The sequence below is a fragment of the Musca autumnalis genome, unplaced genomic scaffold, assembly GCF_047663935.1.
Source record: "Musca autumnalis isolate F117 unplaced genomic scaffold, ASM4766393v1 scaffold_3, whole genome shotgun sequence".
Lineage (NCBI taxonomy): Eukaryota > Metazoa > Arthropoda > Insecta > Diptera > Muscidae > Musca > Musca autumnalis.
The window spans coordinates 24,229,772-24,288,083 of record NW_027411866.1 but is presented as its reverse complement, the minus strand read 5'-3'; the positions used below and the strand labels follow the sequence as shown (position 1 = coordinate 24,288,083).

General features: G+C 37.7%; 1 protein-coding gene across 6 annotated transcripts; it reads left to right on the top strand.

Moving 5' to 3' along the window:
* The first annotated feature begins 18,044 nt into the window (after positions 1 to 18,044).
* eIF5 (eukaryotic translation initiation factor 5) lies at positions 18,045 to 55,677 on the top strand. Of its 6 annotated transcripts, XM_073978715.1 has the most exons (7): positions 18,045 to 18,278; positions 19,253 to 19,349; positions 20,183 to 20,312; positions 38,277 to 38,373; positions 50,493 to 51,847; positions 51,924 to 52,379; positions 54,493 to 55,677. In XM_073978715.1, exons 5-7 carry the CDS (start codon positions 51,635 to 51,637, stop codon positions 55,192 to 55,194), a joined length of 1,371 nt encoding a protein of 456 aa, XP_073834816.1. In that variant the 5' UTR covers positions 18,045 to 18,278; positions 19,253 to 19,349; positions 20,183 to 20,312; positions 38,277 to 38,373; positions 50,493 to 51,634; the 3' UTR covers positions 55,195 to 55,677. The 6 variants fall into 6 exon arrangements, with proteins under 6 accessions (XP_073834816.1, XP_073834818.1, XP_073834819.1 ...); XM_073978717.1 differs by lacking the exon at positions 19,253 to 19,349 and having other exon boundaries at positions 18,048 to 18,278; XM_073978718.1 differs by lacking the exons at positions 18,045 to 18,278; positions 19,253 to 19,349; positions 20,183 to 20,312 and adding exons at positions 33,059 to 33,259; positions 33,677 to 33,898.
* Positions 55,678 to 58,312: the final 2,635 nt, after the last annotated feature.

Sequence of the window (58,312 nt, the reverse complement as noted above, 5' to 3'; positions counted from 1 at the left end):
AAATGATGTTTTACTTTATTGGATCTATCGGAGGCCAATATTTTAGATATTATCTAGGGTTGTTCATTCAAAAGAAGAACGGTAAAAGTCTCTTTGTGTCTGCATGAGAAAATATAGAAGACTGAGCTATCCATTCTTAAATTTTTGCAAAAATATACAAACAAATACAATTTGATTACAAACACACAGGGGTGCTATTCAAAAAATATTAGAGGAATTTGCTCATGATGGTAGATTTATAACTCTTGTATATGTACTAGAGTTTTTACAACGAACTGTAACGTTCACAAACAATTTTTTGTCTTGTGCTAGACTATGGAAATTTTCATTAACGTGAAACCGATTTTATAGGCAGGATGTGTGAAGGTGGTGATATTCTGTACACAAGATTCTGTAAGTCCCGGTCCACATTTGAGGAATTTCAATGAAATTTTGCATTTTTTGGGAAAAGCGCATAATTTCAAGAAACTAGCATACACGCTTTCCTGTGTTCTGCTTTGTTGCAATATTCGTATGAAACAATCAGACCGTTTTATTATCTTACTCTTTCTTTTACTTTCTTGTCAAAATTTCAGTGAAATTACTCTTAGTGTGGACCGCGACTAATCTGATATTGTTCTTTGTGTTTAAATTCGAAATTCTCCAACCAATGGAAAGCAATAAAAATATCAAATGGACTTATTCTGAACGAAAATTCCCAATGAGTTTTGCCTTTCCGCCATTTCTACTTAAGGAAGAAAGTGAAAAAACTCACGGCAATTGCCAGTACGAGCAATTTTTTTCCATCTCCATTCCCCTTATGCTTGGTTTACAATCGGCGTCGTTTCGTGATTTCGAAGGCGTTTCGTGTTATCGCGCGGAATCTAGCAAAATTTATCATGATTTCGCATACAAAAACGAAATCATCTCATTTCGTGATTTCAGCGAAATCGAAATCACAGTACTTATGATATACAACCCTGTTTTTGATAGGAATTTTTTCTACAGCCCTATTCTGAACATTCCCATGGGAACTGTTTCCCATGGGAGCGAAATTTCCCATTCCCACGTTTTCCATATTCTAAACAACGTGGGAAGAGCAAACCATGGGAGCTGAAACTTCGAAATTAATTATAGCATACTTTTGGGAGCTGTAATTTTGTTTTGTAATACAAAATGCCTATTTGCATTGAATTCACGGTTTTTGAATTAGATTAGCAAAGCACAACTCACTTAATTCAACAACCGTGCATTGATTTATGGATTTTTTAAGTGAATGGAGTCAACGATGTGTGGTGTTGTTCTAATAAGCACATTTTCTTCAGAATTTGCGAATTGGTGTAAGCATTTTTTAATTAGTAGGCAAACATAAGTTTTGTGTATAAAGTAATCGGAACTTTTTAAGTTTGTAACGAATTTAAAAATTGTATGTTGATACGGAGTAATTTTAGTTAGGGGTTTAACGAGTATATCGCTAGTTTTACTTATTCCTAATGATCGCTAGAACTCGTATTTTGCATATTTAAAAAAAAATCAAAAAGATAAATTCGGATATTTTTCTCAATTATTACATATTTTTGCGTGTTATTACATATCGTCACCATAAATTTCCGAAGAGGTATCTCAAAAAAAAAATAAATAAATAAAATACGTTTTTGATTGAATCTAAAACTAATACACGTGCCCTTGAAAAATTTCAAGCTTCTACGTTCAAAAATAACGATCCTATTCGAGAAAAGGCATTTCGGAAAATGGAATAGCATTGCAATAATTTAGCATATATGCATGTACGTTTGTGTGATCGTTATCGTGTCGTTGAGGAGGCTAACACGTTTTCAATAGAACGTTAGTCGTCTGATTTAAAAAACCCGAAGGTTATATTACGAAAATGAATAAAAGTTGTAAAGATTGTATATATTATGGTTATTTTCCAATATATTTTAATAATTATTGCCAAAAATTTTGAAATTGATTTGTTTTTACTTGCTGTGCTGCGTTAATAGAATCAACCATGACTCTTTTTCTCGTATTTCAATACATATGGTCTGTTCCAGAACTGCAAAAATCTACTAATTTTTACTACTTTTTTTGTTTTGTTCGATAACATAAAGGAAAATTTTTTATCGGTGTAAAACATGTTAGATTCTTGCTGGTTTTTGTATCATATAAGAATATGCAAAATCCGAAATCTACTAATGGCATATTTTACAGTACATTTTGTATGCTTTTATTAAGCAAACACATGGCGATTATAAATATTTGCAATAATTTTTTCGTGTAGATGTCTTAAAATATGAAATTTCATAAAAATATGAAATTTCTTGAAAATTTTTTTCAAACTCCCACACTGTTTGCTGGGGAGATTTTTCCCACAAAAAGACACAAAATTCTCCCACAATTCAAGATAGAGAATGTATACTTTTTTCCCATGGGAACAAATTCCCAATTCGAACTTCATTCAGAATGAGGGGAGATGGGAAAAAAACTCCCACAAAATTTTATTCAGAATACGAAAATGTGGGAATGGGAAAAAATTCCCAACTCCCATGCGTTCAGAATAGGGCTGATTATTTTATCAGAAGCAAGCAAGGCAACCAGGAGAGGCAGCTTATGTACGTAGGCCTTAAGTTCGGTCGGGTCAGGCTTTTTATACCCTCCACCAGGCTTTTTATACCCTCCACCATAAAATACTCTAAGCTAATATGGAATTTTTAGTTTTCTTTCTGTTGCGAACATACCTATGCACACAATTTTAGCTGGAGAAGTCACTTGACCACCAGAAACCCTAAAGGCCTGCGTACATAAGCTGCCTTGCCTGCTTACCTTGCTTACTTCTGATAATAGAATAAAAAAGAAAAGGGCAACCAAGTTCGAAATTTCCTCGGCCTTCTTCATTCTTTTATTTGTATTATGTCAAAAATGAAGCAGGAAAGCAAGGCAATCAGGTAGAGCAGCTTATGTACGCAGGCCTTAAGTGCCAAATTATAGGCAATTCGACCAGAACACTTCAAAATACCGGAAATCGGACGGAACAGCTATATGGGGTCTACAAGAAAACGTGGACCTATGCCCATAATTTATGGCGGTGAAGTTTCTTTGTCATTGGAAACCCTAACAGGAGAAGATTGTGTTATTTAAAAATAAGTGCACGTCTTGCTAGATTTCGGAGTACTGGAACGCATTTCTAGCACTAAACGGGAAATGTCGGCCCTCATCGCAGTTGGTTCTTTGTACCGGGGTGAACGCAGGTTCACACCTGCCCAAGGGCTGCAAACTCCCCACGCAGGGGACTCACGTATGTATACTTCTTCTTTTTCTACCCTTTCCATCCCTTCAACCCTATCCTATCATCATTTTTCTCTCAGCTGAACAGGCTTTTCCGGCGAGTCTGTTCAGTCTCCTCCTCCTACTAGCTGGAGACATTGAACAAAATCCAGGTCCGGCGATTTACATGTGTCCAGTATGTTGCACCAAGATCACCCGCAAAGGAGGATCGTTCCAATGCGGAGAGTGCCAAAACTGGGTACATCTACGTTGCTCAGGGCTCAGGAAGGCTAGTGACAACACTGATGCTTTCCGCTGCTCTACATTCACGCAATAAGGTTCAATGACAAACCACACTGCATCCAATATCACATCACCCAAACCAGAAACCCCCCAATCCTCATAAAACTAAACCCGCATGCAACCCAACCCTAAACGCCCACAAATTTCCACAAAAACCCCAAGTACTAATAATAGTCCCAGGTCAACAAGCAAGAGCACAAACACTAATACAGGTACAATAAACACAAATAACACACCGCATACAACAAGCAAGACTGATCCATGCCGGATATGCAGGAATACTGTCACAAAGACAGCAAAACCTGTTAAATGCTCAATCTGCGGTCATCACATGCACTTAAGATGATCAGGGCTAAGAAACTCTGGGAACTACATTCCAAACTTTGTTGGCCCTTGCTGTCGCAGGTCCCAACCTCCAAACTATAGCCCCACCCCCTCGCAATCACAACAAACAAACAACCCTAACCTAGCCTCCCCACCCCTGACAAATAACCCCAACACAACAACAACTGCCAAGCCCCACAAAACCAAAATCCTCCAATGGAATTGTAACGGACTGACTCGTAAAATCACAGAAGTCACTGACTATATGGATAGGAAAAGAATATATATCGCAGCGCTTCAAGAAACAAAAATAACCAGCAGAAATACTCTAACAAGGTCATCTGCCTACACTCTCATAAGACAAGACCGTGAAAAAGATGCTGGCGGAGGAATTGCATTCTTGGTACACGACTCAATAACTTACAGTCCTATCCCCCTCTCAAGCCCTGACCCCCACATAGAAATTCAGGGTATACAAATTCTTACAGAAGGGAACGAGCTAAACCTCATAAATATATACATCCCTCCGGAGTCAGCATGCCGAACAGGCTTCAAACCCGACATAAGACCCTATCTATCTGGGAGAAACACCATCCTTCTCGGTGACATAAATGCCCACCACGAATCCTGGTTTTCAGAACTAGGAAACGACCAAAGAGGAAACCTCATTGCCCAACACATTGATGACACGAGCTACTGTGTCATAAACGAAGACCACCCTACGTGCAGAAGCTCCCCCGACATAACCATCACAAGTCCCGACCTAGCCACAATCACCTCGTGGCATGTAAACATAGCCCTCAATTCGGACCACCTCCCCATAACCATAAATGTCTCCACAGAATAAGAGTTCTCTTCGTCAGAAGAACGAAAGAACGAAATCGTACCATAAAAGGGACAAATGGAGAAAGCACTTGGAAGAATCTGACATGGGCACCAAAAGACTATGGTCTACCATAAAAAACCTCTCCAATCCAAGAAGAAACGACAAAATAGCAGTTAGTTTTGACGGCAACACTCCCAAAAGCCATGGGAAAACCGCCTCCTCCTTCTGTCGTCTATTCGTAGAACACCCCACAGACAGAAACAACAAGCGCAGGAAGTTGAAACGCCACTTCCAGTCTTTAAAGCCAGACACGCCACCCACCCAAATAACCGAAGAAGACGTTGCTAACGCCATCAAGACCACCAAAAGCTCGACGGCCATCGGTCCGGACGGTCTGGCAACCAAAATGCTAAAACACATTGGTCCCAAAGGCATTTTTTCCTAGCCCACACCTTCAATATCTGCATAAACTCCCTTGAGATACCAGATATGTGGAAAATAGGCAAAATTATCCCCATCCCCAAACCGGGGAAGCCCCCACATTTAGGATCGTCATACAGACCAATTACCCTGCTATCTCCGGTGATAAAAATCCTGGAAGCCATACTTCTCCCAACACCTCCAACTTGCAGAACACCAACATGGTTTCCGTGCGGGAAGGAGCACGACCACAGCCCTCTGCGAAATAACAGCATCCATAGCTGAGTCGCTCAACAGCAAAAGACCTCACAAGAGAACAGTACTTGTAGCCCTGGACCTGTCTAAGGCCTTTGACACAGTCTGCCACTCCACACTCCTAAATGACATCAAAGAGACAACTCTACCTAACTCTTTGAAGAGATGGATGGCAAATTACTTGGCCGGACGACAGTCCTACGTCGAGTTCAGAGGAACAAAGTCCAAACATCGACGCAACAAACAAGGGGTCCCTCAAGGAAGTGTACTATTAGTGGGAAGGAAGTGTACTATTTCTACGTGGCGAAAGCGCCAACCCCACCTCCAAACATCAGTCTCATATCCTATGCAGACGACTGCAGCGTACTATCGTCCGACAGGAAAATCCCCACCATAGAAAATCGACTGAATGAGTATCTCCCCCTACTCTCAAGCTTCTTTGAAAGTCGTAATCTAAAACTTTCAGCTCCCAAATCCTCCGCGACGTTGTTCACAACCTGGACAAAATAGGTAAATACAACATTAAATATAAACATCAACGGCAACACCATACCCACTGTCAAATACCCCAAAATCCTAGGAGTCACCTTCGACAATACTTTCCAGTTCAGTAAACACTCTGAACTAACGACAAAAAAGGTAGGTGGCAGAAACAAAATCCTCAAAGCTCTAACTGGAAGCACATGGGGTAAAGAAAAAGAAACCATCGTAACAACCTATAAAGCCATAGGCCGGCCACTACTTGACTATGCGGCCCCAGTCTGGACCCCCAATATTAGTGACACTCAGTGGGATAACCTCCAAATAACGCAAAAGACTGCCCTCAGACTGGCAACGGGATGTCACTCTAAAACACCCGAAGACCACCTGCATCATGAATGCAAATGCTGAATGTCAAAAGACATTCAAAACTTCTCACTAAACAACATCAACTGAAGTGCCTCTCCCCAGACCACCCAAATCACCTCACGTTCATAAATCCCCCCTCTGAGAGGGACACACCAATCAGATGGGACTTCAGGAGGGACAAGCACACCCTTCCCCCACTGAACACACCCAATGAGGCAGAAATCAAACGAGCAATAAACATAGCTCACACCATGGTAGAATAATAAAAGGTAACCTCATTTCAAAAAAACGAAGATACGTCTCTGAAATTCTCTGTAATTGAACCTGTCTGTAATTAAAACTGTAATTGAACATATCCAACTCTGCATGACATTAATCAACAAAAACTACTTCTATTTATTTACATTTGTTTCATGTTGTGGAAGTGGTAATACCCCGTTTATATATAACCGGATTTAACAAACCGACTGGGTTTTAAATGTCAATTCCATTGCTTATATTTCAAATAAATCCTTATAAAGAAGGTTAACCCTGCAAAAAGCTCAAATATAAACAGCATATAAGTTAAATGCAGATATTTTGTGTAGATAATCTTTACATAGTTTTATTTTAAGTGATTAAGATGACGAGTCTTCGATGGGTTGTGCCATTCTAATCCTGTGAGGTCAGTCTTGCTGATTTGTTTGTGAAAGATCTCAATATCACGAATGGAAAAATCATCAAAAGAGAAAGCAGCAACCAAGGAACTTAAGGCGGAATGTGAAGACATTTTCAATTAGAACAAACAAGCATTGTCCAAATACAACGTCAATTCTCCGTCGACTGGTAATGATTCGAACGACCAATGAAACTTTGGGTTATTTTATGGCCTCGTGACCAATTCTTGCTGACAATTGGATTTAATTGACGGAAGCGTTTGTTTTAACACATGAACAATGAAATGGCTCATTATACCTGTGACTGTTGGGATGCTGAACGTTCCAGTGGATTGTTTATACCCTGAACCTTTAGGCTAAATGTGCCTCATGAGCCAAAGTATTTTTGGACGAAATGCGTTTTAAATCATTTAGAGTCGATTAAGCCCACGTTTGTCCGTCTGTCTGGTGCTAAAGATAAGGCCCACTTTTTCGGTTAATTTCGGGTTCAAACTTTTTCTGTTAAATGCTGCGAGTGGTCCAAATAAATAACGATTAATATCTAATTGTTATCCCATATATTACTTTTTATTTTGGCTTTTTCATGTTTATTTACAATAAAATAAGGTGATAAGAATGATAAATTTTCAAAAAATGAGTTATTGGCCTAAAGTTATCATTCATCAGGGTCAGTAAAGAATCAGCATTAGAACATGAAAACGATTTCGATCTTTTGGGGGATCGGTCAACTACTTCGATACCTTCCACACAAAATTTTGCGCAGTATAAGAACATGTCTCGGATCATTTTTAATTTTTTTCCTGTCGTTTGTAAACGCTCCTCTATAGAGTAAATTATTTTTCGGGGCAAGTCCTTTCATTCTGTAAAAATGGAAGAAAAGCTCTAAAAACCCTTACTAAAATGAATGATGATCACGATAACTTACAAAGATTAGTGTTTTACACCGTTATCAAGTTCTTCGTGGGCAAGTCCTGGCAAATGGTCCAAAAGCTCTAAAAAGCTCTACTACGGGGACCATCTAAAATCTCCGGGCACGATAACAATCGAAGGGAGTGACCGACATTGGTCCAACCTTTGCAGATTATATTTCTCTCAAACATACATTGTTTGAAGGTGAACTATAACGGACAACTTCCATTTCATGGCCATTTCTTGGATCTTCTTTGCATTTCGGGACGTAAACAAATAATAATGCGCTCCAGCATATTTTGTCGCCGTAAATAAAACACGTTCTCAATATATTTGTTCGTTTATTCTTTTTCATTAATAATTTTGAAAATATTGAGTTTTGGTTTTGAGAGTTAACTAACTGACAAATTTGTATGTGTATGACACAAACACATACATAGACAATGTTTTTCAAACACGCTTTGACAATGAAATGTTGTCAAAAGTATAATTTAGAAAAAAATTTAAACATATGATTGCATGAGGTTACCTTTTTTAATTGTACCATAGGCTCACACAAACGCTGTGCAAGAAGCTATTGTGTATATACTTTATTTATTTTTATCAGGCTCGAAGGACCATGTGTATATATTTTATTTTTATCCAGCTCGAAGGACCATGTGTATATACTTTATTTTTATCCGGCTCGAAGGACCATGTCTATATATTTTATTTTTATCCGGCTCGAAGAACCATTTTTGAGTAATAAAACTACAACCGTCACGTTGGGTTGTAAATTCTATTCTAATTTTATTCATGATAAAATGAATCTTAAGAACTAAGTTACAAAATAATTCTTAGCCTATCTTCTCTTATTCTATGCTCTTATCACTACAAGAACCTGCTCCCTTGCTGAGTGCATTATCTCTTGGGCGATGCCTTTATTATCAATGCACACTCAGCTGCTATCTCTTATGCTCTACTTATCTACTTATCTAAAATACATAGATTTTTATTGCCCATTGTACTTAAATATTTTATGATCGAACTTATTAATAGAAAATGTTGCTGCTGGAAAACTGACTGATTAAAATATTTTCCAATATTACACGAAGTTCCCCAACAGCACAACCATTACTAAATCATGTACAAATAATTTGTACAGCTATTGATGCATACACCTATAGTGTCGTCTTAGGTGGCAGACCCCCTCCAATCAGCAAGGAGGAAACTAAGCTACCACGAGAGACCAGATGCATTCTAGCCCATCTCAGGTCTGGACTATCGAGGTATCTAAATAGTTATCTATGCCTCCTAAACCCTGAAATACAAAACGGGTGCCCAGATTGTGGACAGTCTCCGCACATCACTAGACATCTTTTCATGTGCCCACAAAAACCCACAACACTAACACCTGAATCGCTTTGGACGCATCCAATCCAAGCAGCAATATTCCTTGGATTGGATGTGGATGTGTAAAATGTCTTATTTTTAATCATTGTCTTTCTCTCTCTCTCTTTATTTTCTTTCTTCCCTCAAACATACATACGTGGAAAACCTGCAGGGGCTACAACAACAACAACTACTACAAGTTGTAATATATTGCAGGTTCTGAACACAACTTTTTTCTATCAAAAGTTATTATTATGATGTCTCAATGATAAAATCATTTTTTAGTTTTTCATTTGTTAGTACTATACATAATTAATACGATATATAGATAATTTCACGATAATTTTCAAAATAAAGCAGTAAAGTTCTATATTGTCGTGTATTTTTGATGACTAATTCAATTTACAACAATTTTTTTTTGAAAATTCATGTTCAATCACCTGCGCATATGCATCTACCTTGGTTACTGTGATATGTTTGAAATCAAGAAAAGAATAAGTGTAAATACCGGGGTGAATTTCAGGATTTCGTGAAATCCAGTGGATTTTGGAGCGTAAGTGTAAACTTGGCATTACGTGTCTCTCATACAAACAGAGACTTGCCTAATGTGGATTGGGACTTATTACTCGTACTTTTGCCATCCCTTTACCTAAAGACATTTTCCATTATTACCCTATTTTCGACTTGATTGTTTTCTTTTTTTTTCAAATATTATTTCTGATAGGAATTTTTTCTAATTTCTTTTAGTCTTATGCCAGACTATGAAAATGTTCATTAACATAAAAATCAGTTTATAAGTAAGAGGTGTGAAGGGGGTGATACTCTGTACATAACGTTCTGTAATCTGAAATTATTCGTTGTATTTAAATTCGTAACTCTCAAACCAATGCAACAAAGAATAACAGAGAATTTTCTAATGAAAATTTTCATAGTCTGGCATAAGACTTAAATTCTTGAGTAAAATTTACCGTATTTTCGTTGAAATGACGTAAAGTCGACATTACGTTTGCTACGACACGTAGTGCGCTAATCATACGTATTTTTAAATGTTACGTGACACCCTGTATTAATATGAGCATGTAATCGTTTGTTATCGAAATAATGTAATAACGGCATTACAGTACCTTTATAGTACTTTTACATTTACGAAATGAAGTGGATTTCGTAAATGTAAACGTACTATCAAAGACATAAATACAACAAGATAAGACATTTCTTTTGCTATCATTCTTCAGTGAATGGCTTTTGAATTTAACATAATGTTATATCACGATATGGTGATATAACATTTTTTTCTTTTATACATTTTTACGTATTTAACCGAATTTACCGATCCAATTGACATGGAATTATTCTTGAATAGATCCTTGAATTCATAAATTTCGTTTCTGTAGTGGGATTCTGTAACTCATTTTTGCTGTTATCGATAATTGTCGGCAAAATTAAAATGCTTATAATTTCGATAATTAACGAAATTTTTCGGTAAGTTAACGATGAATAAAAAGTAGTCGCTAGCCTCTACCGACACAAACAGTGATGCCAACTTTTCTTTATGTTTTTAGTGATAATTTTGCGATTTAATTTTACCGATTTTTGTCGGTAACAGCAAAAATGAGTTACAGAATCCCACTACTGATATCATTACATGAAATGTTCCTCCTTGGTTGCGATTTTGAATTAACTGCAACCTGTTAAGGGTAATGTTTCTATACATAGTTTCGTAAACATTTTATTGTTGCATGCATTTTGTCAGGTCTTTATTACTTTATGTCTTTGGTACTATTAACTATGCTGGATTTAGCTAATCCAGTGGATTTATGTTGTCATTTTCATACAATACCTAGCAAAAAGTTTGCATCCGCGGATGCAGTTAAATCACTAGAACAGTTGCCGCTGGAGTACATCTTTTCCTATGAATTCACCTATAAATTTACAAGAGAACGCGCACCTAGGATGCACTCCATTTTGCTTCCACGGCACACAGCTAGGATGCACTCCATGTTCGATCCAAATCAAAGCCTTTGATGTAGTGATTTGGTTTGAATTTAAATGCAGTCTAAAGATGCTATAAAATGAAAGCCATTGCAAATATCCCAAAATAAATAAAATACATTGCTTATTCGTGTAGGACAAGAATATTAACTTTATTAAATTATCACATATTATAAAAACTCTCCATTAAATTTTATCGTAACTGAGTTTACTTCCTCTGCTCTGCTTTTATGACAACGCAATTGATATTGCTTCATCATCCAAATGGTTTTTCATTTTTCCCCCTACTCCAGTTCAGATTTCCAAAAAAACTCCAACTCCTTTTAAAAAATATTTTGCGATTCGTGAATTACTGCAATGTTCGTAACTTTAGTTTGTATTTCTTTATTTTTTAAAACAAATTCTTATAATTTTAGACACTCGTTCTTGTGTTCAGAAAAAGACAAGGGATCAAAAAATTGGCTTGCTTGGCTAGGGATCTTAAAGCGAGTGCTTCTAAAATGTATCGAGTGGAGTGCATTTTTCATAACGATTCCGTTTCGTTTTCCGTTCACACATTTTGTTTTCGTACATATTCTTTTGTTTTCAGCACATTTGAATTATCATCTCACTTCTTTCTCACAAAAATGTCAAAAATTTGTTAACTCGACTGTCTGTGAAAAAATGATGTATGTGTTAGTGAATCAGAGTTGTATTTGAAGACAGACTGTCTGGTGTAAACTAGAGCTATATATAATGTATAACTATAATGTTTTAAAATATCGATTGCTATCGATATTATCGTTAAGTTGTCATCGCCATTAATTTGGAGATGAAAATGGCGGAAATGTCAATGATTTTCTTGAAATTATGCAAAAGTAGTTCACAGAAATGTAAAGGAGAATAAACAAATGCTTTTATTTTATAAAAATGTAAAAAAATACATTTTATTTTACCGAAAAATGTGTACGTGTGACTACGGACTTAATTTCTTACACACACATAACCGAAAAGCAGCGAACTTTCTATTTATTGCAATGGATTTGAGGTTATGGGTTTTTATTCCGATAATATCGATAGGCAAAACTATCTATCGATATTGAATTTTTAAATAACAATCGATATTATCGATAGTGCCATCGATTTTTTGCCAGCTCTAGTGTAAACGCCTAGTTACAAATTTGTATGGGAAAGTAAGTCCCAATTTACATTAGGCAAATTTACTTGCGGCAAGTCTCTGTTTGTAGGAGAGACACGTAAGGGGAATGGAAATGGCAAAATGGTAATTTTCAGGCAATTCCTTTTATATATTTCGTATTTGACATTATTTTCTTGGGTTTGAAACTAAAACTTGTCGGAACAGAATTGCCTTGTATAAACGCAAAAGGCAAGTTCAAAAGAGAGCAATAAAAACTGCCGCAAGTAAACTCGCCTAAAGAAAATCGGGACTAATTTTTAAAAAAGTACGGGAACGCAATGAAAACTAGCATTGTAACATATTGTTACGAATGTAACTGATAGGTTAAGTTAGTTTAGTTTAATTTCCGTTAATTTAAAAATTTGAATTGTAACGTAAAGTTTTTATTACGCAGTTACTTTATTTAAGCAACAACAACTACCATGTAGAACTCTCTTCATCATTCTAGTCGTTACATTACCTTTTGTTAATGTTCTTTTGTTTGTTTTGTTTTGCAACAATAATGTAATTATCGTTTAGTTCCTACTTCTTGTATTTCGTGTAGTTGTTTGTTGTTGTAGTTACGTCATTACTGTGCTTGTATGTATGTGAGTATGGATGTTCGCTTAGTGCGAATGTGCGTCTGTGTGTTCGCTGCCTAGATTCGAGTTGTTGCCATATTTCTAGACCAAGGAGATTTTGGGTATAAATAGACTTACGAATGGCAACATTGAGTTGAGTTGTGTTTTAAGCGTTGAACTGAACAGATCGGTAAAAGAATAGCTGCGTGCTAACTAGAGACAAGCTGCGTGCTTAGTAATTAAAGTCGGTTACGAAGAAGTGTAATAAAGTAAATAAAGCATTGTAGAAACGTAATCTAAAACGAACCCTGTTTTATTTGGTACAAATCGTATCGGGGAATAAAACAACGTCTACACGGACATTAGTTAAATCTAATTCCGTAACAATATGCTCTGTTCCAGAACTTGCAAGAAGCTACTATTTTTTACTACAATAACATTTTTTCCTTTATGTTATCGGAAAAAATAGTAAAAATTAGTAGATTCCTGCAGTTCTGGAACAGACCAATTGTAATTTAATATTTCTCCCATTGTTTACAAATTTTTAATTCTATCATTTTTTATTGCAGCAGTTGATCATCTACCTTGTTCATTGTGATACGTGAAACTGCTGCAACTTCGTCCCGGTCCACACTCGCTTGAATTTCATTAAAAAATTTCATGAAATTAAGCGTTCTTAAATCGAATTCCGCACTACAGCAATTTTATGAGCTGTGTTCCTTTACTTACCTGAGGTTACCATTTTTGCCATTTGTTACCATTTTTAACCTGCAAAGCGTTCCTTAACCCCGAAAAGTGGCAAAACTGGAAGCAATTTTTAAGAGAGTGAGAGTGGAGAGAGAGCGAAAATGGCTTTCTCTTCTACCACAGCCCAGCAAAAAGTTTGCATCCACGGAAGCAGTTAAATCACTGGTGCAAGTGTCACGAAGTGCTTCTTTTTCTATGAATTCCTCAGTGAATTTTACAAGGGAGCGCGCAGAAAGGAAGCACTCCATTTTGCTTCCGCAGCACGCAGTTAGGAAGCACTCCATTTTGCTTCCGCAGCACGCAGCTAGGAAGCACTCCATTTTTAAAATTTTTACCACTTTTTACCACCTCACTCCAACTTGCACCACTTCCATTTTTTTTTGCTGGGAGGCTACCAGCAAAATTTCTGCAGGTAAAAAATGGCAGAACTGATGTTTCGACTTTTGAGTCGAACGCTGAACAAATCTAAATGAAAAACTGTGAAATAAAAGACGAAAATTGATTTTTTTATGTTTCTTTTTGACATTGCTGCCACATCTACCATTTTCCGTTCCTTTAGTTTTCTGGTAAAAATGTTCATGAGAGAGCAATTTTGAACAATTTTGACATTTTTCTCTTTTACCACCCTTACCATTAAAAAAGTAAAGGAACAAAGCTATGATTTTACTCTACTATGGAAGCCGATCTAGAGACGCATAATTTCATGCAATTTTTTCAATGCAATCACTCTAGTGTGGACCGGGACTTTTGGTACTTTTTTAGGCAAAAATAGATTTGTATATCATGAGTACTGTGATTTCGATGTTGATTTCGCTGAAATCACGAAATGAGATGAATTCACTTTTGTATGCGAAATCATGATAAATTTTGCTTGATTCCGCGCGAAATCACGAATCGACGCCGAATGTAAACCAAACATTAAAGGCGTTTTACAGCCTGTTTTTGTAAAAATGTTTGCCTGTCACACGAATCGTTCAAACAAAAAAGAAGACAAAAATGTAAACAAATGTAACGCAAATCGAAACAAAACCCAGCAAAAAAGTTTGGAAGTAGTACAATGTAGAGTTATGATTTCAATACATCTTTCGATGCAGTCCACACGGAGTTATGCAAAATGCACTCGGCTCGATACATTTTAGAAGCACTCGCTTATAGATCCCTAGCCAAGCAAGCCAATTTTTTGATCCCTACAGTCGCAGTCTATTTTTCTGACTACAAGAAAGAGTGTCTAAAGGGGTGAGTACATAAGCTGCCTTGCCTGCCTCTGAGAAAAGAATAAAAAAGAAAAGGGCAACCCAGTTCGAAATTTGCTCGGCCTTCTTTATTCTTTTATTTTTATTATGTCAGAAATGAAGCAGGAAAGCCAGGCAATCAGGCAAGGCAGCTTATGTACGTAGGCCTTAAAATTATAAGAATTTGTTTAAAAAAATAAATAAATACAAACTAAAGATACGAACATTGCACTAATTCGCGAGACGCAAATTATTTTCGAAGTGGAGTTAGAGTTTTTTTTTGGAAATCTGAACTGGAGTTGGACGAGAAAATGAAAAACCATTTGGATGATGAGCAATATCAGTTACGGTGTCACAAAAAGCAGAGTAAACTCAGTTATGATCAAATTTAATGGATAGTTTTTATATAATAATAAGCAATGTATTTTATTTATTTTGGGATATTTGCAATGGCTTACATTTTATAGCATCTTTAGACTGCATTTAAATTCAATCCAAAACACTACATCAAAGGCTGTGATATGGATCGAAAATGGAGTGCATCCTAGCTGCGCGCTCTCTTGTAAAATTCATAGGTGAATTCATAGGAAAAGATGTACTCAAGCGGCAATTGTTCTAGTGATTTAACTGCATCCGCGGATGCAAACTTTTTGCTGGGAATCTATAATTTGGGTCTGTTTCACTATGTCGAAACCCTGCGTTTACACATGACAGGACAGTTGAGTACATGTATTGATTGTCAAAAACCCAAAACTTGCCTGTGTGACGTAGGCGTCCGGACAATGGCAAAACAATTTTTAATATTATGAATTTGTCAATGTATAATACATTTCTGTAGTATTTTTGTTATTTGAAATAGTTTTATTTTCATTTATTCAAAAGTGTCCATGTTTACTCTCTACGAAAATTACCAGACAGTGCCGAGACAACTAGTCAAATGTTTGTATGTATAAGTAACTCAGAGTTGTATTTGCAGACAGTCTGTCTTGTGTAAACGCCAAGTAAACGCAGGGTAAAACACTAATGTCCATTAAAATCGGACATTCAGAGTTCTGTTAACAACTTTTGACAACAAACGTAATAGGTTTTATATTATTGTGATTTGAGTTTCTTTGTATTTTAAATCACAATAATGTTTTTGACAACAAACCATGGCACAATAATACAGGTACAACGGGAAAAACAGCTGATTATCACACTAGTTGTCAAAATGCATTATTGTGAATAAAATCACATACAAAAGGTAAACAAGCAATTCACAGCAATGCGTTATTGTGAACAATTTTGACGTTTGGTATGATATGATGTAACACCTTCTTATTCCACCATGCAACAAACATAAGCTCTGTTCCAGAACTAAAAAGTTTTTACAATTTTTACCACTTTTACACATTTTGCGTTCCCGTACACAAAATTTATATGAAAATCGTTTACGACTTTTACCACTTTATAAAGTACGGGAACAGGCCAATAACAATCACGTGGGCTTATGCTTGATTTACATTTACGAAATCCACTCGATTTCAACTGTCAATTCCTTTGCGTATACGTCAAATGAAAATTCATCTGAAATCCATTGGATTTCATTTGACGTTTAAGGCCGTCATCAGACCATCTGCTTTTTCACATGTATGACATCAGCTGTTCTGTATATTACTAGACGTTTACACAAGACAGTCTGTCTGCAAATACAACTCTGATTTACTAACACATACATACAGTTGTCGGTTGTCTCCCAGCTGTCCATAATTTTTTCACAGACAGCCTGGTTAAAAAAATTTTGACATTTTTGTAAAACTAAGTATGATAATAATTGAAATGTGTTGAAAATAAAAGAACATAAACAAAACCAAATATGTGAACGAAAAAAAAAGAAATCTACGATTTTCATTCATAATTCTACAACTGTTTTTGTAGTTGTCTGGACGCCTACGTCACACAGGCAAGTTTTGGGGTTTTGACAATCAAGACATGTACTCAACTGTCCTGTCATGTGTAAACGCAGGGTTAGTATACCCAAAGTGACAACATAAGCTGTGTTCCTTTACTTACCTGAGGTTACCATTTTTACCATTTGTTACCATTTTTACCTGCAAAGCGTTCCTTAACCCCGAAAAGTGGCAAAACTGGAAGCAATTTTTAAGAGAGTGAGAGTGGAGAGAGAGCGAAATCGCTTTCTCTTATACCACAGGCTACCAGCAAAATTTCTACAGGTAAAAAATGGCAGAACTCATTTTTCGACTTTTGTGTGACGATTATTTCACAATGAAGAAGAAAAAGTCGAACGCTGACAAAACTAAATTAAAAACTGTGAAATAAAAGGCGAAAATTGATTATTTTATGTTTCTTTTTGACATTGCTGCCAGATCTACCATTGTTCCGTTCCTTTACTTTTCTGGTAAAAATGTTCATGAGAGAGCAATTTTGACACTTTTCTCTTCTACCACTCTTACCATTAAAAAGTAAAGGAACAAAGCTAATATAACTCCTGTTATCAATTTCATGTGGATGTTGCAGATGAAATAACTTGTGATAAGCTTTGTTCCTTTACGTGCAAGAATCTTCAAGTTTTGCCACTTTTTACTCGAAAAGCGTTCCTTTACTTCTGACACCACACCATGGTACAATAATACAGGTAGCATTATCATGCCAGCTGATGGTAACATAATGTGTCAACTGCATTGAATTGATGTCAAATTTTGACACCTTATGTTACCAACAATTGCCGATGCGGCTACCTGTGTATTTGTACCATGCACCACACAATTCATATGAGAGCAGTTCACAACTTTTGCTACTTTTGCCGGTTTTACCATTTTCAAAAGTAAAGGAACAGACCAGTTGTAAACTGCTCCCATATGTATTGTATGGTGTCTGAAGTAAAGGAACGCTTTTCGAGTAAAAAGTGATAAATGGTCTGTTCCTTTACTTTTAAAAATGGTAACAATGGCAAAAAATGGTAAAAGTGGTGAACTGCTCTCATATAAATTGTATTCATTCTAAAGTAAAGGAACGCGTTGCAGGTTAAAAATGGTAAGAAATGGTAACCTCAGGCACGTAAAGGAACAGAGCTAAAACTTGAAGATTCTTGCACGTAAAGGAACATAGCTATTATGTATACTTCCGTGTCATCAATCATTTCGCTTTGAATGAATATCCCAACTTGACATGTTTGCTGGCCACATGATAGTTAAGATTCTCTTTCACATCGACATTTTTTTCATTTTTATACCTATAGAACCCTAACCACATTATCTCAATTATTGTGCATTGAAATAATTGCGAATTAACATCGTATTTTGAAGAGCTGACCAATTTTTTGAGTTTTTCTTTGAAAATTTCTTGTGCAAAGCGTTAAAAATCATTGAGTAATATTGTTAGAAAACTTTTCAATAGTTTTTCAACATATTAAAGGTAATTTAAATGGAATAAAATGACAAATTAACTTGCAAAGAAACTTCTACTATAAAAGTGAGGTTAGAGTGAAATGGTGCAATTTTTTTTGTGTGCTGGCTGGCAAAAGTGAAGTGACTGGTTGGATTCGTTGCTTGCTTTTTTTCAGCGTTTGGCAAAAATATCATATCATGTGTGTATATGGGTATATAATTTGCAGTTTTGTATGTCGTCGATGCCAAAGTAACTACCAAATGACGTGGAAACCAACAAAAAAGAATTGCATAAAATTGTGAAAATTAAAAAATGTGTGAAGATTAAAGGCTTCATGCAGATCTATTATTTTCCACAAAGACCTAGAAAGCGAGAACCAGGTGTTTCTTAGACTGTCGCTTGACTAAGTTTGTAGTGAAATGGCTTCTCTGGTATTATGTGTGGGGGTGGGGGAGGACGAAAGGGGTCTTTGCCCATACATCCATCTATCTGTGAGGAGGATTCACTTACTATTTAAAGTGGTGGTGTGAAAATAATGAAGAGGGTTTAATGTGTGTTGTGTCGTTATGTGTATACTAAATATTGTTGGTTTATGTATACTATAGGGTATATTTGTATGTAATAAGTGTTACTTGGGGACCGTATGACACGACCAAGAAGTGTGGTTGGTGGGGGTGAAGTACCTTTAAGTGAATGCTTTAAGTATTTGCTAAAAATATTTACTTGTGAATGCAAAACACAAAAGCATCAATCACCCACCCCGGCGCCCCGGCCCTCGTCCACCTATCACAAACAAAAACATTGTCTTGGCAACAATAGCTTGCTCCACTAGCTAGTCGTCACTTTTATCAAAGAACCTACTAACCAGCCACATAGTCACTCTGTGAATGTGTACCTATTTATATACTATACAAATATGTTTTTATTTTAATATATTATTTATGTTTTTGTATTTATTTTTATTTCATTGTTATTGTTTTTCTTTTATTGTTTCGTTACAGTTGACGTTTTTCGTTGATTTTATTATTTCTCCTCCACACGCCCTGTGGTTGTTGTCCAATAAACAAACAAAAACAAGAGCGCAAAACAAAAATAAATGTAAGGAAATATTATTAAAAATCATAGCAATTTATGTTGACAAATTTCAATGGAATTTTTGTGAAATTATAAATAACTTATTTTAATATGCTTTGTAGGTATTTGTTTTTCTGTAACAAAAACATGGTAACGTTTTTCCAGGTTCCAGATAAATTTTGATAGGTTATTCTCCTCTAGTTTCTTGATGTTTAAATTTAAATATCTGTGGACCCTAAGTAGTGGCAGTTGCATTTAGTTCAACCCAGTTTCGTTTTAAGTTAAGGCGCACCAACCAAAGTGTTATGAAATTTTAACCAGAGATAGGTTTTGTCGTCCCGATTGCAATGATATACATCTTTGGTGGAGGGAAGTTGAATATCTAGACCTCTAATCGAAATTTCTACAAAGAAAAGATACTAAGGCTAGTCTAGTTTTGGAATTTTTTTTTATCCCGGATCAAGATTCCATTTAAAATTAAAAAAAAAGAATTAAAAAAAAATCGTAGCAATCCGGAAATACATTTTTGTGGTTCCGGGATTAGTGTATATAATGGAAGGCTCTATCCCAATTCGTCTAAAAATTCACCCAAAGGGTTTCCTTGTTTTCTTTGGCAGGAAAATATGATCCTTTAGAGCTAACATAAGCTGCTATATGTTGATGGGCGACGAAAGAAATTTAAACTCTTTTACTTCAGGCCTCTTGGTAAGAGTGAGAAAGTGCAGGAGGCATCAGATGACCCCTGCGGTGGTCTTCTATTTTTATTTAGTGGGATCAAGAACTTCTTCATAACTTTTTGTGGAGACTAATCTTATCATTTCTTTTATCTGATTTTTGTTTTCTTGTTTTCATTACAGAAAGCAGTATAAGCTTTAAATTTCACCTTTAAAACACTCATCGCTATCTACCTATCTTACCGAGTGGATTATTTGGCGCACCCCAAGCAGGGGAACATATTGTTTTATATGACTTTTGAAAGAATTTTAGGTAAGTGCAAAAAAAATTAATAATTTTAAAATTTTAAGATTTGAAGACCCCCCAAGGAGGACTTAAATTCTATAGAAGACATCTAAGGAAGTTTTCTTTTCTATAGAGGACACCTACGGATGTCTTCTATTCTACAGAAGACCCCTACGGAAGTCTTCTATTCTATAGAAGACCCCTACGGATGTCTTCTATTCTACAGAAGACCCCTACGGAGGTCATCTATTCCATAGAAGACCCCTATGGAGGTCATCTATTCCATAGAAGACCCCTACGGAGGTCATCTATTCCATAGAAGACCCCTACGGAGGTCATCTATTCCATAGAAGACCCCTACGGAGGTCATCTATTCCATAGAAGACCCCTACGGAGGCCATCTATTCCATAGAAGACCCCTACGGAGGTCATCTATTCCATAGAAGACCCCTACGGAGGTCATCTATTCCATAGAAGACCCCTACGGAAGTCTTCTATTCTATAGAAGACCCCTACGGTGGTCTTCTATTCTATGGAAGACCCCTATCGTGGTCTTCTATTCTATAGAATACCCCTACGGAAGTCTTCTATTCTATAGAAGACCCCTACGGAAGTCTTCTATTCTATAGAAGACCCCTACGGAGGTCATCTATTCCATAGAAGACCCCTACGGAAGTCTTCTATTCCATAGAAGACCCCTACGGAGGTCATCTATTCCATAGAAGACCCCTACGGAGGTCATCTATTCCATAGAAGACCCCTACGGAGGTCATCTATTCCATAGAAGACCTCTACGGAGGTCATCTATTCCATAGAAGACCTCTACGGAGGTCATCTATTCCATAGAAGACCTCTACGGAGGTCATCTATTCCATAGAAGACCCCTACGGAGGTCATCTATTCCATAAAAGACCCCTACGGAGGTCATCTATTCCATAGAAGACCCCTACGGAGGTCATCTATTCCATAGAAGACCCCTACGGAGGTCATCTATTCCATAGAAGACCCCTACGGAGGTCATCTATTCCATAGAAGACCCCTACGGAAGTCATCTATTCCATAGAAGACCCCTACGGAGGTCATCTATTCCATAGAAGACCCCTACGGAGGTCATCTATTCCATAGAAGACCCCTACGGAGGTCATCTATTCCATAGAAGACCCCTACGGAGGTCATCTATTCTATAGAAGACCCCTACGGTGGTCTTCTTTTCTACAGAAGACACCTACGGTGGTCTTCTATTCTACAGAAGACCCCTACGGTGGTCTTCTTTTCTACAGAAGACCCCTACGGTGGTCTTCTATTCTATGGAAGACCCCTACGGTGGTCTTCTAATCTATAGAAGACCCCTACGGTGGTCTCCTATTCTATAGAAGACCCCAACGTTGGTCTTCTATTCTATAGAAGACCCCTACGGTGGTCTTCTTTTCTATAGAAGACCCCTACGGAGGTCATCTATTCTATAGAAGACCCCTACGGTGGTCTTCTATTCTATAGAAGACCCCTACGGTGGTCTTCTATTCTATAGAAGACCCCTACGGTGGTCTTCTATTTTATAGAAGACCCCTACGTTGGTCTTCTATTCTATAGAAGACCCCTACGTTGGTCTTCTATTCTATAGAAGACCCCTACGGTGGTCTTCTTTTCTACAGAAGACACCTACGGTGGTCTTCTATTCTATAGAAGACCCCTACGGTGGTCTTCTATTCTATAGAAGACCCCTACGGTGGTCTTCTATTCTATAGAAGACCCCTACGGTGGTCTTCTATTCTATAGAAGACCCCTACGGTGGTCTTCTATTCTATAGAAGACCCCTACGGTGGTCTTCTATTCTATAGAAGACCCCTACGGTGGTCTTCTATTCTATAGAAGACCCCTACGGTGGTCTTCTATTCTATAGAAGACCCCTACGTTGGTCTTCTTTTCTACAGAAGACACCTACGGTGGTCTTCTTTTCTACAGAAGACACCTACGGTGGTCTTCTATTCTATAGAAGACCCCTACGTTGGTCGTCTATTCTATAGAAGACCCCTACGTTGGTCTTCTATTCTATAGAAGACCCCTACGGAGGTCATCTATTCTATAGAAGACCCCTACGGTGGTCTTCTTTTCTACAGAAGACACCTACGGTGGTCTTCTATTCTATAGAAGACCCCTACGGTGGTCTTCTATTCTATAGAAGACCCCTACGGTGGTCTTCTTTTCTATAGAAGACCCCTACGGAGGTCATCTATTCTATAGAAGACCCCTACGGTGGTCTTCTTTTCTACAGAAGACACCTACGGTGGTCTTCTATTCTATAGAAGACCCCTACGGTGGTCTTCTATTCTATAGAAGACCCCTACGGTGGTCTTCTATTCTATAGAAGACCCCTACGGTGGTCTTCTATTCTATAGAAGACCCCTACGGTGGTCTTCTATTCTATAGAAGACCCCTACGTTGGTCTTCTATTCTATAGAAGACCCCTACGTTGGTCTTCTATTCTATAGAAGACCCCTACGTTGGTCTTCTATTCTATAGAAGACCCCTACGGTGGTCTTCTTTTCTACAGAAGACCCCTACGGTGGTCTTCTTTTCTACAGAAGACACCTACGGTGGTCTTCTATTCTATAGAAGACCCCTACGTTGGTCGTCTATTCTATAGAAGACCCCTACGTTGGTCTTCTATTCTATAGAAGACCCCTACGTTGGTCTTCTATTCTATAGAAGACCCCTACGGTGGTCTTCTTTTCTATAGAAGACCCCTACGGTGGTCTACTTTTCTATAGAAGACCCCTACGGTGGTCTTCTATTCTATAGAAGACCCCTACGGTGGTCTTCTATTCTATAGAAGACCCCTACGTTGGTCTTCTATGCTATAGAAGACCCCTACGTTGGTCTTCTATTCTATAGAAGACCCCTACGGAGGTCATCTATTCTATAGAAGACCCCTGCGGTGGTCTTCTATTCTATAGAAGACCCCTACGGAGGTCATCTATTCCATAGAAGACCCCTACGAAGGTCATCTATGCCATAGAAGACCCCTACGGAAGTATTCATTCTATAGAAGACCCCTACGGTGATCTTCTATTCTATAGAAGACCCCTACGGTGGTCTTCTATTCTATAGACGACCCCTACGGAAGTCTTCTATTCTATAGAAGACCCCTACGGAAGTCTTCTATTCTATAGAAGAACCCTACGGTGGTCTTCTATCCTATAGAAGACCCCTACGGTGGTCTCCTATTCTATAGAAGACCCCTACGGTGGTCTCCTATTCTATAGAAGACCCATACGGTGGTCTCCTATTCTATAGAACACCCCTACGGTGGTCTCCTATTCTATAGAAGACCCCTACGGAAGTCTTCTATTCTATAGAAGACCCCTACGGAAGTCTTCTATTCTATAGAAGACCCCTACGGAAGTCTTCTATTCTATAGAAGACCCCTACGGAAGTCTTCTATTCTATAGAAGACCCCTACGGAAGTCTTCTATTCTATAGAAGACCCCTACGGAAGTCTTCTATTCTATAGAAGACCCCTACGGAAGTCTTCTATTCTATAGAAGACCCCTACGGAAGTCTTCTATTCTATAGAAGACCCCTACGGAAGTCTTCTATTCTATAGAAGACCCCTACGGAAGTCTTCTATTCTATAGAAGACCCCTACGGAAGTCTTCTATTCTATAGAAGACCCCTACGGAAGTCTTCTATTCTATAGAAGACCCCTACGGAAGTCTTCTATTCTATAGAAGACCCCTACGGAAGTCTTCTATTCTATAGAAGACCCCTACGGAAGTCTTCTATTCTATAGAAGACCCTTACGGAGGTCATCTATTCTATAGAAGACCCCTACGGAGGTCATCTATTCTATAGAAGACCCCTACGGAAGTCTTCTATTCTATAGAAGACCCCTACGGAAGTCTTCTATTCTATAGAAGACCCTTACGGAGGTCATCTATTCTATAGAAGACCCCTACGGTGGTCTTCTATTCTATAGACGACCCCTACGGAAGTCTTCTATTCTATAGAAGACCCCTACGGAAGTCTTCTATTCTATAGAAGACCCCTACGGAAGTCTTCTATTCTATAGAAGACCCCTACGGAAGTCTTCTATTCTATAGAAGACCCCTACGGAAGTCTTCTATTCTATAGAAGACCCCTACGGAAGTCTTCTATTCTATAGAAGACCCCTACGGAAGTCTTCTATTCTATAGAAGACCCCTACGGAAGTCTTCTATTCTATAGAAGACCCCTATGGTGGTCTTCTATTCTGTAGAAGACCCCTACGGTGGTCTTCTATTCTGTAGAAGACCCCTACGGTGGTCTTCTATTCTATAGAAGACCCCTACGGTGGTCTTCCATTCTATAGAAGACCCCTGCGGTGGTCTTACATTCTATAGAATACCCCTACGGTGGTCTTCTATTCTATAGACCTTGGTAGGGTCCTTCTATAAAATAGGTACCCCGGTAGTTGTCTTCTATAAAATAGGGAGCAACTGTAGGGGCCTTCTACAGAATAGCAGACCACTGTAGCGGTCTTCTGTAGAACAGGAGACCACTGTAGGGGCCTTCTATAGAATAGAAGACCACCGTAGGGTTCTTCTATAGAAAATAAGGCCACCGTAGGGTTCTTCTATAGAATAGGAGACCACCGTAGAGGTCTTCCAAGACCACCGTAGGGGACTTCGATAGAGTATAAGACCTCCATAGGGTTCTTCTATAGAATAGAAGACCACCGGAGGTGTCTTATATAAATTAGAAGACCTTCGTTGGGGTCTTCTATAAATTAGTCATATATTGGTCATATATTCTATAGAAGACCCCAACGTTGGTTTTCTTTTCTATGGGATATATTGTTCAAAATCATTTCTGAGTTCTTGCTCTCAAAAAACACTATCATCAACCGTCACTGCAGGAAGCAAAGAGCAAAATTTAAAAACTGCAACGTTCCAGTTAAGACAAAAAAGAAAACATGACAAAAATATAAAAAAAAATCCATTTCACAATAGCGTAAAGCTAAAATTAAAGTAATGAATGTGTTCATTATTGTTGTTGTTGTTATCGGGAAGACATGCACACGATACAAATAGACTGCAGACTAACTAAAATCCAAAAACTAAAGCAAAATAACAGAACGAACAGCAGCAATAAAACGCCATTACCTTTAAAGGCAGCAGCAAAAAACGTAAACTGGGCTAAAACTCAGGGGGAAAAGGCAAAACAAGACACTGAAGTTGTTTTGGGGAATATTTTTTGTTGTTTTTTTTTTTTTAATTTTTGTTATTGTCTTGAAATAAATAACACGTATGAAAAACCGGTCTTATTGTTGGCCAAGAGGTTATGTTTTTTTTTTTTTTTGTTTTGGTATGTGATATGCATTTTTGAGGTAAAAATATTAAACGAAACAACAAAAGAATTACATTTTAAAGTATAGCAGCGCAAAAAAACCAAGTAACTTGAACAACTTTAGCCCATAATGACCCCAAGGCAAATCAATCAAATAAATGACTTGACAAACAAAAAAAAGAAATATTACGACAAACAATTATCATTAAAGAGTAAAGGTATACGCAGATACACACATACATATGTATATCACATATCACGTGTCGGAAATTTACGACATGGTAAATAGAATTTTTTTTGGCACATGTCTTGGTATTTTTGAAATTTGAAAATTGAATTTTATGACCTCTTCCTTCGTCATTTGAAAACTAAATTTGAACAAGCATCACCTTTTTTATAGCTACCTTTGATATCTCTTGGCATATATTTTGAGATAAAACTGTGGGTATTGAAATTTATAATCATTATGTTGTACCACTTCCCTTCCTTCATCACTTGATAAACCTATTTGACGTCACGAGAGAACTAAATTTGAACAACCATCACCTTTTTATGATTACTACCTCTATGAATACACTTTAAATGGTTAATTTTATTTATTTTATGGAAGGGAATTCTTTGTGTTGTCAACGTAATTAAAAAAATTATATTTGTACATTTCTATTTGCTTAACGAGACAGACAGACACATAAGAAGAAGAAGCAACATATCTGTTTCAAGAAAAACAAACAAGAACAAAATACAATATACATATTCCAAAAAGCTCTGCTACCTAGTCAAAATTATCTACTGAGGTTACGCATCTCATCATTTTACAACCTTGAATTTGTTTATAACCTCACATACATAAGTGTGCATGTACGTATGTGATGACTGGGTTCTTTGGAATCTCTCCCAATCAAGATGAACGAGAATGTATTGAAGAAAAATTTTTATTCGCAAGCCATTATAACCGTAATGAATTTCAGAGGAAATGGCAAATAAGTGTCACCAATTCCCTAAAGATTGTGAAATTCAGCACAGTCTTCTTTATGGTCTAGTAAAAGAGGACATAATTCTCTTAAACAAGACGGACGGTTATTTTATAGGGGGTCTTCTATAGAAAAACAGACCAACGTAGGGGGTCTTCTGTAGAATCGAAGATCCCCGGAGGTATGTTCTGTAGAATCGAAGAACACCGTAGGGATCCTCTACAAAATCGACAACAACCGTAGGCGTCTTCTAGGTCTTCTAGAAGACAACCGTTGGGGCTTCTATAGAATAGGAAACCACCGAAGGGGCCTCCTATAGAATAGAATACCACCGAAGGGGACTTCTATCCTATAGAAACCCCCTACTGTGGCCTTCTATCCTATAGAAACCCCCTACTGTGGCCTTCTATCCTATAGAAACCCCTACGGTGCTATAGAAGACCCCTACGGTGGTCTTCTATCCTATAGAAGACCCCTACGGTGGTCTTCTATCCTATAGAAGACCCCTACGGTGGTCTTCTATCCTATAGAAGACCCCTACGGTGGTCTTCTATCCTATAGAAGACCCCTACGGTGGTCTTCTATCCTATAGAAGACCCCTACGGTGGTCTTCTATCCTATAGAAGACCCCTACGGTGGTCTTCTATCCTATAGAAGACCCCTACGGTGGTCTTCTATCCTATAGAAGACCCCTACGGTGGTCTTCTATCCTATAGAAGACCCCTACGGTGGTCTTCTATCCTATAGAAGACCCCTACGGTGGTCTTCTATCCTATAGAAGACCCCTACGGTGGTCTTCTATCCTATAGAAGACCCCTACGGTGGTCTTCTATCCTATAGAAGACCCCTGCGGTGGTCTTCTATCCTATAGAAGACCCCTACGGTGGTCTTCTATCCTATAGAAGACCCCTACGGTGGTCTTCTATCCTATAGAAGACCCCTACGGTGGTCTTCTATCCTATAGAAGACCCCTACGGTGGTCTTCTATCCTATAGAAGACCCCTACGGTGGTCTTCTATCCTATAGAAGACCCCTACGGTGGTCTTCTATCCTATAGAAACCCCTACGGTGCTATAGAAGACCCCTACGGTGGTCTTCTATCCTATAGAAGACCCCTATGGTGGTCTTCTATCCTATAGAAGACCCCTACGGTGTTCTTCTATCCTATAGAAGACCCCTACGGTGGTCTTCTATCCTATAGAAGAACCCTACGGTGGTCTTCTATCCTATAGAAGAACCCTACGGTGGTCTTCTATCCTATAGAAGAACCCTACGGTGGTCTTCTATCATATAAAAGAACCTTACGGTGGTCTTCTATCCTATAGAAGACCCCTACTGTGGTCTTCTATCCTATAGAAACCCCCTACTGTGGCCTTCTATCCTATAGAAACCCCTACGGTGCTATAGAAGACCCCTACGGTGGTCTTCTATCCTATAGAAGACCCCTATGGTGGTCTTCTATCCTATAGAAGACCCCTACGGTGGTATTCTATCCTATAGAAGACCCCTACGGTGGTCGTCTATCCTATAGAAGACCCCTACGGTGGTCTTCTATCCTATAGAAGACCCCTACGGTGGTCTTCTATCCTATAGAAGACCCCTACGGTGGTCTTCTATCCTATAGAAGTCTTCTATCCTAAAGAAGACCCCTACGGTGTTCTTCTATCCTATAGAAGACCCCTACGGTGTTCTTCTATCCTATAGAAGACCCCTACGGTGTTCTTCTATCCTATAGAAGACCCCTACGGTGTTCTTCTATCCTATAGAAGACCCCTACGGTGGTCTTCTATCCTATAGAAGACCCCTACCGTGGTCTTCTATCCTATAGAAGACCCCTACGGTGGTCTTCTATCCTACAGAAGACTCCTACGGTGGTCTTCTATCCTATAGAAGACCCCTACGGTGGTCTTCTATCCTATAGAAGACCCCTACGGTGGCCTTCTATCACATAGAAGACCCCTACGGTGGTCTTCTATCCTATAGAAGACCCCCACGGTGGTTTTCTATCCTATAGAAGACACCTAAGGTGGTTTTCTATCCCATAGAAGACATCTACGGTGGTCTTCTATCCTATAGAAGACCCCTACTGTGGTCTTCTATCCTATAGAAGAACCCTACGGTGGTCTTCTATCCTATAGAAGAACCCTACGGTGGTCTTCTATCCTATAGAAGACCTCTACGGTTGACACCTACGGTGGTCTTCTATCCTATAGAAGACCCCTACGGTGTTCTTCTATCCTATAGAAGACCCCTACGGTGTTCTTCTATCCTATAGAAGACCCCTACGGTGGTCTTCTATCCTATAGAAGAACCCTACGGTGGTCTTCTATCCTATAGAAGAACCCTACGGTGGTCTTCTATCCTATAGAAGAACCCTACGGTGGTCTTCTATCCTATAAAAGAACCTTACGGTGGTCTTCTATCCTATAGAAGACCCCTACTGTGGTCTTCTATCCTATAGAAACCCCCTACTGTGGCCTTCTATCCTATAGAAACCCCTACGGTGCTATAGAAGACCCCTACGGTGGTCTTCTATCCTATAGAAGACCCCTACGGTGGTCTTCTATCCTATAGAAGACCCCTACGGTGGTCTTCTATCCTATAGAAGACCCCTACGGTGGTCTTCTATCCTATAGAAGACCCCTACGGTGGTCTTCTATCCTATAGAAGACCCCTACGGTGGTCTTCTATCCTATAGAAGACCCCTACGGTGGTCTTCTATCCTATAGAAGACCCCTACGGTGGTCTTCTATCCTATAGAAGACCCCTACGGTGGTCTTCTATCCTATAGAAGACCCCTACGGTGGTCTTCTATCCTATAGAAGACCCCTACGGTGGTCTTCTATCCTATAGAAGACCCCTACGGTGGTCTTCTATCCTATAGAAGACCCCTACGGTGGTCTTCTATCCTATAGAAGTCTTCTATCCTAAAGAAGACCCCTACGGTGTTCTTCTATCCTATAGAAGACCCCTACGGTGTTCTTCTATCCTATAGAAGACCCCTACGGTGTTCTTCTATCCTATAGAAGACCCCTACGGTGTTCTTCTATCCTATAGAAGACCCCTACGGTGTTCTTCTATCCTATAGAAGACCCCTACGGTGGTCTTCTATCCTATAGAAGACCCCTACCGTGGTCTTCTATCCTATAGAAGACCCCTACGGTGGTCTTCTATCCTACAGAAGACTCCTACGGTGGTCTTCTATCCTATAGAAGACCCCTACGGTGGTCTTCTATCCTATAGAAGACCCCTACGGTGGCCTTCTATCACATAGAAGACCCCTACGGTGGTCTTCTATCCTATAGAAGACCCCCACGGTGGTTTTCTATCCTATAGAAGACACCTAAGGTGGTTTTCTATCCCATAGAAGACATCTACGGTGGTCTTCTATCCTATAGAAGACCCCTACTGTGGTCTTCTATCCTATAGAAGAACCCTACGGTGGTCTTCTATCCTATAGAAGAACCCTACGGTGGTCTTCTATCCTATAGAAGACCTCTACGGTGGACCCCTACGGTGGTCTTCTATCCTATAGAAGACCCCTACGGTGTTCTTCTATCCTATAGAAGACCCCTACGGTGTTCTTCTATCCTATAGAAGACCCCTACGGTGGTCTTCTATCCTATAGAAGAACCCTACGGTGGTCTTCTATCCTATAGAAGAACCCTACGGTGGTCTTCTATCCTATAGAAGAACCCTACGGTGGTCTTCTATCCTATAAAAGAACCTTACGGTGGTCTTCTATCCTATAGAAGACCCCTACTGTGGTCTTCTATCCTATAGAAACCCCCTACTGTGGCCTTCTATCCTATAGAAACCCCTACGGTGCTATAGAAGACCCCTACGGTGGTCTTCTATCCTATAGAAGACCCCTACGGTGGTCTTCTATCCTATAGAAGACCCCTACGGTGGTCTTCTATCCTATAGAAGACCCCTACGGTGGTCTTCTATCCTATAGAAGACCCCTACGGTGGTAATCTATCCTATAGAAGACCCCTACGGTGGTCTTCTATCCTATAGAAGACCCCTACGGTGGTCTTCTATCCTATAGAAACCCCTACGGTGCTATAGAAGACCCCTACGGTGGCTTTCTATCCTATAGAAGACCCCTATGGTGGTCTTCTATCCTATAGAAGACCCCTACGGTGTTCTTCTATCCTATAGAAGACCCCTACGGTGGTCTTCTATCCTATAGAAGAACCCTACGGTGGTCTTCTATCCTATAGAAGAACCCTACGGTGGTCTTCTATCCTATAAAAGAACCTTACGGTGGTCTTCTATCCTATAGAAGACCCCTACTGTGGTCTTCTATCCTATAGAAACCCCCTACTGTGGCCTTCTATCCTATAGAAACCCCTACGGTGCTATAGAAGACCCCTACGGTGGTCTTCTATCCTATAGAAGACCCCTATGGTGGTCTTCTATCCTATAGAAGACCCCTACGGTGGTATTCTATCCTATAGAAGACCCCTACGGTGGTCGTCTATCCTATAGAAGACCCCTACGGTGGTCTTCTATCCTATAGAAGACCCCTACGGTGGTCGTCTATCCTACAGAAGACCCCTACGGTGGTCTTCTATCCTATAGAAGACCCCTACGGTGGTCTTCTATCCTATAGAAGACCCCTACGGTGGTCTTCTATCCTATAGAAGACCCCTACGGTGGTCTTCTATCCTATAGAAGACCCCTACGGTGGTCTTCTATCCTATAGAAGACCCCTACGGTGGTCTTCTATCCTATAGAAGACCCCTACGGTGGTCTTCTATCCTATAGAAGACCCCTACGGTGGTCTTCTATCCTATAGAAGACCCCTACGGTGGTCTTCTATCCTATAGAAGACCCCTACGGTGTTCTTCTATCCTATAGAAGACCCCTACGGTGTTCTTCTATCCTATAGAAGACCCCTACGGTGGTCTTCTATCCTATAGAAGACCCCTACGGTGGTCTTCTATCCTATAGAAGACCCCTACGGTGGTATTCTATCCTATAGAAGACCCCTACGGTGGTCGTCTATCCTATAGAAGACCCCTACGGTGGTCTTCTATCCTGTAGAAGACCCCTACGGTTGTCTTCTATCCTGTAGAAGACCCCTACGGTAGTCTTCTATAGCATATTCTATAGAAAACCCTTGCTGAGGTCTTCTTCACTAAACGTCTGTCTTGAGTTTTCTAAATTTTTCTATTTTATCATAGCTTTATCCGATTATCAAGAAAATCCCCATTAATTATTCCAAATATAGCACATCGACAGCTGCTGTAAAGACTCTTCTAAAACTCTTCGCAAACCACATAACTTCTCTCTGTTATCTCTGTAAGCATCTCAATAAATACATGTATATTATAACTGCATCAGAATACAACAACAAGTGATACAAGGACCTATAAGGGTGGCCGGTTTTGGAGTCTGCGCATTAGCATTTTTCCTTCATGAATAGATAACACGAAATTCTAGAACTGTTGAGAGACAAAAAACGCCAACAGGAAATGTAAAGAAATTGTTTTTAGATATAAATCTGTTAATGGATTTGTGTGTTGGAGTGGGGTAATTCCTGTAGGAATGGCACGTTAATGAACTTCTAATTTGAATTTTTAGTTTTAATGATGTAGTTGTTTGGGAAGAATTTGGAAAGAAGGGAGTTTCATAGAAGAGCTGAAGAGAACTTTTCAGAGACGAGCTGAAGAGAGATTTTATAGACGAGCTGGTGTGAGTCTTTATAGACGAGCTCATGCGAGTCTTTATGGACTAGCTGATGCGAGTCTTTATGGACTAGCTGATGCGAGTCTTTATGGACTAGCTGAAGCGAGTCTTTATGGACTAGCTGATGCGAGTCTTTATGGACTAGCTGATGCGAGTCTTTATGGACTAGCTGATGCGAGTTTTTATAGACGAGCTGATGCGACGGGAAGGGAGTCTTTATAGACGAACGAACTGCATAGAGTCTTTATGGACAACCTCAGCGAAGTGGCGGACAAACCACTGACCTTCTCTATTTGTTTTTTCTGAAATTTTCCAATATAAATTTTGTTGTTTGGAAATTTTCCGGGGTTTCCAGGGTCAACATTAGTTCTATTCTTCATGTCTTTGCTCACAAAAATATCCTCATTTTGTGTAAATATTTTCTGTTCCTTTAAAAATTAACATGAAATCCTCCTAAAAATATGCCACTTACCTTATATTTTTCTTACTTTGTTTGTTCCGCCTAACAATATGCTTTAATTTTTCCCATGTTAAATTCCTCAACCATGGCAATGAGTCTAGGAAATAAATACACACAACGAGGAACCATTGCACACAATATTCTATGAGTTGCTCTCAATTATTCTCCAAGCGAATGACAACGAGAGAGAGAACATAACAAAAACCCTACCCTACGTGAAATGAGAGCCAAACACAATTCAATGAGTACAAGTAGTTGTTGTAATGGTAATGCTGCATATAAAATATATTTGTTGTAGGCTCTTCTCCTAAAACTATGCTATACAAAAGGATACCTACCAACTACTTGCTAAGGTATCAGCTCCTCCGGTTTTCAGTCTTAAAAAAGAGCTTGGCCTATACACAATACCAAAAATTGTGAATAACGTTCGGAACCAAAGCAACAGCAATAAATTCACAAATAGAGCAGCATAATTTTTCCCCTCAAAGCAAAGCAGATAACAGCTACATACTATAGAAGAAGTATACACATAAATACTGCAGGAAATTGGACGGTTTTTTCTTCTAGAAACAATTGGAAAACTTTTGGGAAGTTTGTTATAAAAATTCTAAAACAAATTAGTTTACATTGGTTTAATTGTTAAAAATTTTATTGAAAATTCTAAAAAAAAAAAAAAAAAATATTGAAAACGTATAGCAGTGGACTAGAAAAAAGGAAACCACAAAAACAGTGTTAAAATATTGCGTGTGCTAGGTCATCATTGCAATTCCACAAAAAAAAAAAAAAACTGATTTTATCCAGTTGTGTGTGTATCTGTGTGTATATTCAATATAGAAAGGAAGTCAACCAGCCGCCGCCAACCATCAACACCTTTTTCGCGAAGCGTGAAGTTTTAGTTTTTCCTCCATAGTTTTTTGTTAATAGTTTTTGTTTCATAGTCTAATTGCAAAATCTCTCGTACAAGACAATTATCAAAAGAAAGACAAAAAAGAAAAAGAACATTTTCTAATTGCGTGCAATTTTACATCTTTCCTTATTAAAAATTTCTTTGGACGCGTTGAGGAATTTGTTGGCGAAAGCAGAGCATCATCATCATATGGTGGGCTCTTTGTCATTTTTACAATTTGTGGTGTCCTACGCCTACCATAAACCCAACACAAGTAAGTAATTCAAATGAAATACGATTAAGAAAATATTGATTTTTCTAAAGATAGCATCCGTCGTTCTCTTTTGCTTCTTCGGCATTTCTTGGTCTTGAAGGATGTTAAAAATACGAATATGAAGTACTCTTATTAAGATTATTATACAAGCCACTATAACTTGCCTGGTAATTCATTTGTGTGATGAGCACGCACGACAAAACTGACCTTACCAAACCCTTATTTCATTTCTGGCGGTTAAAGTACTACTTTTGTGTTCTGTGTTGTGAGGCTCTCTTGCTCTTTCTCTCTTGTGTCATATTAAACCAATGTTGCCATTAAAGATGACATTTTACAAAACTAAAAGTTTTACGAAACCCGTACGGGTCTTCTATTGAATAGAAGAGCACCGTAGGGTTCTTCTATAGAATAGAAGAGCATCGTATGGGTCTCCTATAGAATATAAGAGCACCGTAGGTGTCGTGTATAGAATGGAAGAGCATCGTAGGGGTCTTCTATAGAATAGAAGAGCACCGTAGGGATCTTCTATTGAATCGAAGATCACCCTAGGCGTCTGAATCGAAGAGCACCCTAGGTGTCTGAATAGAAGAGCACCCTAGGGGTCTTTTATAGAATAGAAGAACACGGTAGTGGTCTTCTATAGAATAGAAGAACACGGTAGGGGTCTTCTATAGCATAGAAGAACACGGTAGGGGTCTTCTATAGCATAGAAGAACACGGTAGGGGTCTTCTATAGAATAGAAGAACACCGTAGGGGTCTTCTATAGAATAGAAGAACACCGTAGGGGCCTTCTATAGAATAGAACATCACCGTAGGGTCTTCTATAGAATAGAACATCACCGTAGGGTCTTATATTGTATAGAAGAGCACCGTAGGGGTCTTCTATAGAATTGAAGAACACCGTAGGGGTCTTCTGTAGAATAGAAGAACACCGTAGGGGTCTTCTATAATATAGAAGAACACCGTGGGGGTCTTCTATAGAATAGAAGAACACGGTAGAGGTCTTCTATACAAAAGAAGAACACCGTAGGGGTCTTCTATAGAATAGAGGAAAACCGTAGGGGTCTTCTATAGAATAGAAGAGCACGGTAGGGGTCTTCTATAGCATAGAAGAACACGGTAGGGGTCTTCTATAGAATAGAAGAGCACCGTAGGGGTCTTTTATAGAATAGAACATCACCGTAGGGTCTTATATTGTATAGAAGAGCACCGTAGGGGTCTTTTATAGAGTAGAAGAACACCGTAGGGGTCTTCTATAATATAGAAGAACACCGTGGGGTTCTTCTATAGAATAGAAGAACACGGTGGGGGTCTTTTATAGAATAGAAGAACACCGTAGGGGTCTTCTATAGAATAGAAGAACACCGTAGGGGTCTTCTATAGAATAGAAGAACACCGTAGGGGTCTTCTATAGAATAGAAGAACACCGTAGGGGTCTTCTATAGAATAGAAGAACACCGTAGGGGTCTTCTATAGAATAGTAGAACACCGTAGGGGTCTTCTATAGAATAGAAGAACACCGTAGGGGTCTTCTATAGAATAGAAGAACACCGTAGGGGTCTTCTATAGAATAGAAGAACACCGTAGGGGTCTTCTATAGAATAGAAGAACACCGTAGGGGTCTTCTATAGAATAGAAGAACACCGTAGGGGTCTTCTATAGAATAGAAGAACACCGTAGGGGTCTTCTATAGAATAGAAGAACACCGTAGGGGTCTTCTATAGAATAGAAGAACACCGTAGGGGTCTTCTATAGAATAGAAGAACACCGTAGGGGTCTTCTATAGAATAGAAGAACACCGTAGGGGTCTTCTGTAGAATAGAAGAACGCCGTGGGGGTCTTCTATAGAATAGAAAAACACGGTAGGGGTCTGATATAGAATAGAATAACACGGTAGGGGTCTTCTATAGAATGGAAGAACACCGTAGTGGTCTTCTATAGAATAGAAGAACACCGTAGGGGTCTTCTATAGAATAGAACAGCACCGTAGGTTCCGTAAGCTCATACCTATCAGAAAGGGTCTACGGAAGCAGCCTTTCTTTCAGAATGGGTCTATAGAAGCAGCCTTTCTTTCAGAAGAGGGTAGGGGTCTTCTATACAATGGAAGAACACCGTAGGGGTCTTCCATAGAATGGAAGAACAAGGTAGGGGTCTTTTATAGAATAGAAGAACACCGTAGGGGTCTTCTATGGAACAGAAGAACACCGTAGGGGTCTTCTATAGAATAGAAGAACACCGTAGGAGTCTTCTATAGAATAGAAGAACACCGTAGGGGTCTTCTATAGAATAGAAGAACACCGTAGGGGTCTTCTATAGAATAGAAGAACACCGTAGGGGTCTTCTATAGAATAGAAGAACACCGTAGGGGTCTTCTATAGAATAGAAGAACACCGTAGGGATCTTCTATAGAATAGAAGAACACCGTAGGGGTCTTCTATAGAATAGAAGAACACCGTAGGGGTCTTCTATAGAATAGAAGAACACCGTAAGTGTCGTCTATAGAATAGAAGAGCATCGTAGGGGTCTTTTATAGAATAGAAGAGCATCGTATGGGTCTTCTATAGAATAAAAGAGCATCGTATGGGTCTTCTATAGAATAGAAGAGCACCGTAGGTGTCTTCTATAGAATAGAAGAGCACCGTAGGGGTCTTCTATAGAATAGAAGAGCACCGTAGGGGTCTTCTATAGAATAGAAGAGCACCGTAGGGGTCTTGTATAGAATAGAAGAACACCGTAGGTAAGGGTCTTGTATAGAATAGAAGAACACCGTAGGTAGGGGTCTTGTATAGAAGAAGAACACCGTATAGAATAGAAGAACCACTGTAGGGGTCTCTTCGTAAGCTGTAAGCTCCTATCTATTAGAAAGGGTCTACGGAAGCAGCTTTTCTTTCTGAAAGGGTCTACAGGAGCAAACTTTCTTTCAGAAGAGGGTTTACAGAAACAAGCCTTATTCAGAAAGGCTTTACATAAGCACCGTTTTTTCAGAAAGGGTCTATAGAAGCACCCTTTTTTCAGAAAGGGTCTATAGAAGCACCATTTTGCAGCACCCATTTCTTTCAAAACAGGGTCTATAGAAGCACCATTTCTTTCGGAAAGGCTCTATAGAAGCACCTTTTCTTTCAGAAAGGTGCTACAAAAACACCTTTTTTTCAGAAAGTGTCTATAGAAGCACCCTTTTGTCAGAAAGGGTCTATAGAAGCACACTTTCTTTCAGAAAGACTTATAGAATCACCCTTTCTTTAAGAAAGGCTCTATAGAATCACCCTTTCTTTCGGAAAGGCTCTATAGAAGCACCATTTCTTTCAGAAAGGTGCTACAAAAACAAACTATAGTAGCACCCTTTCTTTCAAAAAGGCTCTATAGAAGCGCCTTCCTTTCAAAAAGGCTCTATAGAAGCGCCTTTCTTTCAAAAAGGCTCTAAAGAAGCACTATTTCTTTTTGAAAGGCTCCATAAAAACACATTTTCTTTCAGAAAGGCTCTATAGAAGCACCCTTTCTTTCAGAAAGGCGCTATAGAAGCACCCTTTCTTTCAGAAAGGCTCTATAGAAGCACCCTTTCTTTTATAAAGGCTCTATAGAAGCACCCTTTCTTTCAGAAAGGCTCTATAGAAGCACCCTTTCTTTCAGAAATTCTCTATAGAAGCACCCTTTCTTTCAGAAAGGCTCTATAGAAGCACCCTATCGTTCCGAAAGGGGCTATAGAAGCTCCCTTACTTCAGAAAGGGGCTGTAGAAGCACCCTTTCTATTAGAAAGGGACCACAGCAGCACCCTTTCTTTTAGAACGGGTCTATAGAAATACACTATCTTTCAAAAAGGGTCTATAGAAGCACCCTTCAAAAGTTAATATATAACCTCACCAGCCTCTTTTGGGAATGACCTTACCTTCAGATTATCATAATAAACTGTACAAGAAGTTCTCAAAGCCCTTGCCTTTTGCTTTTGGCTTTTGTTGCCTCTGAAAGGTTTACTATGGCCTCCTTAATAGCTCTGCAACCATAAACGAATGATGCTCGACCTTGGCATCATAGACTTCTTATCGGCGTCAAGAAAAAGTATGGACCTCATAACAACTGAAAAGAGGTATTTATAGAAAATCAAAAGATTGTTTCTCCCAAAATCGCTTGCTCTTGCCAAAAAAGAATTCTTTTGCTTGTCTATAAAGACTAACTTTTTCACACAAGTCCAACATTATTTCAAAGTAACAGATTTTGTTATAATTTTATTACCTTCATGAAGAAATTTCTAAATTTGTTTCGTAAAAGCAATGTTTTCCTTAATAAATATCTAATATTTAGATAATATATGTTTAGGGGATTTCTATTTTTCTTTTACAATAGTTTTTCATTATTTTCTTCATACTTTTTCTCTCATTGCAGAAACACCAGTATACCAGCAAACACCTCCATCTCCACCTCAACGGAGCAAGTTAGTTAGTTCGTGCATGAATTCACATCGGCGCTATTTAAGTCATAGGTAAGTGTTGAACCGAAAAAAAGTCTAATATTTAATATGTAGATTTATACGGCACCTCTTGTTAAAAACCTGGTATGCGTTGGAAACGAAAGATTCGTGCCTTAGTTTCGAAAAATACAATTAGTTTCGTTACCACATTTCCTTCGTTTTTTTTTTATTATTTTTATAATGAAATGCAAGGTTTTAACCCTTAAACTACAAAACGCTAACAAAGGTATTTGCTACAGCAATAATAAATGTTGTTTATATGTATTTATGCGCATTTCCCACGGCACATACACCGAAATTCAAGAACTTTTGACACCAAGAGAACACGAAGGCTGTAATCGTCGTCGGTTAGTGCAAAGTGTGCCTTAGGTATTTCCCTTTAGAAACCCATATAAAATATGTATTTGTTTCTTGTTTAAGGGTTAATGAATAAGTTTCATATATGGAAAGTGTTGAAAAGGGAAGCCTATCAAAAACCACAATTAAAATGCAATTAAAATGTCAAATCACACAATCTCTCCACAACAACGTACCCAGTGATACCTTAACCGTTTTCCAAGAGCAGTAGTGATGAGAAATTTTTTTTCATTAAAGCCATTGTGGCGTTAAGTTATTCGAACAAAAACCAAAAAATCAATACACATGTCAGTACGTACTACTTCAGGGTATTTTTGTTATTTTATAGGTGCAATATGATATCTGAAGGGTGTCTTTATAGACGGCCTAAAGGTGTCTTTGTAGACGACCTGATGCGTATACGACCTAAAGGACGTCTTTATAGACAACCTAAAGGAAGTCTTTATAGACGACCTAAAGGACGTCTTTATTTACTACTAAAGGAACGCCTTATAGACGACCTATAGGACGTCTTTGTAGACGACCTAAAGAACGTCTATATAGACGACCTAATGAACGTCTATATAGACAACCAAATGGACGTCTTTATTTACTACTAAAGGAAGGTCTTATAGAAGACCTATAGGACGTCTTTGTAGGCGACCTAAAGGTCGTCTTTATAGACGACCTAAAGGACGTCTCTATAGACGACCTAAAGGACGTCTTTATAGACGACCTAAAGGACGTCTCTATAGACGACCTAAAGGACGTTTTTATAGACGACCTAATGGACATCTTTATAGACTAATAAAGGAACGTCTTATAGACGACCTAAAGGACGTCTTTGTATACGACCTAAAGGACGTTTTTGTAGATGATAGGCGTCTGTATGGACGTCCTGATGGGTGTCTGTAGAGACGTCCTGATGGGCGTCTGTAGAGACGTCCTGATAGGCGTCTGTATAGACGTCCTGATAGTCGTCTGTATAGACGTCCTGAAAGGCGTCTGCATAGACGTCCTGATAAGCGTCTGTATAGACGTCCTGATAGGCGTCTGTATAGACGTCCTGATAGGCGTCTGTATAGACGTCCTGATAGGCGTCTGTATAGACGTCCTGATAAGCGTCTGTGTAGACGTCCTGATAGGCGTATGTATAGACATCCTGATAGGCGTCTATATAAACGTCCTGATAGGCGTCTATATAGACGTCCTGATAGGCGTCTATATAGACGTCCTGATAGGCGTCTATATAGACGTCCTGATAGGCGTCTATATAGACGTCCTGATAGGCGTCTATATAGACGTCCTGAATTGAGTGAACTTTATACGGGAGTAGACGTGTATTATTGAGCTCTATAGTTTTTCCATACGTAAACGCGCTTACCGGCACATTAAACACACAAATTTGTTTTCATCAATTAACGATCACTTTCTGCACACGCTCCGCAAAACAGTAACACCACTTTCACAAAAGATCGCGTATTTTTTATTAAATAATTAACGCAAAATATACAAAAATTTTTAATTTCCATTGGAAAGTTTAAAATCAATTTTGCTCAAAAGATAAAAGAGCACTGACAATAACAAACATAATCAGCTGTGTTTATTTCTTTCCTTCAAATACTGGGTTATTTTTGGAGAGTACACCTTGAACATAGTCCTGTGGCAGAACCTTGTATTTTGACGTGTGACTCCACCTTATATATCGACGTGTGGCAAAAATATTTTGAAATATGTCAAATAAAACCGGTAGTTTTGCCAACACTCCAACTGGCTCATTGTCTCACGATGTGCAAATTCCAAAACGCAAACTCGCAGAAACATCACCAGATCAAACAGCTGTCGTTGGGAATATGTCAACAACGGAGCTTATGCAGCTTATGCATGACTCCATGTCGAGGCTTTTAGATGAGAAACTGGAGAACCTTGCAACAAAATCTGATATTGCTGAGGTGAAAAACGCAATCGAAAACGTTAAAACTGAGGTAGACAGATTGAAGGAAGAGAATATTGAAATAAGAACGGAAGTGCAGAAGCTGAGAGAAGAAAAAGAGTTTGATAGTCGCCGCATTCAATGGCTAGAGGAGGAACTAGGAAGAAAGAAAATAATTATACGTGGACTTGGAAATCAAAATTCATTATATGCAGCCGTTAGAAAGCTTTTCAAAAATAATTTAAGAATGAAGTCTGATGTGGATATTGAGCATGTGAAAAAGCTACATCAACAAGGAGAAAAGATGACCGTACTTGTAGAACTAAAATCTTCCAAAATGGTAACCGAAATAATGAGAAACACAAAACTACTAGCAGGATCAAACATTTTTATAGAGAGGGATTTATGTGGATCTCGGCTGGAAAAGAAAAAAGTGATGCTGCAGCTGAAAAAAGAAATCCAAAAAATCAACAAAGAAAAGAAGATTGGCGTTCGTGGTGATCAGTTGGTTATTGAGGGAAAAGTGTTATATTGGAATGCAAAGAAAGAACTTAAGTGTGATAAAGAAGAAGCAGAAAGTGCACTGGTAAAAATTTATGGAGAGAAAATAAAGAGTGTTGATTTAGATTATAACGTAATTCTTGCAAAAATTAATTCAAAAAACTTTTAAAATCAAATACAAAACTTAATAGTAAAAAGAAAAACAAAAATTGTTCCAAACATGAATGTAAAAATAAGTCAATAATTAATTTAGTAGCATATAATATTCATGGCTTATCAAACAAATATCTCCACAACCAGTTTTATGAATATCTTGAAAGATTCGATATATTTATATTGTTAGAGACACATGTAGAAGAAAAAAATCAAAATAACTATAGAAACAAATTTATTAATTTCAAAACTCATTGGAGGTTTGCGTCTAGAAATCATAATCGAGGGCGAGGCATTGGAGGAATGCTTTGCGGAGTAAAAAAGAGTTTGATGGAAAAAGGATTCAAATATGAAATGATCACCAGGGAAAGCTGTGATATATTGTGCTGTTCAGTAAATTCATTAAAATTTGAAATAATTCCCATTTACCTACGTGGTTCAAACTGGATGGAGGATTTTGAACAAGCAAAGAAGGCAGTGGAATGTAATGATGTGTGCAAAATTGTAATAGGCGATCACAATATACGCATTGGTGAAGAACAAAAAATGTCCAAAGAACTATTAGAAGAATTCCACACTGTAACAAATTCAAGAAAGTCTAGAGACAAAATAGTAAATGCAAACGGCAAAAAATATATTGAATTTTGTAACAATAACGGGCTTGTTATTCTAAATGGTAGAGTTGTAGGAGATGAAGAAGGCTGTTTCACATTCGTGAACAATAATGGCAGCTCTGTTATAGATCTGTGTGCAGTGTCAATAGATCTAATAAATGACATACAGTCGTTTGCTGTTGAAAGCAAGATTTGGTCGGATCATCTTCCGATAACTCTCCAACTAAAAACATCAAATGCTGGTCACAATGATTCAGAAAATTTGAAACTGTTACCGAAACTTAAATGGAATAAATACAATGAAGTATACTACAAACAAACCCTGAATAATAATATGCACCTCTTACAAAAAAGTTCAAACATGCACGATTTTATTTCATTGATTGAGAAATCTTATCCATCAAACACGCAAAGGAAACAATCACATTTCCATAACAAATGGTTTGATAAGGAGTGTTTAAAAGCCAGAAAAAAATCAATGAGAAAATTAAACATGTTCAGATCGACGCAAGACCCCAAAGATAGAGAAGCTTACGTCGCGCGGAAGAAGATTTACCAGAAGTTATGCGCCCAGAAACAAAGAGATTATTACCGCGGAATTGAAAACAGGTTGGATACAATAAATGATAGTAAAACATGGTGGAATATGGTGAAAGAAATAAGGCAAAATAATAATGTAATTGGATGCAATATATCAGCTGAGGACTTAAAAGAACATTTTGATCTGCTACTTAATCCTCCCATACAAACCCCAGATCTGTACTACGTCCAAAACGAAGTAAGAGACAGTATGTTGGACAGAAATTTTTCTCTTATAGAAATAACGGAAATCCTTAAAACGCTAAAAGAAAACAAAGCGGCCGGAATGGATAGGATTCCATATGAATTTTTTATTCATGCGACTAATGAATTTTTAACTTCGCTGTGTGATTCGTACTCGAAGATATTTAACGGTCACGATGATTTCGAGATGTTTCGGTCTAGCATTATTTATCCAATTTACAAAAAAAGGTGACCCAAATGATCCGGGCAACTATAGAGGAATCACATTTATGAATTGCATAGCAAAAATCATGATGGGTATGTTAAATAATAGAATATCTGATTGGATAAACAGAAACAATGTTATCAATGAATACCAAGCTGGCTTTCGCAAAGGATATTCAACCACAGATAATATATTTAATTTAGTGTCAATCATAAATCTGAAATTTACAGAAAACAAAAAAGTATATGCATTTTTTGTCGATTTCAAGGCAGCGTTCGATAGAGTACCTCGCGGACTACTAATATATAAATTATATGAATGTGGGCTTTCTAATAAAATTCTGAACTTTATAGAGAAAGTATATATGGATACAAAATCTTCCGTATGGTCAGGAGAGAATCTATCTGCATATTTTGAGACGAAATCGGGAGTGAAGCAAGGATGTCTATTGTCCCCTACCTTATTTGCATTATACCTGAACGACTTGCATGATGCCCTTGGCGGCGGTCTTTATATTGATAAAATGAATATTAGAATCTTAATGTATGCAGATGACATCGTCATTCTGGCAGATAACCCCCTTGTACTGCAAAATATGATTGATAATCTGGTTGTGTATTGTGACAAATGGGGAATGGAAGTCAACCAAACAAAATCAGAAATAATGATTTTTCGAAACGGAGGCAGAATGAGTGCAAGCGATAAATGGGAATATAAGGGAAATACCCTTAGAGTTGTCAATGAATATAAATACCTTGGTATCTTATTAACGCCTAAAATGTCTTTCAGTAAACATATATCAACGAAAAATGAAGCAGCTAAGTCATGTCTAAATGCTACCTGGAAGAACTTCATTGGAAAACCTAATATATCACTGACTGCTAAGTGGAAAATGTTCCTGGCCGTATGCCGTTCTATCCAAAGTTATGGTTCACAAGTGTGGGGGAATCATTATTTTGAGGAGGTGGATAAATTATATAGATTTTTTATTAAACATATTCTGAAGCTACCAGATACCACCCCCAATTATGTTTTAACTTTAGAAACTGGATATGAGCCCGGGTATATATACACATATGCACTTCATTTGAAATATGTTGCCAAAGTACTTTTCCAATACGACAACAATAGACTTCCTCATATTCTAGCAAAGAAGACGGTTGAACGCAATGTTTCCTGGTATAAAGATTATAAAGACCAATTGAGATCTTACAACATTGAGAACCAAAATGTAACATTGGACAAGGAAAAATGGTGCAATGCTTGCCAAAAGTTATTATTGGAAGTGAAAAATAATGTCTATATGCAAAATGTTCAAATGTCTCAACAAAGTGAACATCGAATTTATAAATTTTTAAACCACGAACTTGGGCCAACGTACTGCAATAACGAATACAAACAAATACAAATATCCTACATAATTAGAGCAAGAGCAGGAATGCTCGGATTAAACTGTAATAGTTATAGATCAGCACCATATAATCTGTGCTCAATATGTAATCTCAGGGAGCCAGAAAATACGCAACACTTCATAGGAAAATGTCCTATTTTTAATAACATTAGAAAACATTATTTCAACAAAACCTCATTATGTGACAGTGAAGTCTTCAATGTTTTAAACGGTTGTGGAGGTAACAGTTGGTTGCACTTGTATAACTATGTGAAAGAAGCGCTGAAATACAGACAGTTCCTAACAAATGAATACAATTATTAATATATTAATATTTTTCTAATACTCAATACACCGGCAGACGGTTTATATATAAACCATGCTGTAAAACTTTATGTCTATCCGAAAATTCATATATTCATATAAAATATTTTATGTATTATAACGATTTCGAAAAAATAAAGTTTATTGAATTGAAAAAAAAAAATTGAAAAATATAGACGTCCTGATAGGCGTCTGTATAGATGTCCTGATAGACGTCCTGATAGGCGTCTGTATAGACGTCCTGATAGGCTTCTGCATAGACGTCCTGATAGGCGTCTATATAGACGTCCTGATAGGGCTCTGTATAGACGTCCTGATAGGCGCCTGTATGAACGCACTGTATAGACGTCCTAATTGTCCGATTGTTGGCCGCTTTTATATACGACCTAATGGCCGTTTAGTTGACCAACATGTGGTCATTTTTATACCATACACCACACTGTCGTAAGGGGTATTATGTCTTTGTGGATTTGTATACAAAAGGAAACGAGATAGACACATAGTTCATTTTAGGCATATACAGTGGCTCCAAGCGAAAGTCGTACACCTAATGAAATTTTTTTAATTGACTTATATCTCCGACGCAGGAAGGTATATGAAGAAAGTACTTACGCAGTCTTTTAGTGCATTTAGTCGACAAATTAGAAACACGATATAATTAAATAATCAACCCGTTTACATTGTTGAAAAATTAAATTAGCTAAAATACTAAGAATTTTAGCACCAAGCGAAAGTCGTACAGCAATTATAAAGACAAGGTATTTGTTAATATAATTAATTCTACTACATGTTCCTGTTTTTTGTTAAATCCTACGATCGATTTAATGTAACATCAGTGCTTTTTTACAATTAAGAGGGTCAATTCTGGAAACTTGTATCAGATTAAATGGGAAAGAGGCGTAAAAAGGAAATAAAAATAGTTTTTATGAAACCACACGAGAAAATGATTTATTCAACTTTACAAACACATTTTTTTCGATTCAGCTGGTATCGAAAATTAAAACTGCAAAGCTATTCAATACTTTGATGTCTACTATTAAGAAAAAACACATATGAAATATTTAAAATAACTCAAACATTAAATAAATAATATTTTCTTGTGGATAGTTTAATACACGAAGTGCAAAATGAGTTGATTTTTAGTGTCCCGACACTCTAATAGATTGAGAAAAATATTTGGAAGCTTATTTTTCCAATGTGCAGTCAAATTTTTACAACCTAAATACCTTGTCCATTGGTGATAAAAAAGGCGTAAAAAAGCTATACATAAATTTGTCCAAGTACGATGTTTAGAATATCAAAACAATAGCGATAAATGCTTAAATTTTCTTAAAAGAGTGTAATTTTGATAGATGTAACAAGTTTTGTGCGAAACATGACATTACATTGTGAAAAATCCCACAAATTGCTTCATGTCTAATACACGAATAATAGAACATAACGAATCAGTGTATCTGCGAGTGTGTGGGGCTTATCTTTCAGATTTGAGTCGTTGTTTTATAATTTTTTTGAAGTCATTGGGAATCGAACTATGAGATTTTATAATTAAAATGAGTTCTTACTACCTGTTGAATAATGTATTGGCCTAGGTAAGCGTTGTTCTTTCTGCAAAAACTCTGACTTCAAACATAAAAGCTTATTATTTGGGACCACTGCACAGTGCGAAATATGGGCACTTTAGTGGAACTTTACTCATAACTTTTGATGCAAAGGAGGTAGGTTACTAAAATTTTCCAAAAATGTTTCTTATATTTGTGGGTCGTATGTGGATAAATATGGACCACATAGCTTCCGCGGTTTTCTTGAAAAAAGTTCGCGATATTTCCTACTGTCTTTATTTCTTGCTTCCTGGGCTTCTTCAGAAAGTTCTCCGATTGGAAGAATGCAGTAGTTTATGATATCCCTTCCATGGCACAGTACTTTATGTACAGTCACAGTCATTGGGTACCAGTAATATTCTTTAACATATATGTTTCTTTGGCGTATTCTTCGAATTTTTCGGGATTAATTTTACGACCGCTATTTATACATTCTAATATGACATGAAAATGCTGGATCAATTGCAAATTAACTCCCGTAATTTCTGAAGACTTTTCTGCATTTCTAAAAAATATTCTCGTAGTATTGCCATTATTAGTGTTTCCAGTCTGCTGCTTTGGGAAATCTATAAGCAAGCCAAAATCCTCCTTAAACCTTCGTTGAATATATTTTTTCCTCTCTGCAACTTTGTTTTTATTTTCAGTTCCTCGAGCTTGCCATGTCTGAATGTACTGGTTGTATGATATATGCAATATACATTCAAAAAATCGTATCCATGCATGGAGGGGTGATAGTCCAAGGGATAAATGGGTTTCATTTATAGTTTTTTGACATATTTTCCTTATGTTGTTCATTTGGTTTGCTTAGCTCCACATAAATAGCACGTTTGTGAAGATGTACATCCCGAAATCGCATTTGCAACTTTACCGTCTATCATACAGAATATCATGTTTGCTGTAACTTGAAAGCCTTACCATCAACAAGTATAGTGGTAGGATTAAGTTGATTTATTTGTGTTTTCACTTTGTTTACCTCTGAGGTAATTACACTGGTTGTTTCCTTAGCAAACATAAACTTTATTGGTCGACAATATCGTTTACGATATTATCATTTACGGCGCATAATTGGATTGGTACCATTGATAAACTGAACATACTGTCATCGGAATTTTGTGTGTCCGTAAACTTTTGGCGATAGTTAATTTGTTCTGACCCATCACAACCCCATTTTACGATAATATTTGGTTTATTAACGTCTGATAAAGAAGAAAGAATGTGTTCTAGCCCAGAACATAGTCTCGCAACAGTATGGTCTAGAAGGGACTGGACTGATACTTCAGCTGAAACTTCTGTTACAGTAATGTCCATAGGATAGCATAACCGCTTTGCCTCCCTTACTAAATAATACGGTGGATACAAAGTGCAACCGTGATTTTCAGCTTGATCTCTAACAGTGTTATATTGGTTTGATGATAAGTTGGCATCGATGAGTAGCGCCAGAGCCTCGTCTGGTGTTAATTTTGGTGAACATTTTGATAAAGATTTCCGAGTCTTTTTTATTGAGCTGCCCCTTTCTGGAGAAGCAAATGCTAGTTCCCTTACTAAAGCTGCAGAGTTTCGTTTTCCAGATTGGTATAGGCTTGTAGAAGTTGCTTTAGCTAACTCCTCGTAGCTAGTTGTCTGAACAATGTGTTTTACTTTTCTGGTTTGAACTTTTGGATGACAATTTTTAAATTCTTTTATAGGTTTGCATGAATTTGTACTACTAAGAAATCCATCATTTACCGCCTTCGAGAATTTAACGTTACATCCAAGCCATTTAGCATTTTTATTGCTAAAAAAAGTCAATTTTCGACCACATTTCTTCCATTTTTTCTTTATAGTATCAATTACAACAGCAAGAGTAGTTTTCAGACTACTAACAGCATCATTTGTTAGAACTGGCGAACCCATTTTTTCTACCACAAAACCAACAATAGCTTCCAATGTCGGTTCTTCTTTCCACTTTTGAAAAATACTGTTATTTGATATTTTCGGGGTCATACTGAAAATCATGGCATATTACTAAGAATCGCAAATAATCGCAGCTAATTTTTTAATTTTCCAATAGAGGAAGTTCCTACCTTTCAAATGATATAAATTTTAGTACGCTGGTCCACGCTGGGTATAAAGAAATCTTCCAAAGAATATATATATTTTTTCTCAAGAACTTATTAAAAAGCCATTTTTTTGCGGACGAATAACAAAAAAACTAAATCATATTTTGCAATCCTGTAAACACCAAAAAATCACAATTTCCTCCAAAATACAACAAGAATGAAAAGTCATAGCCTACTGGATTAACATTTGTTACTATCGCTTTATTAACTTAAGTAAATCGATGTGCTATTTATAAATAAAAAAATAATGAATAAAAAGCTCAACTTTTACGATCATTTCTGGTTTTTTCGCGGGGAAAATTGCAAAATTAAGTATGAGGTATTTATGGTGGGATACATACCTATGGATTTTCATATGAATATCATGATTTGTACGTACTTCAAAATTTGAGTAAAGTTCCACTAAAGTGCTCATATTTCGCACTGTGCACTGGTATTAAATAATTGCTTCAATAACATGGGTTGGCTAGACTGTAGTCCAAGCTTGAACAATAAATCGTCTATAGTGGTTCTATAAATGGAAAATGTCTCCAGACGACTTATTCTTCCAGACATCCTTATAGGAGAGATTTTCAAAACAAGCGCTGACATATTTTACACTACAGTTGTACAGAACTGATCAAAAATATTCTAAATCGATTGCAGAATTCAACTGAAACCAGAAATATGCGGAAGGATTATTTATATTATAAAATATTTTCTCTTTATAATTGCTGTACGATTTTTGCTTGGTGCTAAAATTCTTTGTATTTTAGATATTTTAATTTTATAACAATGTAAACGGGTTGATTATTTTATTATATCGTGTTTCTAAATTGTCGACTAAATGCACTATAAAGCTGCGTAAATACTTTCTTCATATCCCTTTTTGTGTCGGAGATATAAGTAACTTAAAAAAGTTTCATTAGGTGTACGACTTTCGCTTGGAGCGACTGTATGTACATAGAATCACTTTCTGAGTCGATTTATGCTTGTCCGTCTCTCCGTTCGCAACGTACAGGTCGCATTTATTGTCCGATTCAGCTGAAAATTGGGGAATATCATACGCTATTGCTTTTGGTGAAAATCGATTCAGATTTGGACATAGCTTCCATATATATGTTCGGTCGATTTCACGTATTTGCTGCACCAAACATGCTATATATGTTAAATTTCGATGAAGTTTGAAATGTGTGACGAAATTTGGTCTAGTAATTAGTGTACCATATTATATCGAAATCATTTCAGATTTATATATATCTCCCATATATATTTTGGTGTAGGGTATCATATAGTCGGCCCCGCCCGACTTTGATCCTTTCCTTACTGGTTTTGTATGCAATGGCTGTTTTATTTTTCAAACTTGTGATCTCTTTTGTTATCATTCATTTTACAACTACGGAACCCCTCTTAGGTTTTTTTTTTTTTTTTTAATTTGACTACTTGGGAATGCATAGTGGGGTCGTAATGGATGTTATATAATCCTTATTGTTCATCCCTTCCATTTGTTTACATTCCTTTAATTTGTTTTCCGTTTTTTTTTTTTCTTCAACAAAAAGTTTTTCTTTCTCACACAGAGTGTGTGAATTTTGGTAACGCCTGAAAGTATACTCTGGTTTTTTACATTTTGTTTCTTTTTTGCTGTTGGTCTTTTATATTTGTGTCACAATTTCTCTAATGATGTAAACACACGCTATTTCATGTTTTAACTGGTTTTTGTTGTATTTCTACATGGCGCCCGACTGCTGCCTGCTGCTGCCTAACTACTTTCTACTAGGTGCATTTTTAATATATCCTTCTTTGATTTGAATATACCTTACTTGGGGGAAATTATTATCCACCACACACAATCATGTATAACGGTTGTGTGCGTGTATATTATATGTACACACATTGTTATTGGAAGTAATAGTGAAATATAGTACTGTTTTTTTGTTAGTATATTTTAATTACACGTGAATACAAGCTTTTACATGTTTAATATAGTTTTGATGGATAGATTTCAGAGCATTTATTTAAACGGTCAAGGTTAAATTCAGGCAAATAGCAAGCTATTACTTTTACTATGAGGTGAATGTTTATGGTTTTTTACTTGTTTTGAAAATATTTTTATTTATTTATTTATTTATACATATGTCGGAGCATTAATACCAATACTTTTAGTTTGAGGTTATGTCTGACTAAACATTTTTCTTCTTTTTTTTCGTTTTTTTTAGGACTTCAAAATTTTCTAGTAACAGACATCGGAAGCTGCAACCTTTTAGAGAAACGTGAGGCACTCGTCGTGATTTCAACACACAGCATTGCCCTCGTTTTTTCGAATTTGAATAACAACAAAAAATTAATATTTTTATAAAATAATAAAAATAACACAACAACAACAAATGTAAAGAGAAAAATTCACAAAAAAATTTAAAAACCAACAAAAAAATCAAAAAAAAAAAAATCAAAACGCACAACTCCACAAAGAAAGGAGTGTGTGCCAGCGTTTGCACCCCGGTTGCATTGGAAAAAATATTAGAAAAACAAACTTAAAACAAGGAAAGCCCCGTAAGAAGGACAAAGAGAAGAAAGGAAGAAAGAAATTACATTCTCATCATTATATAAACAAGTGGAGTAGTTACGCCACACAGCAAATACCTAACAAAATATAGCAGCTACAGTTTATTACCATAGCAGGAGGAAATCTTAAATATTCAAACCCCTAAAGGAGATTTCTTGATAAACCTTGATATAGAACAACAACAACAACCGTAAAGAAAACCCCTCAAAATAATAAATAAATCTATTACTGACTAATTGAACAGCAGTAGTAGTAGAAGCGTACCAACCAACCACCACCCCCTTATAAAAGGTAATCGAGAAGATACACAACAAAACGACAACAGCAACAACGCCCTCTATACAAAAAGCAAACTTCATGAATTTGCCAAATCTTATAAAACCATATAACAAATCAAAAAATAAACATTTTAAACCTACAACCAATCTGCAGTTTACCACACAGTCTTCAAACTGTTGGACATCAAGCGAGCAACAGCAGCAATCTGCCATACAAACTATTGAAAACGTTTGTGGCCCCTATTTGCAACTCCATGAAAGCCATTTGAGCTAAAGAGATAACGAGAGAGAGAGCAAGATTTTGTGACAATTTTGTTTGTTTGGTTATTTTTGACAAATAAAAAAGGGTCAACGAGCGAGCAGCTTAAGCAAAGCAAAGAAGCCTTAAACAAGTAATACCAGCTTGAAATTTTCAAAGCATACAACAAAAAAGCTTCTGTTGAACGAGAGCAACAACTTTTGTTAATTCCCTCATTTGTGTTACGAAGAGTAAAAGCAAACCAACAACAACAACAACATGGGTACCGTCAATGTAAACCGCAATGTCACCGATATTTTCTATCGCTACAAAATGCCCAGGATCCAGGCTAAGGTTGAGGGCAAAGGCAATGGCATCAAGACTGTCATTGTCAACATGGCCGATGTGGCCAGGGCCATCGGCAGACCAGCCACCTATCCAACCAAATATTTTGGCTGTGAATTGGGTGCCCAAACCCAATTCGATCATAAGGTAACTAACAATATCTCTCTCAGTATTCTCCACAAATCGCTAATTTACAACCCCCCCTCTTTTTGGCTCTTTACAGAACGAACGTTTCATTGTAAATGGTTCTCATGATGCTGCCAAGCTCCAAGATCTTTTGGATGGTTTTATTCGCAAATTTGTCTTGTGCCCTGAATGCGATAACCCAGAAACTGATTTGACTGTCTCCAATCGTAATCAAACCATTTCTCAGTCCTGCAAAGCTTGTGGTTTCCATGGCCTATTGAAAGTCAATCATAAAGTTAACACCTTTATTTTGAAAAATCCACCCACCATTAATCCAGCTGCCCAAGGCTCCTCTTTGACTGAGGGTAAACGTGGCAAACGTAAGGGTAAGAATGGTGAAAATGGTGATGCCAATGGCTCCATGAATAAGAATTCCGATAACGATTCCGATGGTGGTAATCAAGCTAGCCAAACTGAGGCGGAAATTAGTGCCGCTTTGCCGGAGACAAATGGTGATGATGATGCCGACGAATGGAGTGTTGATGTCTCGAAGGTGAGTAGTAGACGAGCACTGTTACAACAACAACAGTAGAAGAGCATTTTTTGAGATTTTTATTAACAAACGTTGATGTCTTCTCTGAAATAGAAGACCTCCGTAAGAGTCCCCTATAGAATAAAGGGCGCTGTAGGGGTCTTCTATAGAAAGGAATGCCTCCGTAGGGGTCCTCTATAGAATAGAAGGCCTCCGTGGGGTCTTCTTTGGAATAAAAAACCTCCGAAGGGGACTTCTATATAATAGAAGATCTCCGTAGGCGTCTTCTATATAATAGCGGACTTCCTATAAAGGAAGACCTCAGTATGTGTCTCCTATAGATTAAAATAACTCAGTAAGGGTGTTCTATATAACAGAAGACTTCCGAAAGGGTCTTCTATATAATAGAAAATCTCCGTATGGGTCTTCTATAGAATAGAAGACCTCTGTAGGAGGCTTCTATAAAATAGAAGACCTCCGTAGGGGTCTTCTATAGAATAGAAGACCTCCGTAGGGGTCTTCTATAGAATAGAACACCTCCGTAGGGGTCTTCTATAGAATAGAACACCTCCGTAGGGGTCTTCTATAGAATAGAAGACCTCCGTAGGAGTATTCTATAGAATAGATGACCTCCTTAGGGGTCTTCTATAGAATAGAAGATCTCTATTCTATAGAAGACCCCCACGGACCTCCGTAGGGGTCTTCTATAGAATAGAAGACCTCCGTAGGGGTCTTCTATAGAATAGAGGACCTCCGTAGGGTTCTTCTATAGAATAGAAGACCTCCGTAGGGGTCTTCTATAGTATAGAAGACCTCCGTAGGGGTCTTCTATAGTATAGAAGACCTCCGTAGGGGTCTTCTATAGAATAGAGGACCTCCGTAGGAAGATCTCTATTCTATAGAAGACCCCCACGGAGGTCTTCTATTCTATAGGGGGTCATCTATTCTATTTCAGAGAAGACACCTTCTATAGAATAGAAGACCTTCGTAGGGGTCTTCTATAGAATAGAAGACCTGCGTAGGGGTCTTCTATAGAATAGAAGACTTCCGTAGGGGTCTTCTATAGAATAGAAGACTTCCGTAGGGGTCTTCTATAGAATAGAAGACTTCCGTAGGGGTCTTCTATAGAATAGAAGACTCCGTAGGGGTCTTCTATAGAATAGAAGACCTCCGTAGGGGTCTTCTATAGAATAGAAGACCTCCATAGGGGTATTCTATAGAATAGAAGACCTCCATAGGGGTATTCTATAAACCTATAGACCTCCGTAAGGGTCTTCTATAGAATAGAAGACCTCCGTAGGGGTCTTCTATAGAATAGAAGACCTCCGTAGGGGTCTTCTATAGAATAGAAGACCTCCGTAGGGGTCTTCTATAGAATAGAAGACCTCCGTAGGGGTCTTCTATAGAATAGAAGACCTCCGTAGGGGTCTTCTATAGAATAGAAGACCTCCGTAGGGGTCTTCTATAGAATAGAAGACCTCCGTAGGGGTCTTCTATAGAATAGAAGACCTCCGTAGGGGTCTTCTATAGAATAGAAGACCTCCGTAGGGGTCTTCTATAGAATAGAAGACCTCCGTAGGGGTCTTCTATAGAATAGAAGACCTCCGTAGGGGTCTTCTATAGAATAGAAGACCTCCGTAGGGGTCTTCTATAGAATAGAAGACCTCCGTAGGGGTCTTCTATAGAATAGAAGACCTCCGTAGGGGTCTTCTATAGAATAGAAGACCTCCGTAGGGGTCTTCTATAGAATAGAAGACCTCCGTAGGGGTCTTCTATAGAATAGAAGACCTCCGTAGGGGTCTTCTATAGAATAGAAGACCTCCGTAGGGGTCTTCTATAGAATAGAAGACCTACGTATATAACGTCTATAGATTTGAAGTCCTGCGTAGGTGTCTTATATACAGTAGAAGACCTCCGTAGGGGTCTTTTGTGGAATAAAATTCCTCCGAAGATGTTTTCACTGGAATAGAAGAACTTAGTAGGGGTAGTTTAGGAATAGAAGATCTCCGTAGGAGGTCTTAGGAGCTGGACTACTTCTAGGCCAGGTTTTCTATAGTTTTTAATCTTATCTATTCCTACGAAGTCGATTTGTTTTTATTAATTCCCTTTTCTTGATTTTCTTCCTCATTTTCAGGAAGCCATTCGTGCCCGTTTACAAGATTTAACCGATGGCGCCAAGAGCATGACAATTTCCGATGATTACGATAAAACCGAAAAGGAACGCATTGATATCTTCTATGAAATTGTCAAAAAGAAGTTGGACGATGGCAAATTGGATGCAGTGGCTGAACACAAAGAGTTGTTGATTGAGGCTGAACGTTTGGATATTGTCCACAAGGCCCCATTGGTATTGGCTGAATTGCTATTCTCTGATAATTTGACTGCAGATGTACGCAAACATCGTGTCCTCCTGTTGCGTTTCACCCACAACAATCCCAAGGCTCAACGTTATTTGATTGGTGGTATTGAACAAGTTATTGCCTTGCATAAGGACAAGTTAATGCCCAAAGTGGCTGGAATTTTCAAACTGTTCTATGACACCGATATTTTGGACGAAAAGGTTATTTTGGATTGGTCCCTGAAGGTTAGCAAGAAATATGTTTCCAAGGATGTTGCCACTGAAATCCACGAGAAGGCCAAACCTTTCATACAATGGCTCAAGGAAGCCGAGGAGGAAGATTCGTCGGAAGAAGAAGACGAAGAAGATTCAGAGGTGGAAATTGAATATAACGATAGGGCTCGTGTTGAGCCACTCAAGGCGGTGACCCAGGTTACCAAGAAAGTTATTGAAGAGGACGATGATGATGGTGAAGAGATCGATATTGATGATATCTAAGCGAAAACTTTTCCTTCCACAGAAAAGAATCTGCTACAACAAAGAAACACGCATACACCACACTTTACAAATGGCAAAGCAACCTCTTCTTCTTTAACAAACTCAAATATGTATTCCCTAAATGTTTTTTATAGCAATTTTCATACCTCCAGAATTTTTTGAAATGTTTATTTTTTCTTTTTTTTGATTATTGAATTTCAAAATAATGGTTTAAATGTTTTCTTTTTTGATTTTTTATATGGTTCAGTTTCCAAATGTAAATCTAGGTTTTTTAAATCACAACAACAAAACTGTCAGCTGGCTATATGTTCTTACATTTCTTCTTACTTAACTTCTACTTCACACGCTAATTCAGATTTCTTTCCACATAAACTGGGTTATTTTCTTTGTCTTTTGTTTTTCTCCATATTACTGTATATTTTTATTTTTTCCACAAAAAAAATGAAGAAAAAAGCAAATAAAAATTTTAAAACTTGAAAAAAATTGGTGGTATTTTTAAGACTTTTCTTCTCGTTTCCCCCCAAGTTCCTTTAAAAGGTGTAGTGTCATTCATCTACCCTTAAGGCGTTTAAATTTTCCCGTTTTCTTTTTCAAAACGCTTTTAAATACCATTACATAAAAAAACAATTTTTAATTAGCAAGCTAGTGTTTTTTTACATTATTTCATATATCATTCGCAAGGTTAATTTCTTAAACTAATTTAATAAGAATATGTCTTTAATTTTTGAATTTTGGTTTTTTTTTTCTTTCTCTTACCCCAACATTTTTGGTTTTTGTAAGAAAAAATATATTTAAATATTTTTATGCAATTTCATCTCCTCTCTAAAAATATAACTAAAATATATAAACAATTATTACTAAAAATTATAAAAAAAAATTGTTTTATTTTGTAAAGTCCTTCGTAAGGATTTTTAGTAGTGTAGAAGACCTCTGTAGTGGTATTCTATAGAATACAACTTAGGTAGGGGCTTCTATATAATAGAAGACTTCGATAGGGGTCTCCTACAGAATAGAAGACCACCGTAGGGGTATTCGAATGATTAGAAGATGGTCATAGGGATTTTCTATAAAATAGAGGACATCCGGTAGGGGTCTTCTCTAGACTAGGAGACCTCCGTAGATGTCTTCTCTAGACTATGAGACCTCCGCAGAGGTCTTCTATAGAATGAAAGAACTGAGTTGGAGCCCTCTATAAAATAGGTGACCTCCGCAGGTGTCTTTTATCGAACAGAAGACCTCCGCAGATGTCTTGTATAGAATGGGATACCTCCGTAGTGGTCTTCCGTTTAACAAACAACCTCCGTAAAGATCTTTTGTCGAATAGAAGACTTCTGGTGGGGTTACTCTATTGCGATGCATAAGGAAATTAAATGCGTCTCTAATTCGTTTTCGTATGTCCTTTCGCAACTAGTTTTGTCCCTTTTTCCTTTCTGGCATCACCGCAATCTGTAATAAAAAAACGTATGTCAAAATCGTGCGTTAACGCAAATATCTTGCGCTAACAAAATACCAAACGCATCGCAATACAGAGTAACCCCCCTGTAGAGTAAAAGTTTTCCGTAGGGGTCTTTTGTAGAGTACCTCAATAGGCATCTTCTATCGATTAGAAGACCTCTCTTGTTGATTGAGGCTGAACCTCCGTATTGGTCTTCTATAGAATAGGAAACCTCCGTAAAGGGCTTCTATAAAATGGGAGACCTTCGTAGGGGTCTTCTATAGAATAGGAGACCGCCTTAGGGATTTTCTACAGAATAGAAGACCACCTTAGGGGTCTTCTATAGAACTGAAGGCCACCATAGGGGTCTTCTATAGAATAGAAGACCACCGTAGGGGTCTTCTTTAAAATAGAAGACCACCGTAGGGGTCTTCTTTAAAATAGAAGACCACCGTAGGGGTCTTCTTTAAAATAGAAGACCACCGTAGGGGTCTTCAATAGAATAGAAGACCACCGTAGGGGTCTTCAATAGAATAGAAGTCCACCGTAGGGGTCTTCAATAGAAGACCACCGTAGGGGTCTTCTATAGAATAGAAGACCACCGTAGTAGTCTTCTATAGAATAAAAGACCTCCGTAGGAGTATTCTATAGAAGACCTCCGTAGGGCTCTTCCAGCTAATATAAAAATTGTGTAGCCATTTTGGTGTGTAAAGTATTTGAGACAGAGACACATAATCAGCATGACACCGTGCTAAAACCATTTGATTAAATAAATGCATAAATAAATAAAAATAAATCACTTCTGGTATAAGAATAAATAAATGCCAGAAACACCGTTTGAAGTTGTTACTTGTTTTTATTCAAATAGTTACATACACACAGGATGTATTTCAAATGTTCATCGTCTTAACCGGATGCCCTGCAGACATAAACGCCTTCTGAAAATATTGGATTAATTAAAGCTAAACAAATTATTTATTATTTACTTATAAGAATTTTAAATGGTTTATTAAACTAGCAATTGTTTACATAGCTGGATTTAGTTTTATTGAATAAAAAAATAAATAAAATAATAGAAATACTAACTAAATGTAAGTACTGTTTCGTTCCACCACAATATCCCTCCACTCTCTCACAAAAGTGTTTCATGTGTTATGTAAACCGCCCAACAATGAATGAACCTAACCCTGCGTTTACACATGACAGGACAGTTGAGTTCATGTACTGATTGTCAAAAACCCAAAACTTGCCTGTGTGGCGTAGGCGTCCAGACAACTGCAAAAACAATTGCAAAATTATGAATGAAAATCATCGATTTCTTTTCGTTTTCCGTTCACTTATTTTGTTTTTGTACACATGGTACAATAATACAGGTAGCATTGTCATGCCAGCTGATGGTAACATAATGTGTCAATTGCATTGAATTGATGTCAAATTTTGACATCTTATGTTACCAACAATTGCCGATGCGGCTACCTGTGTATTTGTACCATGTTTGTACATATCATGGCACAATTAGAAAGGTAGATGCCTCAGCCCAGCTGATCGAATCTAAAACGTCAAAAACGAGGAATTCGCCATGAAAAATCAAAACAAAAAACCACAATACTACACAATACTACTTGATAAACTCAAATCTAGGTTTTTGTTTGATTCGACATCGTGTAAGTTAATCAACTCATT

Bases quoted from the DNA above. Each gene is read 5' to 3' on its own strand.
- eIF5 (XM_073978715.1), top strand. From the start codon at position 51,635: ATGGGTACCGTCAATGTAAACCGCAATGTCACCGATATTTTCTATCGC. The intron at 51,848-51,923 runs GTAACTAACAAT...GGCTCTTTACAG, and splicing joins AAACCCAATTCGATCATAAG to AACGAACGTTTCATTGTAAA. The intron at 52,380-54,492 runs GTGAGTAGTAGA...CCTCATTTTCAG, and splicing joins GGAGTGTTGATGTCTCGAAG to GAAGCCATTCGTGCCCGTTT.